General features: G+C 45.6%; 6 protein-coding genes and 1 long non-coding RNA gene across 7 annotated transcripts in view; 2 read left to right on the top strand and 5 right to left on the bottom strand.

Moving 5' to 3' along the window:
• Positions 1-6,311, top strand: part of LOC131264320 (uncharacterized) — a 6,862-nt gene extending 551 nt beyond the window's left edge. Inside the window, exons 2-8 of the mRNA XM_058266616.1 lie at positions 993-2,324; positions 2,414-2,904; positions 2,971-3,106; positions 3,181-4,857; positions 4,927-5,073; positions 5,155-5,311; positions 5,376-6,311. Coding sequence (XP_058122599.1) covers positions 993-2,324; positions 2,414-2,904; positions 2,971-3,106; positions 3,181-4,857; positions 4,927-5,073; positions 5,155-5,311; positions 5,376-5,636 — 4,201 coding nt within the window. The 3' untranslated portion in view covers positions 5,637-6,311. The remainder of the gene's footprint in view (positions 1-992; positions 2,325-2,413; positions 2,905-2,970; positions 3,107-3,180; positions 4,858-4,926; positions 5,074-5,154; positions 5,312-5,375) is intronic.
• An 85-nt stretch (positions 6,312-6,396) lies between these two features.
• Positions 6,397-7,075, bottom strand: LOC131266721 (uncharacterized). Its single transcript, XM_058269334.1, has 2 exons — positions 6,832-7,075; positions 6,397-6,765 (listed from the first exon to the last, which is right to left on the bottom strand). Exons 1-2 carry the CDS (start codon positions 7,056-7,058, stop codon positions 6,501-6,503), a joined length of 492 nt encoding a protein of 163 aa, XP_058125317.1. The 5' UTR covers positions 7,059-7,075; the 3' UTR covers positions 6,397-6,500.
• A 327-nt stretch (positions 7,076-7,402) lies between these two features.
• Positions 7,403-9,297, bottom strand: LOC131266720 (DNA polymerase delta subunit 3). The gene is made up of 4 exons (XM_058269333.1): positions 9,140-9,297; positions 8,902-9,057; positions 7,819-8,830; positions 7,403-7,728 (listed from the first exon to the last, which is right to left on the bottom strand). The coding sequence occupies exons 1-4, from the start codon at positions 9,206-9,208 to the stop codon at positions 7,505-7,507; spliced, it is 1,461 nt and encodes a 486-aa protein (XP_058125316.1). The 5' UTR covers positions 9,209-9,297; the 3' UTR covers positions 7,403-7,504.
• Positions 9,298-10,685: 1,388 nt separating this feature from the next.
• Positions 10,686-14,257, bottom strand: LOC131266719 (vacuolar protein sorting-associated protein 54). Its single transcript, XM_058269332.1, has 2 exons — positions 13,849-14,257; positions 10,686-13,549 (listed from the first exon to the last, which is right to left on the bottom strand). Exons 1-2 carry the CDS (start codon positions 14,046-14,048, stop codon positions 10,768-10,770), a joined length of 2,982 nt encoding a protein of 993 aa, XP_058125315.1. The 5' UTR covers positions 14,049-14,257; the 3' UTR covers positions 10,686-10,767.
• A 1,982-nt stretch (positions 14,258-16,239) lies between these two features.
• Positions 16,240-25,896, top strand: LOC131264325 (myosin-10-like). Its single transcript, XM_058266623.1, has 8 exons — positions 16,240-16,473; positions 16,560-18,554; positions 18,672-20,861; positions 22,653-22,739; positions 22,820-22,994; positions 23,072-23,289; positions 23,354-23,659; positions 24,415-25,896. The coding sequence occupies exons 1-8, from the start codon at positions 16,411-16,413 to the stop codon at positions 25,483-25,485; spliced, it is 6,105 nt and encodes a 2,034-aa protein (XP_058122606.1). The 5' UTR covers positions 16,240-16,410; the 3' UTR covers positions 25,486-25,896.
• A 5,731-nt stretch (positions 25,897-31,627) lies between these two features.
• Positions 31,628-41,888, bottom strand: LOC131262367 (tyrosine-protein kinase hopscotch). The gene is made up of 13 exons (XM_058264358.1): positions 41,496-41,888; positions 39,043-39,368; positions 38,631-38,904; positions 38,384-38,541; positions 38,206-38,301; positions 36,897-37,010; positions 36,442-36,743; positions 36,246-36,373; positions 35,527-36,175; positions 35,303-35,416; positions 34,156-34,721; positions 33,738-34,072; positions 31,628-33,669 (listed from the first exon to the last, which is right to left on the bottom strand). The coding sequence occupies exons 1-13, from the start codon at positions 41,733-41,735 to the stop codon at positions 33,522-33,524; spliced, it is 3,450 nt and encodes a 1,149-aa protein (XP_058120341.1). The 5' UTR covers positions 41,736-41,888; the 3' UTR covers positions 31,628-33,521.
• Positions 41,889-42,306: 418 nt separating this feature from the next.
• Positions 42,307-57,815, bottom strand: LOC131265776 (uncharacterized). The gene is made up of 3 exons (XR_009178301.1): positions 57,733-57,815; positions 56,894-57,573; positions 42,307-42,504 (listed from the first exon to the last, which is right to left on the bottom strand). It is a non-coding gene; the product is annotated as an uncharacterized LOC131265776 (long non-coding RNA).
• Between the last annotated feature and the right edge of the window lie 8,153 nt (positions 57,816-65,968).

Here is a 65,968-nt window from a genome sequence, read left to right on the forward strand (position 1 = left end):
AACATGTTTGAGCTCAACAAACCCCAAAATACGATAGCATTAAAAAAAAACTTCGATTTATTGCTTGGAGCCTGTTCAATGCACAAGGATGTCGTTATCTTTTCGTTGTCTGGCTTACCAAGCGCATGGTTCTGAGATTGGTTTTGCTCAAATTGCGACAAAAACCAAACACGTTTCTGTAGTCTGGAGGTTTAAATGCAGTAAACTCAAATGATAAAATAAACGGTTTTTCTGGAAGTAAAGAAACGGAGGATTGTGAGAAAGCCTTTATGGTGTCTTCCCTGGCAACAAACCCGAAAATATGGCTTATGGCCTCCCTGAAAACTCCGGAACAGGTTTTCACACTGTGAGGCGGAAATTGCACTCCAATGCAGTTTGGTTCGCTATCGGATGCTGATTAATTGCTCCCAAACATAGTCACTTTCACCAGATGCTAAATAAAAACTGTTCCATTAGCGTCAGGCCATGCGCCGCCATACAACTTCTTCCTCTAGCACACTCCTCACACACCGAAAAACAGGATTTCATTTTGGCATATCTTTCGAACAACTAGTTCTCCATGGCACATGCTGAAATATTTGGAGAAGCCTCCACCCAAACCGGATTTCGACGGATTATCATTCTATTTCCATTTCTGCTAATGGGCGCACCCTAGGCCGAAAACAACATTCCTTCGTGATCGAGGAGATCTCTTGGCTACGTCACGTAAAACCACGTTGGAGTATATTTCAAGCTTGATACTATTTCCCGGCGCTAGCCATGATGATCCTGCCTTTATCAATTAAATATTCAAATGAATTTTACCGTCACGTCGATCGGAACATATCGTTGCTGTAAAGTTTTATCATCTGAATGCTTGTACGCCGTTTCGCGATGAACCGGATTTAGAATTCTCCCCAGTCGGTGACATTGACCTGGACTGAAGAGCACCTCCCAATTTGTGGCAGCGAATTGGTTATTAATATATTCGGTTTGTTCTTCTAACCTTCTAGGCCACGAAATCACCAATGGACTGTGGCAACATGTGGTTTGGTTGTGCTGGTGGTGCTCGTACAATCTACCTTCGGCGCGGATCTAAAGGAACGAGCACGTGCCGCACTGCTGCTTGAAAAGTCTACCGGACCCGCCAACTGTCAAGTGCAGCAGCCACAGCCATGCCCACCGAGCAAGTTCCGCTCGGCGTCGGGCGAGTGTAACAACTTCAACCACCGCTACTGGGGTGCCCGAGGTGATGCCTTCATCCGGTTACTGCAGCCGGACTACGCCGACCAGCGGCTGAAGCCACGTACGGCGGTCGGTTCGCACGCTCTACCTTCGCCCGACGTTGTTGTGAGCCAGCTGCAGCATTCTGTCGACGAGAGGGCCATCCATCCGCACGTCACGGCGATGCTGCCCGCTTGGGGCCAACTGTTGGCGTACGATTTGGTGCAGATCCTTTCGCCCAACTCGCCCTACCAGTGCTGCCACAACCGTTCGCAGGCCGCCGACGAGCAGGACGATCTGGCCCAGTGTTACGTGCGTCTCGGTGAGGGTTGCCGGGAGTACAAACGCTCGATCCCGTCGCACGATCCTAGCAACTGCGAGTTTCACTACCGCGACCAGATGAACGCCGCCTCTGGCTTCCTCGACGGATCGGGTCTGTACGGTACGACGGAGAAGGAAATCCACGCGCTGCGAACGTTCCTCAACGGAAAGGTGGACATTGGTGCGTGCTTGCGATGCAATGAACCGGGAGCGATCGGAGCGCTGCATACGGTGCTGCTGAAGGAACACAACCGCATTGCCGATCTGCTCGCCAAGCAGAACGAGGAATGGAGTGACACTACGCTGTTCTACGAATCGCGCCGCATCGTGATGGCACAGATTCAGCACATCACCTACAGCGAGTTCCTACCGATCGTACTCGGCAGCCAGATTACGAACAATGCCGACTTCCGGTTGGAAACCGGTGGACACTACAGTGGCTACTCCAGCTCGAACCGTGCCGGTATGTTCGCGGAGGTTGCCGTTGGAGCGATCCCAGCCTTCCTGACGATGCTTCCCCCCGATATGTACAACGAGTCGATGTCGTCCGAAATTCTCCTATCGTCGCCCGCCATGCAGCAGACGTTCATTCCAGAACACACGAGCTTCAACGACGAGTGGACTCCGATCTCGCTCGCCATCCAGCGTGGACGTGATCACGGTGTCCCGGCGTACCATAAGGCGATCAATCTGTGCGAGGCACGCTTCGGAAAGCCTTTCGGTGTTAAGCTGAGCTTCGACGACATGCAGTACTTTGGGTTGAGCCCCAGCAAGCGTGAGGTTTTGCAGAAAATGTATCAGTAAGTTGACCATTCCACCAGGAGCTCTTCAGCTCTCTTTTGATCTGTTGTGCCACGACTCATAATCCAACGTGCTTTCAAATTGACAGAGATCCAGAAGATATCGATCTGCTGATTGGAGGGCTCATGGAAACACCGGCCCTGGGTACGGTGTTTGGCCCGACACTGACCTGCCTCATGGCGATCCAGTTTGCGAACATGCGCAGCAGCGATCGTTTCTGGTACGAAAACGATCTGCCACCATCGTCCCTGACGCTGCCCCAGCTGCAAGCCATCCGTCGCGTTACCCTGTCCGGGTTGCTGTGCGAAACCAAGGACGTCCAACGTGCCCAACCGAAGGCGTTCATACGTGAAGATCCGTACCTAAACGCACGGCTGAACTGCGAGCAGCTCGCCGGCTTGGATGTGTCCGCCTGGCGCTCGGAACAGGATGAGACGGTCGAGGAGTATATGCAGGACGAACAGCCAACGCCGCCAGAGTTCGAGGAACTCAACATGGACGTGATTTCGCAGGCCATCAACAAGGCAAAGACGAAGCTGAACGAGCGCAAACAGCAGGAGTACGAAACGTGGATTAGGCGTAAGTATTTAACAACGGTGCCAACATAGGTGCAGCCCTTCATATCGTTGAATTTATCTTCCACAGAGGGAGGTATCGATGCTAAGTCACCGGATGGAACGGCCGCTTCGTTCAGTAAAGCCAACCGAAACGCACTGATCATTGCCAACACGTCGTTGTTCTACGAACTGGCTACGAATGAGATTGTCAGCTCATTGCACACGTGAGTTTAATTTATTTTCTTCCTTTTACACGGTCAATAGGAGATTGTATTTCCTTTTGTTTGATATTCTCCAGATTGAGACGTCGCAAACGCCAGGTCTTTGATAACAATCTGGGTGGGTTCACAAGTGACGACTTCAGCAATGCCCTGCAAAGCGTAGACGTTAACCAGTTCATCACGGGATCGATTTCGCCGATCAATCTGGAGCCGCAGTGCGAAAATCTGGAAGCACCCTGTGACACAACGACCCCATTCCGTACGCTGACCGCGCACTGCAACAATCTGCGTAATCCGGAGCTCGGCCAATCGCTTACAACGTTCGCCCGGTTGTTGCCACCGGTCTACGACGATGGTATTTCGCAGCCCCGAACACTGTCCGTCACTGGAACACCGCTGCCGAACCCACGGGCCGTTTCCGCGCTTATCCATCCGGACATTTCCAACCTGCACACGCGCTACTCCCTCATGGTGATGCAGTACGCACAGTTCCTCGATCACGATCTCACGATGACACCGATCCACAAGGGTTTCCACGAGTCGATCCCAAGCTGCCGTTCGTGCGATTCGCCCCGCACGGTTCATCCGGAGTGCAACCCGTTCCCAGTGCCAGCACGTGATCACTACTACCCGGAGGTGAACGTAACGAGCGGCGAACGGTTGTGCTTTCCGTTCATGCGATCCCTTCCCGGCCAGCAGACGCTTGGACCACGCGAACAGATCAACCAGAATACGGCTTTCCTCGATGCGTCGCAGATTTACGGCGAGAATGGGTGCATCGCGAAGAAGCTGCGCGGTTTCTCGGGCCGCCTGAACTCCACCATTCACCCGATTCAGGGCAAGGAATTGTTGCCTTTGTCACCGGTGCACCCGGAGTGCAAGTCGCCCAGCGGATACTGCTTCATTGCCGGAGATGGACGTGCCTCGGAACAGCCAGGACTGACCGCCATCCATACGGTTTTCATGCGTGAACACAACCGTATCGTCGAGGGATTGCGTGGCGTAAATCCGCACTGGAACGGCGATCAGCTGTACGAGCAAGCTCGCCGTATTTTGATAGCCCAGAATCAGCACATCACGTACAATGAGTTCCTGCCTCGCATTCTCAGCTGGAACGCGGTCAATCTATACGGGCTGAAGCTGCTTCCGCAAGGTTACTACAAGGACTACAACCCAACCTGCAATCCGTCGATCGTGACTGAGTTTGCTGCGGCAGCGTTCCGCATTGGTCACTCGCTACTGCGTCCACACATTCCCCGGCTCAGCGTACAGCATCAACCGATCGATCCACCACTGCTGCTGCGCGATGGTTTCTTCCGTACCGATCCCTTCCTTCAACCAGGGCTGGTCGATGAAATCTCACGTGGACTCGTCGCGACACCGATGGAAACGCTCGATCAGTTTATCACCGGCGAGGTGACGAATCATTTGTTCGAGGACCGACGCATTCCGTTCTCTGGATTCGATCTGATCGCACTGAACGTTCAGCGTGGCCGCGACCACGGTATCCCCTCGTACAACAACTACCGGGCGCTGTGCAATCTGAAGCGTGCCCAAACCTGGGAAGATCTCAGCCGTGAAATCCCACCGGAGGTGATCGCTCGGCTACGTCGCATTTACGCCAGCGTGGACGATATCGATATCTTCCCGGGCGGTATGTCCGAACGGCCCCTGCAGGGTGGACTGGTTGGACCGACCTTTGCCTGTATCATTGCCATCCAGTTCCGACAGCTGCGCAAATGCGATCGTTTCTGGTACGTTTGAGTTGGAGAGTCTCCTGCTTCATTTCAGCGATCATTGATTGGTAAATTTTATTTTTACAGGTATGAAAATGAAGACCCCGCGGTTAAGTTTACAGAGGCGCAGCTGGCTGAACTTCGCAAAACGACACTGGCCAAGATTGTTTGCGAAAATCTCGACATCACCGGCGACATGCAGCGAGCGGCCTTTGATCTTCCTAGCAACTTCCTGTGAGTTCTTCCTCAATTACTGAAAATGGGCAGCCATCTGCCTTGGTTGGTATAAATAAACGTTTTGTTTTTCTCCTACAGCAACCCACGAGTGCCGTGCAGTTCTATGCCACAAATTGATCTCAGCGCATGGAGAGAAAATATCGTCCAAGGATGCCAGATTGGCGGCAAGAATGTGAACGTCGGAGAGTCGGCCTTCCCTTCGCCATGCACCAGTTGCATCTGTACCAACGAAGGGGTATGTCCGCTCAGAAGGCGAACATCCAAGCGCAATTGATCTAATTAATTTCTATCTATTTCAGCCCCAATGTGCCTCGTTGCGCATTACAGACTGTGCACAGTTGGCCCGCGAATGGCCACGCGATGTGATCCTCCGTGACGATGTTTGCAGCGCGCAGTGTGGACTGGTGCTACAGAATGGCTCTCCTCAGGGTCGTAACATTCCAATCAGCTTACGACCACCTCCTCAGCGTATCGCACGTTCTCGCATCGTCCAGCAGCAGTCGGGACCGTTCAGCTTCCAGGGCTTCCAGTTCCCCGATCTGTCGCAGTTCATTGCCTAGAGGTGGCGGGAGGATATCGAGCACCCGAGTGCTAAATATTTTGTACATATTGAGCGGCCATAATTGATACTGTTTTCCCTTCTTCAACTGTAGTTTATGTTATTCTTCTATCGATACTACATTGTACCCCGCGTTTCGTGCTGTCCTACATTTTCTCGTGGATGGGTGATTTTCTTGAGGCGCACGCGTATCTTATCATTTTTATACATATACTCTACTATTCTTTACTATGTTCCGCTTCTTTAAGTTATGATCTGGCTGAAGAAGAATAAGAAGAAGATAAGAAAAGCATGCAAAGGGGCAAATTGAATTGCCAACGTGAAATCGTTCACCGTCTGTACACTGGACACGTTCTATAGACTCCTCAGCTATTATGCGAAAACCACGTGGTACCTTTTTTAAAACCTCCACCACGCGTCGAACGAGTAGGTTTAGGTGTGGAGTCTTTAATAGAAAGCGACGATTGTTCAAAGTGTTTTAGATGATAAATAAATGTGAGGATATTAACACACAGTGGAATGCTAGTGAAGGAAAATACCTTTCGAGGTCGATGAGCATGTTAACGTTTGCCGTATGTGCAACTGCAGTAAAACCGTAGTGTTGTTAGTCTACGATCAAATTCTCGTTTCTAGTAGGGTGTAATTGAATTAAAGAATAATAAAATGTAACAAAACATGTTAATTTTTTTGGTATTTTTTTTTAACTTTAATTTTATTTGTTTGCCTTATACTAATTGAACATTTACATTAAAAACCCCGGATCGCGCGGCGTCAGGTTAAAAACCATCACAGACAGCATTAAACTTGCGGAGTAACAGATTTGTGGAGGAGTTAGATTAAATTTTTTCACCCAAGGAGCATTTCATTAATCCGTCTTCAAGCCCAAATGAGCGAACACGTTGCGCGAAAGGAACCCGTACACGTCGCGCGCATCCTCGTCCCCGAAGTAATCGGTCAACAAGCTGATGATCGACCCGCTGTTCACCTTCGAGCTCAACGGTTGGAAGGTGAACGAGTACATTAGCAGACACTTGGCGACACGCATCTCGGCACCGAACTTTCGCAGAAATTCACCAACGAGACGGAAAATATAGATGATAAATTTGATGCCTCCAATCATTCCGACCGTCCTGGGAAAAAGCGTTTTTTGTTAATTCCCGTGAGCTGCCACACCACGGACATTGGTTTTTACTTACATGCGCGAGGAAAGAGAATCGCTGTCGGGATCGACGGTGGCAAGCGATGTATTTGAAGCGTTCGATGACGTATTGTAGTACATCGAACTTTGTAACGAACTGTTCCATGTACCATCTGGTGATATTGAGGACTGATAGTAGCTTGGTAAGCCTCCGTAGGTATCATTCAACTGGTGTCCCATACACTCGCAGGATAGGAAGGCCACAAACAATACCAATCCAATCATGGTCACCAGCTACAACGCTTTACCTAAACAACGAGCCCACAGATGCAACACATTTGATGCGTGCGCAGGTTGGACTTGAACTAACAAACGAGCCACCGTTTGTTGTTGCCAAACCTGAGGAAAACGTTCTTGACCGATCTTCCAAGGGGAATGGGATAGAAAGAAGGGAAGAAAGGTAAGAAAGGATAGTTGTCCTTTCGTGTTCACCTATGCACCGTTATTCGTTACCCTTACGCACACAAGCTCAGTGTTTAAAATCTTCCATCCCTTTAGGTGAGACTCATGAGCATTAACAACCAACCATCGAACTAATGACAAAAGTAACTTACAAATGGGTTTTGCTATTAAATACCTCGACAGTGTATTTGTTTCGGAAAATATTGTAATACATTTATTTTGCAACCTGCTTTAACATTATCGATTGCGCTAGAGGCATAACGATTTTACTACTTTTTCGCGAAAAAACTCATTATTGATCCTTGCTTGGTTTTTGGGGTCGGAGGTGTTGCCTTCTTCTCACCGGACGGAGCTTTAGTCTGACTTCCGAGAGAGGGTGTCTTATTCGACTTTGCAGCGGGACCGGTCGCGGTGGTGGCTACACCAGTTTCTTTATCTGTACCATTTTCTTGCGACTCGTCTTCCGATACCATTTCCCATTCTTTGACCGTAACTAGTAAAGAGAAAGAGTGTTGAAACTCATTAATGATGTATCTTACCTATTTTTTACATTGAAAGTCCTTTTATGCAGTTCAATACTTACTTAAATATCCATCATCATCCGTGAATGTTTTAGTGACCATTTTTTTAACTTTGCCACGCGTACGGTTCGCACTGTTCGAATCGTTCTCTACCGGCTTCTCGGGCGACGGCCTCTTTTGTTTTTCCTCCACCTCCGGTTCGGCCATTTCCTCGTCAAACTCCACCAACCGTTCCTTCCGCTTCTCCTCAGCCGCATCCCGACCGTTCATTTCGTCGTCGCTGGACGAATCGCATATTTCCATGATGCGTGATTTTTTCGATGGATTTGCCGTCTTTTTCCGCTTTAGCAACGGCTTTCCAGCGCGCTTTTTGCCTTCACGTTTTTCCTCCTGCGGTGTGCTGGGAATAACGTCCTTGTCCTCATCCGACCGCGCTTCGTCGTCGTCGTCGGTGATGGTTCGTTTTCGTGTTTTCTCCTGTTCTTTAATTGGTTCCGAGGTTTTCGCGGGTTTCGTTTGCTTGTGTGAAGTTGTCGACTGTGAACTTGCCGAAGTGGGAGACTCAGCTTCTTGCTTAATGATGGTGCTGGTGCTAGCCGCCTGACTAGATGCTGCCGTTTGGCCCGGTTTGGAGGAGAAAAACGACGAAATGGATCCCTTCCCATTGACGACCTTTTTCGTATCTTTTTTGGGTGATTGTTTCTTGGGCGAAATTTTGGTGGTGGCCGGTTGCGTTAGCGGTTCCGTCTTAACCGTTGCTGGAGTAGGCGGTAGGGAAGGTTTTTCTTCCTTCACCACCGGCTTCGACGACGGTTTGCTGACCGTTGCGAACAGATTTTTCTTCTCCGGTTTCTTCTCCTGTTTCACTGGCAACGATTCACTTTGAACTGGAGCGGCTGAGCGGTGATCGATTTGTCGTTTCTGTGGTTCCAAACGAAGATTCTTGATGCTGAACTCACTGTCCACCGACACGTTCATTGGCCTTATTTCGGAGGCAACCTCGGCCGAGTAAAGCATCTTTACGCTTTTGGGGTAAAGTTTACACACATTCTGTAACTTGTCTTCCTTCACCAACTAAAATCGCGTCCGTGACATCGTGTAAGATAGCATTTGCGAAAGAACACAATAACAATGTATGTACTCACGGTCATGAAAGCGTTTCCATTCTTATCGACACCCCGAACAACATACTCCAGAGAAAGCTTGGCTTTATCCTTCTGTTCGTCAATCCATTTCTGCAATACATCAACAGCTTGCGGCACACCAACGTCCCAATTGTTGCTGATCCTTCGCGCGGTCACCTAAGCGAAGCAAAACAGTTTAACCAATCGAAGAACTGTCCACACCGAAAGATTGTGCAATTCGCTTCTCCTTTTCGCTTACCTTTTCTTTTGCATCGAATACAATGTGTTCTATTTCGCGATGGCATGTTTTCAGAAGGTCCGCATCCATTTTTGTAGACCTCGGGATCGTTTCTACTCTCACGGCACGTAGATTTTAACGATTACAACAAAGAATTCCGTGTGTTTTCCTCGATTTACAAACTAGAACGCCGAAGATAGAAGCAACAATTCGCGCGAAATGCCATTTGTTGACAGTTTAGCTGTCAAAAGCTTATTTACGTTTCCTATGCCTTATGGATCCAAACGAAGGAGCCTGTGGAACGAGGGATACCTCAATGTGATTATGTATTCAAATTACCAAATCCAAACGTGCACATTTTGGATGGAAAATTGTTCAATTCACCGGAAAGTATAACAAACATCGTTTTCTTAAAGAGTTACCAATTTATTTATTTTATTTCACCAGTTTCTGCTAGATATCGTCATATGATTACCTAAAAATTCTTAACGCTTTCCACCAACAAAACCACGCACATACGCATTCATTGTTGGTCAATTGTTGTTGTGTTCTTCTTCTCTAGATTATCGTGTTAAATGTTGGATTTTCGTTATCCTTCCGTTATCCTGTAGCTTAGCTTAGCGCAAATTGTCTAGTTTGTTTTCTTTTGAATATATCTTCGATAAGAGTTTCCACTGTGAGCGGTGGTGTAAAGTTGATGTTGTATCGATTATATCAATTACGATATCGCCGTTGGCGAAGTCTTTCTCCGCACCTGTTTCTTGCATTTAAACGCTCATTACACAGTCTTGCACATTACCACACTGGCCTGTTTGTAGCTACGAAATACCGGGCCCGCGGAAAGAAATGAAACTGCCCCGTGTCCCGTGAAAGCAGGTAAAGCAAATGAGAGTAATTTTCGTAGACCTGGTAGGATAAGATAACGGCTGAACGGTGCTCCGACGTGGGAACATCATGCACGTTAATACTAAATCAGAACAGCGTCGAAAGCGCCGGTATTTGGTATGAAACTATCGCTCGGTGTTTGCAATAACACCCCGAACCTATCAAATCTGAAGTTTACTTAAGTAAATAATAATCAAGCTGCTGCATAATTCAAGGATATTTTACTTCTATTCATGCCACAACTTATAAATCCTTCTGTGTTGAATCTAAAGTAAGCGTCCTACAACTAAAATGAAATATGGTTCCAGCGAGTTACCTACGCCAGCCAAGCGGCCCTATTATATCATCGCGCACCACTTTTCGACAGTAATCGGGGAGAAGTTACCGCAGAAACCAAATCCTTAACTAGATCAAATCCTTAACAAACTAATAACGACTTAACGCACAACCGATAACATTTGGCAAGGTAGGAGAACTACTGTGGCTCTGCCAACGTGCACAAGAAAAAAAATTAAATATACGTGTATAATACCTGTGTGCTTGTTTTAAGTGCTAAATAAAAGCATCAACCAGTACGCGAAGGAAAAAGGAATGGAAAAGCGCAAATCATTAAGCAAAACGATCGCCTGAACAAACAATTACTCAGAGTTGGAATGCACTAGCACTGCGTAGGTTGTGGTATCGTAGGCCGCCCGAAGGCGAAAAAGGAACGACCGACGACGGTTAAGGCTTATCCTGTGTGTATGTAACCTGTGGTGCCAGTTTTACTTAAGCCAAATATCGTCCAACGTGTCGTCGTGCAGTTCCGGCACCGGCAGTGCCTTGAGCGTACGCAACGTTTCCATGTAGAAAGTCAGCTCGGACACGACGACACCGTGCTGCGGGCCGCCGTTGTTGGTGATGTTGTTCTTCAGCAGTTGCTCCCGCAGCTTGTCCTTGAAGTTCTTCTGCACCGTTCGGTAGATGGCGTGCACCTGCTTCTCCGGTAGGATCGGTGCGATCGCTTCGTGCAGCTTCACGAACTGGCGGCTAATGTTGCGAAACGGTTGCGAGGGAACGGGCGGCCGGGCGTCCCAGTTGTTGAGCTGCCCGGTCACGAGATCGCACACGATCGAGAGGACCTTAATTTCGATTTCCTTGATGTGGCTGGCGAAATCCTTCTCGACCGTCTCGTACCCACCGAACCCGGCAAGGGTTGCACCGGATGTCGGTGCGCTTGTGGAGCTTCCGTTCGTAAGGGGTTGAGGTTGGGATGACGTTGCGGGAGGTAGCGAATACTGGTGGTGATGGTGGTGGTGTTGGATTTGGCCGCCATCCAGCGACTGGAAGTGTCGTTTCACGTGTGGCAGCAGCCATAAGACTAGTTGAAGTGCGCGGGACACTAACGCTAGGTTGCTGCTGGTGATGGTTTTCAGGCCGGCCACATGTAGTGCGCCCGCACCGAGAACCAACTGGCAGCAGCGAGAATTGAACGTGCGCAATAGATCGACCACACTGCGGGCGAGCTGCGGTGCGATCACGGGTAGCTGCGTCGCACACCGGCAGTACTCGCCAACGATCTGCACCAAAAGCAAGGCAGCCCCAACGAGGGCGAACGGTTCTCCCTCGACCACCAGTACAGATGCCGGCGGAGGTCGTGTCGTCAACGGGTGACCATTCGTTTGCTGCTGGTGGTGCAGCTGATCTTCCGGAACCGTTTTACTCCAATGAAAGTCGCCCCTCGCAATACTGTTGACCATCGTTTGAAACTCTGCTGGAACTTCCGCCTGCTTCCAGCGCTCGCTGTCGAGCAGGAGGGCGAGCTTGGATTTTCGTTCCGCGTGAAACTTTTGCGCAAACCGATTACCCTGCGCCCGGAGGGCCAACTTCAGCGGGACACTCTGGACCCCACAGACCGCTTCGCACCCATCGGCAAACCGTTCGACGATTTCCGCCAGCTGCGCAATCTGCTCCGCACTGGCCGCACTTTTCTCGAGGCTCTGATTCGATACTAGATTGGCGCACCGATCGTGGCAGTAGTTGCAAACGCTCTGGAGCAAATTGGCCAGCTTGTTCTGCACCACGACGTAATCCGCGGCTGAAAGGAACGCTTCCGTGTCGATGAAACTGACGTCATCCGTCAGCCTTCCAGCGCTTGCGTCCGCCGTCTGGTGCATCACATCGTGCACGGCTCGGATGCGGTTGAGCAGCTTTAACAGCGTGCCCGTCGCACCCTCCAGCAGCGTGATCCACTCGGACAGCGAGAGGCTTTGCGCTTCCTCGCCCGCACCGGTGAGACAAACTTCCGCATCGCCCGTGGCGATCACCTCGATCACGAGTTGCTTCACGATCGCTCGCACCGTCGTGATCGCCTCGTCTCGGTACGTATCGATAAAGTCGAGACTACGTTTCCGCAGCAGCCCCGATATGATGCAGATAAGTTTGTCCTCCTCCAACATTTTCTCTTCACCGTCAACGGTCGCAAAGGGTCGATTAAGGTCGGCCGTCGAGTAGCGTTCAAAGTCTGTCTTGAGCATCTTATCGATCAGCAGCTCCATTTCGGACAGCTGCGAGGGTAGATGACGAAAGCAGTGGACGCCCGTTAGCTCCTGTCCGAGGATTTCCTGCGTCGTGCTAATCAAATCGAGAGCCGCCACGTAGTCCTGGGTGCTCAGAAGCAACTGGATCATCGGTTGCGTCTGATGTACCGTCGACATGAGCTTTAGCTTCTCCAGCACGCGGTTGTTGTTTGCCCGAATCCGCTCGGCCCGGACCACCTGCAACGATTCCTTCACCATCGTGTCATCGATCTGCCGAATCTTCCCCCTCAGCTGCTGCACGTTCGCGAGCGCCTGCGCCATCTGCTCCATGATCGCGTCCTGCGAGGTCATCGCGTGAAAGAAGGCTGACGATTTGTCCGAAACCTGCTTCGCTATCAGCACCTCCACGATGTCGAGGTAGTGGCTAAGCTGTTCCTGCAGCTGGCGGCTGGAGTGCTTGGTCTGCTCGCCGCCCTCCGTGCCGATGCCGGCAAACACCGCCCCAAACGTGCCCGGCTGATGTAGCTCGAGGTTTTGCTTCAGGAACACCTCCGGGATGTCTTTCAGGCTAGCCGTCGCCCCGTTTGGAAGGCGATCGCTGACGAGTGCCTGCTGACTAGTGGCATCCGCTGTCGGGACATTCGCGATGCGCATATGCACCCGGTAGCGTTTGCCAATGCGCTTCAGGTAGGCATCAAACTGCTCCCACCGGATGTCGGCCAGCCGTGTCGATGAACCGATCGAGGCATTCTCCACGAACGAGTCGCCCCACTTTTTGGTGAAAAAGTTCGTCTGCTTGCCCCGACTGGGATCGTTCAGTACGGCCGGCAGGTTCTGGGCGGCGGAATACACCGACCACTTGACCGGCGGGTCCTTCTGCTGCGCGTTCACGTGGCACCGGGTTACGTGCATGTCGTAGTCGCGATCGCTAACGCCGTCCAACGGTAACGACGAGCAGACGCCGTTGTAACCATAGCGACACACGTACGAGCCACCTTCCACGGTGCAGTGCTGCTGGCGAAGGTGTCTGCGAAGTAAGGAAAGTAAATAAAGAAAAACGTTCCACGTTAACGATGCGTCAACCGTGCCATGATGATGATAACGCAAACACGAAAGTGACACGCAAGCACCAGGCGCAAAGCGCAGGCAACGAGTGGGGGTGGTGAGAGGGTTGTACCTCGTCGCAGAAACAATCAAGCCAGATCAGTTTTCGATATTGACCTCTGCACCGATAGGACGGACACAGCTATCCCACTAGGGCTTCCCTAATTGACGCTAATTAACCTTCCATAACCCATTCGTTGCGCCGGGCTGTTGTTCGGTTACCTTACGAACTCAGTCGAATTTTTGAAAGTAAACAATGCCTGCTTATGAAATTGGTGCTGATCTTGCTGCAACTGCTGGGGCTGGTGATGTTGTGGATCCGGTCGATCGGTTTTGGTCGACGTGGGAGAAATGCAATATTGACAGCTTTGCCAAGGCGGTGGTTCTTTCAGATCGAAACTTCCCGAGGTAGACTTTGCCATTGGCACATATTGTTAGCACAGCCGGGAACACCACACACACACACTACGGGAGGGCAGCAAAACACCAAAATTGACGGAAACGGGAAACGGAAAATTGCACAAACTAGTACGGGAAGAGGGTATTGGAAACGGGCACAGGCACCGCAAGGACTGAACTGTGAACACAACACGGCTGGCGAAATCTTCCGCTAATACCACACGGTACTTCTTTACAGCGAGCGATCCGAAGAACAACAAAATACATAATATCGGATGATTTCTGTGCAGCTGACAGCTCGGTTTGACATATGAACACGCGTCTATACGTGCCCGCGAAATTCTCGCTGCCTGCTGTGCTCACCAATAAATCGCAGTAATAAAAAAATAGCTCAGTCGGCCATCTTGAATAACAAACACGTCGCGTTAGTTCGCGGTGGCACCGGCTCACACCGTCGGTCGAGCAGAACAACGTGTTCATGATTTCCTGGACATAACGCAAAGATACAACATTTTATATCTTTTTATCTCAATGTAAAAAATGAAACTAAAAATAAACCAAATTTGGGGATGCGAAAGGTAGGTTGATGTGTATACGCAGGCTTGTTGCTTGAAATTGTAGCCAAATCTTGTTTTCGATACGAATTTGAGCTACACAATATTTTTTTAATGTGTTTATAAGATTAAATAATGATTTACGAGCATTACGTGATGATAGGATTTTTTTTAGTTTGTCAGACGGAGCAAATTTGTACAGGAATCATACTCGGGGTCCACACTACAACGCGACGTCGCCTGACAGGAGCTGAACTCCATATAAAAAAAACCTTGCGCTATGTCGCGCGAATCGCGCTAGATTTTTTTTGCATGGAGTTCAGCGCCTGTCATGCGAAGTCGCGTAACGCGACGGTGCAGTCTGGAAAGCGTGATACTCGGGGTCCACACTACAGCGTGACGTCCCGTCACGAAACGCTACGTCGCCTGACAGGCGGCCCAACTCCATACAAAAAAACTGTCGCACAAATCGCGCTAGTGTAGAAACAGCGAAAAACGCGACGTCGCGCTAGCTCTTGTCAAATGTCAATTCGAAACGTAAACAAACCGACAGCTGGACAAATCGTAACCAAACCGAAACACAAACGCGAACAAAACGAGTAATATTCTCCACAAAACATCGGATTTTAGGTTTTACTACTTATTTCTACTCTTCACAAATGTTATTCAGCTATGAAACTTCGTTTTAAAAGATATTTTACCAAAGAATTTTCGGGTGCCGAAACGTAAACAAACTGCTCTTCAACAAGTAGGAGATGATGTGGCAGTTCTAGTTCGGTAGTGCATCAGAGCGGATGTTAGCAGTGCATAAGTTTCCTGAAAGGGTTAGCGGAAAAGTAAGGTTACGGCACGACCGCGTGGTGACGCCGAGCTGGAGCTCAGGTCAGACAAATCCTAGCTGCCGCACATCTCGTGCCGTTTGAGACAATCAAGCGGACCACGAGTTCTTGTGTCCTGACAACGGAAGGAATTATCCCTCCCGTGGACGGCGGGTGGACATATGGCTATTATAGCCGGTCCTAAAGGACGAGCCCCTTCATAGGAGTTCGGACAGAGTTGGTACGCCTCTGATTACGTGTAAGGGAACAAATTGTTCGACTTAGCGTAGAAGGATATACCCCGACTCGCATATCGAAAGAAGAAGAAGAGATGATGTGGAAATATATACTTCCTTCGGCGGGCCAAAATATCGTCGTAGTCCGTTTAAGTTTGTTTTCTCAGTGAATTTCAAATGTAGAAGCGCCACACTTACTCAGAGTGCATAAAATACGTAGCTTAACAAATATCATGCATTACTACCTCAAAATTCAATAAAAAATTTTAGCCAAGTTTGCGCCCCAATGTGATACAAATTTCCACATACTCTCCTACCTCTGTCGCGCTTGACTTGCGCGATTGTTCTGCCGAAACTGGGCTACTTTTGAAACGGGACGTCGCGCTGCAGTGTGGACCCCGAGATAAAGTTGGTAGCACTTAATCAATATAAATGAGCAAATTCGTTTGTTTATTTCGGTATCTAGAATTCCAATACGCCGCTATGTTTACCTTTCAAATCGCCCTATATGACCCTACCTTGGGAATAACCTTGGTCAAGTTTCCAAACCCATGAAATTATGAAGTTTGACAGTTAACTGTAACCGCCGGGCTGATTCGAACAACAGCTCGCCATTGATCGTGAGCTAATCGTTGAACGATTTCACGGCTCAGCAGGCGATAGTTTTGATGTAGAAACGTGGAAAAGCTTCGAATGTTGTTCTAGTGACTACGTATTCGTTTGTGATAGTGTAATCATAGTTTTAAAGCAGATAACGAAAAGAATAATTGGTACACCATGGCAGAAGCGCAGCAAACAAACCAGACCAATGACGATTGGCGTCTCGTTGTTTTAGAATGGGTAAAAACCGAGCTACACCAACTTGTGTTTATAGTGAAATTTCCGGTTCATTCTCGTTTTTACCCGGATTGCTTTATCATTCGCAGGTAAAATGTTCCAAGCTCCACAACACAAGCGAAACAATTCGATTGGATTCTGTTTTCGATGCCTTCAGAAAGAAGATAATTGAAACAAATCAGTTTCGGGAGACCAATATCATCGAGTTTCTTCGCACCCACTTCCCACGTTTCGAACTTAAACTGAACAAATGCAACGAGATTCCGGATTGTGACAACGTTTATGTTTTTTCTCTGATGCTGTACTTCTCGTGCGTCCGCTTGCCGATTGAATACTTTCAAAACGTTTGCAAAACTTTCAGTGACGACCATCAACGCAGTGTGAAAACCTTTCTGGACTCTTTTCTCACCGATTTCAACAATAAGATACACATCGATCGATGCTTCCTGGATACAGCGTTCTCCAACGCCACTAACTCGGCACGTAACAAACTTCAGCGGCATCCGGAGCCAAAAGTAGAGCGATCCAGTGATGCCCAAATCTTCAGTAGCACTCCTGCCAGTAAGTTAGAGCATAAAATGCCGTCCCCACAGACACCTAAAAACATCTCACTAGAATGGAAGATGAAGAATCTCACAAATCTACTAGACTCCGCTCGGTCCGAAAATGGGACTCTTGAAAAGCAAAACGAACAGCTCGTGCAGAGAATCCAGGAGCTGAATGAAGATAAACAAAAATTATTGATGAAGATAAAAGCTATGCAGCTTACGGAACAGCAGTGCGAAACGAATAGTGGCTCGAAGGAGCAATTGGATGCCAATGATCGTCAACATGAGCTATGCCGTAAAAAGCTGGAGAAAAATAATGAACTGATCGAATTGCTGCACGATGAAATAAACAAGGCAAAAGAAAATGCCTGCATAGACTTGGAGCAACTTTCGGCGGTAAAAACGAACAACATTCAGCTGAAGCGAGATATGCAGTGCCTGGAAAGCACAATAGAAACGTTGAACAAGGAGCTGTCTAGGCAGGGTGATATCATCGAAAGTCAGGCGGAGGTCATCAACGACTTGCGCCGGTTCATTCGCGAATCCCGGTTGGCGTGCTCGGAAAGCTTGGCCGAACCATTGGAAAGTTCATTCGAATGTTTCGATAAATTTAGCGAACTCTCTATATTCGATGAAAGTCGGTGTCAGGAACCGGAAAATCTTGCCTCAACGGTGGTAGAGGTCAAGTTGAGGGAGCAGGAGATAGAGAACGAAAAACTAATGAAACAGATTGAACAGCAGATGTTGGAGATTAAGCAGAGCAAAGAGAACAGAAATCTCGAGGCCGCTGACTTTAACGCAAAGCTTCTCGTGCTGCAGCGTGACAATGCGAAGATGAATGCTATGGTTGCAGAACTGCAGAAATCGTTGCTGGAAACTGTTGAGAGCAAGAAGCAGCTAGAGCAAACTTTGGAGAAGCAAGAGGAAGATTACAAACGTACCCAAATGGAGATAAATGCTAAGGTTTCAGAACTGCAGAAATCGTTGATGGAAAAAGATGATAACATCAAACAACTGGACAGGCAACTGGAAGATCACAAGTGCTCACAAATGGAGATGAATGCTAAGGTTGCAGAGTTGCAGAAATCGTTGGTGGAAACTGTTGAGACCAAGAGGCAACTAGAGCAAGCTCTGAAGAAGCAGGAGGAAGATCACAAGCATGCCCAAATGGAGATGAATGTAAAGATTGCAGAACTACAACAATCGTTGGCAGAAGTGGTTAACAGCAAAAAACAGTTGGAGCAAGCATTTGAGAAGCAGGAGGAATATCACAACCGTGCCCAAATGGAAATGAATGTAAAGGATGCAGAATTACAAAATTTGTTGTCGGAAACGGTTGACAGCAAGAAACAGTTAGAGCAAGCACCAGCGAGACAGGAGGAAGATCTCAAGAGTGTCCAAATGGAGATGAATCTTAAGGTTGCAGAACTACAGAAATCGTTGGTGGAAACTGTTAAGACCAAGAAGCAGCTGGAGGAAGCTCTTGAGAAGCAGGTGGAAGATCACAAGCGTGCCCAAACAGCGATGAATGTAAAGGTTGCAGAACTGCAGACATCATTGGCGGACACTGTTGAGACCAAGAAGCTGCTGGAGCAAAGTTTGGAGCAGCAGGTTGAAGATCACGAGCGTGCCCAAATGGAGATGAATGTAAAGGTTGCAGAACTACAGAAATTGTTGGTGGAAGCGGTTGACAGCAAGAAACACTTAGAGCAAGCACTAGCGAAGCAGGAGGAAGATCACAAGCGTGCCCAAATGGAGATGAATGCCAAGGTTCCAGAACTACAGAAAATATTGGCAGAAACGGTTGACAGCAAGAAACAGTTAGAGCAAGCACTAGCAAAGCAGGAGGAAGATCACAAGCGTATCCAAACGGCGATGAATGTAAAGGTTGCAGAACTGCAGACATCATTGGCGGACACTGTTGAGACCAAGAAGCTGCTGGAGCAAACTTTGGAGAAGAAAGTTGAAGATCACGAGCGTGCCCAAATGGAGATGAATACAAAGGTTGCAGAACTACAGAAATCGTTGATGGAAACGGTTGACAGCAAGAAACACTTAGAGCAAGCACTAGCGAAGCAGGAGGAAGATCACAAGTGCTCACAAATGGAGTTGAATGCCAAGGTTCCAGAACTACAGAAAATATTGGCGGACACGGTTGACAGCAAGAAACAGTTAGAGCAAGCACTAGCAAAGCATGAGGAAGATCACAAGCGTGTTCAAATGGAAATGAATCGTAAGGTTGCAGAACTACAGAAATCATTGGCAGAAACTGTTGAGACCAAGAAGCAACTAGAACAAGCTCTGGAGAAGCAGGAGGAAGATTACAAGCATGCTCAAATTGAGATGAATGTAAAGGTTGCAGAACTACAAAAATCGTTGGCAGAAGTGGTTAACAGCAAGAAACAGTTGGAGCTAGCATTAGAGAAGCAGGAGGAAAATCACAACCGTGCCCAAATGGAAATGAATGTAAAGGATGCAGAATTACAGAAATTGTTGTCGGAAACGGTTGACAGCAAGAAACACGTGGAGCAAGCACTAGCCAAGCGGGAGGAAGATCTCAAGCGTGTCCAATTGGAGATGAATGCTAAGGTTGCGGTACTACAAAAATCGTTGGTGGAAACTGTTAAGACCAAGAAGCAGCTGGAGGAAGCTCTTGAGAAACAGATGGAAGATCACAAGTTCACCCAAACGGCGATGGATGTAAAGGTTGCAGAACTGCAGAAATCGTTGGCGGAAAATGTTGACAGCAAGAAACACTTAGAGCTAGCACTAGAGAAGCAGGTTGAAGATTACAAACGTGTCCAAATGGAGATGAATCGTAAGGTTGCAGAACTACAGAAATCGTTGGCAGAAACTGTTCAGACCAAGAAGCAGCTGGAGGAAGCTCTCGAGAAGCAGGTGGAAGATCACAAGCGTGTCCACATGGAGATGAACTCCAAGGTTCCAGAACTACAGAAATTACTGGCGGAAATGGTTAACAGCAAGAAACAGTTGGAGCAAGCACTAGAGAAGCAGGAGGAAGATCACAAGTGCACCCAAAGGGAGATGAATGTAAAGGTTGCAGAACTGCAGAAATCGCTGTCGGACACGGTTGAGACCAAGAAGCAGCTGGAGCAAACTTTGGAGAAGCAGGTGGAAGATCACAAGCATGCCGAAATGGAGATGAATCTTAAGGTTGCAGAACTACAGAAATTATTGGCGGAAACAGTTGACAACAAGAAACAGTTGGAGCAAACTGTGGAGAAACAGCAAGATGCTGGCCAGCGCGAGCAAGAAAAGTTATACATGAAAACAGCCGAGCTTCAAAACTGCTTAAAGGATGCTGATGCAACGAAGCAGCAATTAAAGGACACACTTGAACATCAATATAGGAATGTTAGAGACTTAACTGTTCAGTTGCAAAACCTTTCTAAGGAACACGGCGAAGAGTGCAGCAAGCGCGACGAGCTGGACGAAAAATCGGAAGAACTTTCTTCTCAATTTAAAGTGATGAAGAAGAAGGCGGACGATTTAGAGTCGCAGTGCATTAAATTGTTGAAGAAAGTTTCGACACAGAATGAAGAAATAGTGTCGCTCAGGGAAGAGCTAGAAAAGAAGGGCGCTACTGTGCAGGTCATCGAGGAGAAGGATGCACAGTTGCGACAGCTCCACAGTGACTGTGAAATTCTTGCCGGCAAGCTGTACGTAGCTCGAACGCAGCTGGAGGAGAATCGCGACGCTCGAGAGAAGGAAGTGGCTTCCGCGCTGGAGAAGCTGGACAACTTGAAGAAGAGTTACGAGGAGCAGATTCGCGAAGCGCGAATCGTCACCGAGGACAAGATGGAACGAATGAAAGAGCGCATGGTGAGTGGTCAGATTTTTGTTCTCTACCAGCATATATGTACCTCGCCTCATATCCTCACCAAAAGGTCAGATTAATGGTTTGCAAAGGATGAATCCTTCGTTTAACTTCATGGTTAATATTGGGGATTTTGAATTGGTTCGTGTTTTTGTGTGCGAACCGATGGGTATGCATGACTTCTACATTTGCACTGCACGGTATAAAGGCTGTCCGATCATTTCTCTCACGCACATCCGCAGGAATCGGTAGCAAGATCCGAATATGTCTACTTACCTGGCACCAAAAACTCTTTCTTTATTCCAGCCGTCGGGCCGAGACGGTGTTCTAGCCATCGTTCTGAAATGGATATGTCCGCTAGCGGTGCTTGTCTTCTCGATCTACGCCTTTGCCAGCGACCTTAAGCTGGAAGTTAAGTACAAAAGTCCCCCCTTTCAGTAGCGTCAGAAAGTTTTTCCGGTGCGCGGAGGGACTGACAGACTCAGAGTGATAGTACAAAGAACAGGGACCCTACGACAGGCCGTACCGAAAAGGCTTTTTTCTTCTTTTATTACAGTTAGAAGTAATAAGCTAATAAAGTAAGTTCATTGAACTGTAGTTTGCTTTTATTACAGTTAGAAGTAATAAAGTAAAATTTTAGTAGTCGCCAATCAACACTTGAAGGACAAAAAGGAAGAGGAAAATGAACAGCCGAAATAGATTTTTAATATATAACATTTTTTTCTAAAGGGGTGTTTTTAAATCTCTGGATTGATGTTTATGTTATTTGTTCAGCTGAATAAAACTTTGTTTTTTATTTAAATTAACTAAATGTAACGCAATAGTGTAATTTACTGTAACATCCTGCTTTATTTGCGTTGGGGGGTGGCACTAAAGTGTTGAACAAAACAAATTATCGGTGATGTATGTAATTGGTTTGATTTTATTTTACACTTACGCACACTTTCGTACAGCTAAAAGGTTTTTAATTTTAGTTTTTCTTTTTCTAGACATATTTATTCGTTTATTTATCGGACCCGGTATAAGACCCGGAATACAAAACGTCTCACCACACTTGAAAATTAGATGGTCACCTATGGTCGTTTTTGAAACAAACTAATTCTGGCTCTTAGTATCTGAGTAGCTTCAATAGTGCTAAGATTAGCTGAGAAGACTTGCAGGGTTTGCGCTTATAGATGGATTTGGCACTGTATGTTTGAGAGTCACGCCTAACACTCTAAGTAAGGCATGCAATACGTTTCAGGTGCCAGCTGATGGACAAACATATTGAGCATATTTTTCCTTTTGCATCGAGAAATACCTGTTGATCTGTAGGACTGATGGTATGTTTGAAGGACATCATTGTGACGCCGCTCATAGAGCTCTATAATATTTGATGAACTGTCTGTTTTTGTTACAGAATTCTTTCATAGCCATTATTCTATGGCTTGCTAGAGTTTCTCCTTTTTCTGATTGTTTTTTAACAAGCTGGAAGCTGATGGAAACGGAAGGTACCGTTTCGTTGGATACTGTTGCAGTATTGTCTCAGTAGGGTGATTTTCCTAGCTGAATCCTCAGAAAATTGCAGTACAATTAGCACCTGTTGATGTGTAACTCATTCCAATAACGGTTACAGTTTTTATCCACATTTTGAATCCGGGGGTGTTCGGGGAAAGTATCTGCACTTGTCTTATAGCACAACGGAAAGTGGCCGTATTTGATTCATCTTTTGTTAAACTCTCTAGTCTGGTCGCTTGGTTATGATTGGTTTCTTCATATTGAACGTGCATGTATTGAATGGTCGCATTTGCTTGCAGAAGGAAATACACAAGGAGAAATTAGTGAAGTTGGAACGTGAACGACAGGAGTTGTTTGTCTCACTGGAGCAAAGCTACAAGGAACGGGTAAGTGGCACTAGTGACTCATTCGCCTACCCGTGGAACCCATGTTATTCGGCCGTTATTTTCCAATACCCGTCCTGCAGATGGAAAACCTAGAATCCCGTTGCGCAACGCTGCAGAAGCAGGTGGCTGAGATGAACGAACGCGATCTCCAGTGCCGGAAGGAAAACCAGCTGCTCCAGGCAAAGGTGAAAACGTTGGAGGAGAGTCGGGGAGAGCGCAAGTCGTCCTTGCTGTTGCCACCGCCTGCCAGGCTGCGTAAGTGTTTGAGTTTGCGACACGGTAGTGGGCTTGCTTTTTTATTTAAACCCTTTTGCTTTTTGTGCGTCACGCAGGATGTAATCTCAAGATGGAAGACGAGGAGAGCGAGGTGTTCAACAACACGTACCTGGCGGATTTGCAAAACGGCCGCTGCACTTCGCCAACGACGAGCGACGGTGGGTTCAATCGAGCCTCGGAGCTGATGCGCCGCAACTCGATGCGCCTGCCGCACCTGCGCACGACCTACACTGCACTTGAGCCCGACATCGAGCTACCGGCGGACGATACTCGCGTAAGAGGAAGAGACTGGCATCTTTATTTACACTCACTCACTATTAATGCTACTACTTGCGCAGGAAAACCTATCATCCTTGTTCGATGACAGCTCGACCGGACTGATCACGCGCCGCAAGGTTTCCGGCATCACCTCGTACAAGCGTCCCGGGCCACCGACACCGAGCAAAAAGGCTGGCCGGTTATCGCTCGGCGGCGTGCTGCCCGGTGCGAACCTCGAGATCCAATACAAGGATGCGCTGCAGGATGCGAACGTGGCCGCTGGTACGACGGAAGGTCTAGGTCGTACCGGGCGCACCAAGACACCCGGAAAATTTAAGCAGATGCTCAGCTCGTCTAGCTTGCTAAGCAACTTTCAGCGAGACGAGGTAAATAAGAAAACTTTCTTCCCGTACTACATCTAGTAGGCAGTGGGCGCAACGCCTCCTTAGAGATTGCGAACAGTTACGATCGGATCCTTGGCTCACGTTGCACACAGACACACCGGTTGCACAATTGAGAGATCATTTGCATTCAGTTTCAGTCAGTTTGTCCACCGCTAGCGTGTATCTCTAGTTACCCTAGTTTGGGTCCGGAACCTCTTTTTTCGGATTAACACACGATAGCGTTAGCCCTAACTGACACCCTTCAATTCAACCCAACTCTAAACAGCCTCCGCAGCTCCGAGCATACAAAATCGCGACTTATAATAGGTAAATCGATACTGAACCAATTGGGTACGAATCGTCGAGCCCCACGGCATATCATCATGCTTTCTCGTTTTGTCTAATTGACAATTGTTACCAGAAAAACGAGAAGGCATGATGATTTTGCTTGCTGGCTACATTCAGTATCTTTAGTATAACCGCTAGAGAGACAGAGAGAGGGGGTAGAATAGTGAGTAATAGGGGACTCCGCACTGTGGTTCTCCTCTTTTTAATTTTTGGTGGTTTGATTTCGGTTTCGGTGAATACTAACTTTACCATAAACCTAGAGTAAACTCAGGCCCCCAAACAAACGGTGGCTCCTGGGAGATGCGTCACAAGGAACGGAATTCTCTTACCACGGTATGCGGTACGCTTTCGTTCCCTGTGGCTTTCTCTGCAACTATGATAGTATTTTTCTCCTCTTCCGAATAACCAAGGGCCATATAAATGACGTAACACCCGTCGCTTTCCACACGATCCGGTGCAGTGCAGCGATTCGTCATTCGAAAAGGGTATCCCTGCGGCAGCAGCAGCGCTCGGTTCGTTTCGATCTGCACCGAGCCCGTGGCTTTACAACCGCCGACGAAGACCCAACCTCAGGTGCGGTTGATGATCGTATTTTTGGTGCCGTGTCGGAGCGGTCGTTACCGTTGCCCCCCAGCGGCAACAGCTTGCACAACATCCGCCAGCAGCAGATGCTCCGGCGCGATCAGCGCAATCGACTGCTGGATCTGCGGCGTAAGATCGAAGGTTCGCCGCTGCGCTACCAGCCTCAACCGCTTGCTACCGCCCAAGTGGCCTCCGCTAGGGAAATGAAGCCAACCGACGGTGCGGTGGCGCGACAAATCACCCAAACAGCTGGGGTCGCTAGGACCAGCACCTCACTTTACTCCATTCCCGAGTGTCTCGGCTCAGCGGAGAAGGAGGAGGAGGACCACGACCAATTCGGAGTGGCTGAAACCAGCTGCTGGTCTTACTCGTTCATCTCCACCATGCTGGACGACGACGGTACGATTTCGATGACGACCAACCGGACGCTTGACGATACTGGGACCACGACTTTTCTGAGTGCTCTATCAGAATGTTCGATGCCCGGTAGCAATCGCGCGCTCAACATGCGCCGTCGTGAGCAGCGCAACCGACAGGTGGACTTGCCGCGCAGGTTGGATGTGTTCTCACCATTACTTCGACACGATCGGGACACGACTGCTGGACTGACGACTCCGCTGTCGTCGACGCTTATCACCGATGTCACCGACTCGGGCCTAGGCCTGGATCATGCTGGTTCCGCTCGGAGCATCAGTAATACCAATTTAACACCAGCACCGAAGGCCTTATCGCCAACTGTTCTTGTGTTCCTTAGCGTCGCCATTGCCGTTGGGCTACTGGCCGAGATTTTCTACTTTCTTTACCTTCCTCCCGATCCTCCGCGCCATTTCTCTGGCGACCGGAACCAGGTTAACCTGGCGTGGTGTGAAACGCTCAAATCTGTGAATCAGGCGGAGTAGCAAACGTAGCTTTTGCTTTTTTTTAATGTACTGAATGTGTATATCTCAAGTTGCCACCTTTCTGTGTTGTGTGTTGCGTGTGCGCCTCTTGGAACTTTGTTTTAAATCCCGTAGGATTGAGACTTAGAATTACGATTACTATGCACCGATAATAACCCTTACTATTTGTTTGAAATTATCTTGTTTGAAATAAAAGTCGTTTAAAAAGCAAAGCTGTAATATAGGGAAAGTTGTGGCCTTCTCCCTGATAGGCCTCCCTACGAATAAGCTTTATTATTTTATTATAGATACTTTCGGCATGCTATAGGTAAAGCGCCGGGAACAGTGTGCGGAAGAATGAACACATCAGCAAGCATGTCTTAGTAGTCGAAAGAAAAGAACTGAAAATAAATTAAGCTTAACGTGATCACATACTACGTAGTTAATTTCCTTACCCAAACCCCTCCGTTTCGTTGATAATCATAGCCGGGTTAGTTTTAGTTCAAAGAGTAGCCACTCGCATGACAAGTGTTTGACAAAAAGCTCCCTACCCGATACAATCAACGGCAACATACTGCAATCCGTTTCGATTTTCATGATTTCCAGAACACCTCACCGGGCCGGCGGGTCAGCTGGTTTAGCAGGAGTAAAAAAACCTAGAGAGGAAGCGGTAGAGGATGAGAACGGTCCCGCATCGGAGGTTAACGAAAGAATATATATACATATATATATATTTATTAATTTTATTTATAAAATAATTTGTTTTACAATAAACAATAAATTTGTCTACTATACTGAAACTCGAAGACGATTATAATTGTTTTAAGGGTAACATTTGTTTTCTACGGAGGAGTAATTGAAAGTACACTTCGCAACTTAGAAACGCAATCTTCTAGAGATTTCATGCTTTTTAAATGTAATAAGCATCGTGAAAAAAACATTCAACTATTATCTCTTAAAATTACTTAAGACCCAGAGATCCATACTCAAGCTCAAGTGAAATAAGAAGATTGATCTTGGAACACCGAAGATCAACATCTAGTTCAGGGGTCAGCAAAGTCCGGCCCGTAAGAAAATGTTAGTGCTACTTACGAAAAATAAATCGCAATTCTTATCGGACTTGTTCACGCTGTTCAATACGGCAATAACTCGTTTACTTTGCATGCAAAATAGCTGAAATATTTACAATGCTTGACTCCTTTGCGCTGTCAACACACTGCGTCACCGGCCTACCCCACGCCTAAACACGGATCGGCTGCGAACACCTGGTGTTGCCGAGGGCTACGCGACCACTGGCGTATGGTGTAACGAGTCATCAGCAGCACAGCCGAGCAGACACTGAACCATAAGCCACGTAACCAGAAGAAAGAGTGCGCGCCCGAATGCTGCAGCGCGAAACCCGTCAGAACGTGGAACACTACAAACGACTGAGGACACAGCAAACCCGGCTCTTCGAGAGCAAGAAGCGCTTCTTCGCTTCGAGAAGTCGGATGAACAACTGATGGAGCAGCTAACTCAGTCACGGGAAACTCGCCAGTGCTATAGGATGTTGAAGATGACACGAGGCGGCTAAACGCCAAACGACGCAATATGTCGAGACGAGGAGGGCAACTTTCTTACGGACGAGCGAGAGGTGATCGAAAGGTGGAAGTGCTACTTCAACGGACACCTGAACGAAGCGGAATTAGGGGAGTCCAGCAGCGGCGCAGGCAGAATCGAGCAGCACATTAGCCAGGAGGTAGATGACGATGTGCTCCCACCATAACTATTCAAGATGGGTTCGGTAGAGCTTGCCGTCAGTATGCACAAACTAATTATGAAAATCTGGGAGCAGGAAAGGATACCGGAGGACTGGAAGCTGGGTGTCATCCATCCAGTGTACAAAAAGGGTGACAGAATGGACTGTGCCAACTTTCGAACCATCACTGTCCTCAAAGCCGCCTACAAAATCCTATCCCAGATACTCTTCTGCAGATTCGCGCCCCTTGCTACAGATTTCGTCAGAAGCTACCAAGCTGGGTTTGTTGGAGGCAATTTCACCACCGACCAGATCTTAACGACAGATCTCTAGAAGTGCCGAGAGCACCAGATCCCGACGCACCACCTCGACTTCAAGGCGGCGATACCATAGACAGGAAGGAGCTATGGAAGACCATGCGGCAGCACAGCTTCCCCGAGAAGCTGGTGCGGCTGCTAGAGGCCACAATTGGGGGGGTGCTGCGTAAGGTGAGGATCTCGAACATGGTGTCGGATCCGTTCGAATCTTACCGGGGTCTGAGGCAAGGTGATGGACTCTCCTGCCTTCTATTGAACATCGCTCTGGAAGGTGTCATGAGAAGCGCGGGCTTCGACATCCGTGGCACGATTTTCACACACTCTCTCCAATTCCTCGGCTTCGCGGATGACATCGACATCATCGGGCGGAACACAAGGACAGTGTGTGAGGCGTACACCCGACTGAAACGCGAGGCCGCAAGGATTGGATTGATGATCAATGCGACGAAAACAAAGTACCTGCTCGTCGGAGGCTCTGACAGTGACAGAGCCAGGCTGGGCGGCAGTGTATCAGTGGACGGCGACGAACTTGAGGTAGTAGAGAACTTGAGATAGTAGAGGAGAGGCAAGAATCCTGGACTTTGCTCACGGAGGACGCCAACGCCCTCGCAGTCTTCGAGAGGCGCGTGCTCCGGTCTATCTTTGGCGGCGTGTGTGAGCAGGGCGTGTTGAGGAGAAGGATGAACCACGAGTTAGCTGAGCTGTTTGGCGAGTCGGACCTCCTGACGGTGGCGAAGGCCGGCAGGATTCGTTGATTGGGGCATGTCATGAGGATGCCGGACTCATGCCCCACCAAGAAGATGCTCACATGCGACCTGCCCGTCACGAGACGACGAGGAGCTCAGCGAACTCGGTGGATGGATCAAGTGGAGCAGAACCTGCGAGACATCGGATGCGAGCGGGGTTGCAGGGCTGCAGCCATGGACCGAGCTACCTGGAAAACGATTGGTGACCACGCCATGTCAGCACGATGTGCTCAACTGTGAGCGGGCCAGAAAAGAAGAACAAGACTCCTTTATTAACCCTGCAAGAAAATGGCTCAAGAAATTGTCACACTGTTTTTTTCAACATGTTTGTATAGTTTGTGGTCTAAATCCGAAGAAACAATTTATGTTGTCCTAAAAATTTTATGATTATATTGATTAAATGATGGCCAGATTATATTGATTAAATGAGCGCATATGTGCTATATTTTAGTAATTTACCGATAATAAGCAAACATTTGGTTCAAATGCACCGATTAGTGTCAAATATATGAATAAACGTTTACAAACACATAAGAACTTGTTTTCGCAGCAGATGCACTCGAAATAAACGACGCGCAACGAAAGTAGAAACAAAACATGCGACAAAAAACTCGGGCAAAGTAGTACAAATTCCATCCGCTTGCCCGAGTCAGGGTCGGGCAAAACTGTGAAGGGGTTAAATAAATTAACTAACAGTACAAAAAACCTAAATTTATTTGTTGAAAAGTTCAAAGTTCAAAAGTTCAACGAAAATGTTCAAAAATTTAAACGATAATAGGGTAGCTTGGTGGTACCGAATGGAAAACACGGCGAGGTGGGGAGAAGAAATTCTAATAAACTAATAACTTTTTTAAAACTTAATAAATCAACCCGTGTAGTTTTTTGTGTAATCTTTATTTTCTTCATTTTAGGTCACTGTAAACACCAATGTAAACATCAAGTTATACTCAATCGTACGAGGAAGAGTAACCGTTTTCGCATAGGTAAAATTATGTCCTTGCATTGCCGTGTCTATATGTGTGTGTTGTGTGGGGGATGTAGGTTTATGAAGGTTTAACTTTTCCTTCTGTTGCACATTCTCAGGTTCACGGAACATTACATTAAAAAATGACAATTGATCTAATCTCTTCCATTCATATGTATATCATAAATCCATCTATTTTTTCCAAAATAAACAACAAGTGCGCGAGGATGTGAAAAATATTCTCACACTTTACTCACCCGGCGCACTACACACATTCTCAGATGACCACCTTCGCCTTGCACCGATCATGTTTCTCGTTTTTTTTTTCTCATCACAAAATCACATTTTGTTACAGCAGTACGTGAAGGATCCCGTCAGAAGAACAGGCGCCGCTAACTTTTCCAGCATGTTATGTTAGCCTGCCCAATATAGTGTTATTGGGCCCACAGCAGGTCAAATGTCGTCCTCCATATATTTTTTTAAACAAAACTACATTACACTCGTTGTAGGACATTATATTGTACCATAAATTCTTGGGAATTCTATATTTGTTCCTACCGTTCCGTGATATCATATCGGCTCTTCCTGCGCCTATTTGATGACTGATAAAAAATCTGTTATCTACCCAAAACAAAAAGAAAAACTTAAGCAACCCAAACAGTAGTCAACTAAAATCTCTATCTACAGCAACTAATTGAAGGCCCACACTATATCGTTTTGTAACAGGATTGCGATCAATGTTACATTCTTGCACCAAATACATTGCGTCCCGGCGGTTCGCGTTGTCAAACACGTTCCATCACTTCTCGATCGTCAGCTAAGCTCACTCACACCACCCCCACCGGTCTATTCATTCGATCCATTTAGCATTTTCCTCTAAACTATACTTAGGTCAACCATTTGTTTTCAGCTTTGTTTTTCCTCTCGTCTATCTATAAGTCACGGCGCAACTACTCAGTAAGGCGCAAACACAACCATTGCGGCAGTAGCAGAAACCAATGCGGTAGAAAATGTTACAATGTAAATTCGATATCTTCAGCCCTCGTGTTCCGTCCTCTACACATGAAACTTGTTCGCATGGCTCAAACAATAACAAAATATGGTAAAAGAGTAAATGAGGCCCCGGGCTAGATTCTCCTCTTCCTGCTGGTTCACATTTAGCGCCTGAAGCTATGCAAAGCGCGACACATGCATTCGTTTCGAATTTTTGAACGCTAACGGTTCGCTTTAAAGACCATAACGGTTTAAACTAATCACGCAGTGGAGGTTGAATGCGGGTTAATATACTTTTACATGTTAAGTTACTAGTAAGTAAACTATACCACACATGATGGACAGCATGAAACAATGAGTTTAGTCGAAGAAATGAGTTGGAAACGGCGGCGCGCCCGCAGCGAGCGCAGCGAGCGGACTGCGCTAGGTCTACCGAAAAAGAGAGTTTGTTATAGTTTTGAGAAATAAGGGGGGCCCGTGGGCCCCCCTCATACCGCACCTGTAGGTTGATTGCGTAGCCGACATTAACGGTACAAACTACGGTGCAAATACTCGTAGGTTGAATTTAACGAATTAATGTATTACCAATTGCATACATTCAGTTTAAACGTCCGCAAGAGGTGTAGCCACGATCGAAAACATGGCGGCCGGGGCCTCATTTACTCTTTTACCCAAAATATTTCTCTCTCCCTTCCCTTTACCGTCATAGCAAAAGCAATATGCAGTAGTATTTTGAGTTAACCTATGCGTTCGATTGTATAAAAGGAAATTAATAATAGTAATATGAATGCATCTCTCTACCGTCTCTACTATCCGCTATCCGACACAGAAGCTGGTCAGTAATCACACACCGCGCAGCTTTCGGCCACGATGTACACCTTCTTAACACCTAAGATGACTAAGCGATGATGCACGCGCTTCGCTGCTAACGTTCCTCGCGATGATGCTGGCCCACACACACACACACACACACATGTCTTATAGGATGGAACCGAACCACTAACTCGTAAATAGGAGCCATCTATGCTCATCCAAATCCTTATCTCATCGGGAAACCTTTTAAAACATTGACTGTCTTCTGCTGTACTTCCCAAATTCTCCAGCCTCTGGTTATCCAGAGACACTAGATATGGGGCGGGTGTGTGTCTATGTGTATTGTGAGTGTATTTTTGTGTTTGCCGTAAGCAACTCCTAATCCTAACCGTTTAACACTATCAACGTTTAATTTCTTAATGGAAAAAAGTACAAAGCCTCCCCACGTTCGGTAAAGGCTCGCCTTGGTCAATAGTTTGTTCATCATAGAATCTCCACCATGCATCCTACACATAAACATAATTTGTTTGTTTTTTCGCTGTTGTGTAATAATTGTTCTAGATTTTTGTTTCATTTTCTAGTCCTCGTTCAATCTCGTTTCTTCCATTACATCCGACCATGGGCGGACTCTGTTTAACACTTTGTTTTCGCTTTTGTCTCTCTTTTTTTTTATTCCTTACTAGTTGTGTTGTGTTCATGAAACCATCGTGGACTCTGTTAAGAAGCTAAAGCTGCTTTCACATTTTTTGCTGGCTATTTATGGTTTTTGAACGTCTTTTAAATTTTCTCACATTTCTGGGTTTATTTTTTACGTTTCTGTTGTTTTTTTTCTCTTTGTGTGTGTGATCGTTGTTCTAAAATTTCGTTCTACGTTTTCCCTTATGTCTTCGGGTTTCATCTTTTAAGTGGCACTTTGAGAAATTGATCTATGTTCATTTAATATGTGTGTGTGTGTTCTTTTTTGTTCCTTTTTCAGTATATCATTTCTTTGCTTGTTCGTTCGACTACTCTACTCAAGTGACTGGGAGCAAACATGCAGAGATGCAATAACTCCGAAACCCGAAATTCGTCACGACACAAGCCGACGAAGGTTTGTTTGAAAAAACCAATAAAAAAAATACTGCGTACTGGTGTATGCTTGAACTACTGCTTCAGACTTTCTCTTTTTTGTTGTTCGTTCAAACCAGTATCAGTTATGTGGTCGTTTTATGTTAAATTTCTCGCTGGTTTGTTCCTTTCGATCACATTCATCGTTTGGCGCATAAGGGGAAACAAGGACAAGATGGAGGTGCAGTGCAGTCTCTAGAAAAACTGAGCAGAAGAAAGAAAATAACATCCTTTCTAAGCCAAACATGCGCACTTGGTCGTCGTTTCCTTTTAACTACCGAAAGTGAGCGATCTTTGTAGCGCTTTCTTAAACACTATTTCAATGATTCAGTTAATACAATACCCAGCACGTTACTATAATTTGTGGGCGGTGTATAAGTTTGTTCAATTTAATCCAATCTTTGTTCGTAGACTTCTCAGTGCATCCAATTCGGGAAGAGGTGACCGAAACGAACGGGCCAACGGGTGTTGTTAAGGGCTAGACGGCACATTTCTTTTTAAATCGTTCGATTAACTAATATCCACTAGTTATAGGTATAGTTTGTTTTGTTCGTGTAAGTGTTTCTTTTGACAAATTTCACTAATAAGCCACATCTATATGTAAACATATTCACGGCACATACATTTCATTCCAATCAGTAGGATTTTTAAGTAAGTTTTCTAATTTTACAACTTCTTTGAGTCCGTCAAGTGTCTTCCATTGTAGTTTGTTTTTGTTTGTTAAGGTACAGGTTAATTTCTAATGTGTTACGATACACACGTTCGCCATACACAATTGTTCCATTTTTTTCCTATTCGATTTGTTTTTGTTCGTTGTTTATATCATTTATACCGCTAAAGAGCATAACGAAACCGATGGTTTCCCCTTGAACGTGGAAGGGGACGAGTATTTGCTTGCTTTTAAAAAATATAACACATCCATCAAGATTCGTTTACATAATATCCATGTACACAGAGTGCGTAAGACGGAGGAACGGCTAAAACGTCATTCATTAAGTATAAGTTTCCATTGTTTTTTTTTAATTGTACAGGCTCATATATCCATAGTAGTATTTCGTCTCGTTTTTTTTGTTTGTTTAAAATGTGTCCACCAAATTGACAAAACTCGAAGGTGTGTGGCCTTGCTTTTTTCAGTAAGTGTGCATAATAGATTTAGTGCAAAGTCTAGTAAGATCATTTAGTTTACACGACAGCTCTCGTGTGACCATCTCAATTTAACATGTTTCTTGAAGTTTTACTAACGTTCACGCACAACCCTTTTAACACATGGTGAACCGGTAGCTTTGATCATTACCTTCCTTCGATCAATCCAACGTCTTTCATCAGTCAGCTTTTAAAGCTAGGCTTTTAGCCGGATTTTAGTTTTTCGTATTTTTACACTATTGCATCAGTTCACCATACTCGTTCAACATTTCATCCAGCTGGTCCAGTAGTTCGCTGAAACTTATTCGTTCGTGTGGGTTCCGCATAAAGCAGGGTGCCATCACTTTATCATACACGTACGAAAGGTCACCCGGGAGTTGTAATCTATAACGAAGATGAAAATAAGTGACCGTTTCCGGCAAAAGGGAAGCTCCAAAGGCTCATTTACTTACATCTTCTTCTCCCTCTGCAGCAGTTGATACAACTGCTCGCCGCTCTGTACGTCCACATTCGAGTACGGTGTTTCACCGAACGTGAACATCTCGTACAAGGTTACCCCGAACGACCAGACGTCCGATTGGAAGGAATACTTTTGAGTTTCGAGCGTTTCCGGCGCGTACCATTTGATCGGAAGATCGCGCGTATGTCGTGCCACGTAGTAGTTGCTACCTTCGGTGACCTGCGCCAGCCCAAAGTCCGATATCTTTACACAGTCATCGCCTACCAGGATGTTACGAGCCGCCAGGTCGCGGTGAACTATTTTCTTCTCGAAAAGGTATTGCATGCCCTAAGCGAAGAGAGAAAAGAGAATCGTCACAGATCGGTGGTGGTGGCGTTGAAAAATTTCGCACATAATGCAGCAACACTTACATTTGCGATGTCCCGTGCCATCTGAAGTAGATCTTTCTCCTCGAGGGTCGGCCGCTGATAGCCAAGGTAGGACAGCAGTGATCCCTTCGGCACGTACTCCATCACCACGACCAACTTATCGAGCTCCTCGATAAACATAATAAAGCGCACAATGTTCTTATGCCGTAAGCCCTTCATGATGTCTACCTCCCGGCGGAAGTCATCCCGTACACGCTTCAGATCGGATCGGTCGGGCCTATCGTCCTGAATCGTTTTCAGTGCCACCTCAAACGAGTCATTGTTCTTCTCCAGCGTGCCCCGGTACACCCGTCCGTAGTGGCCCTCGCCGAGCGTATTGTGGAAGACTATCCGAGCGTTACCGTGCTGTATGTAGTCTGGACAGTCGTAGAACGTTCGCTCGCGGAAGGAATCTCCGCTGAAGCAGTTGGCGTGGTTGGAAAGCAGCGGATGCGAACTGCTGCCTCCACTCGACGTATTACTGTGCAGTTCACTTTCGCTCAAGTTGCTCACGTAAGACGACGATGTGTATTCCGTACGTGACCTCACCAGTGTAGAAGCTGTGTGCGCTGAAAAGGTGAGATAAAGAGTTATACTCATTGCTAATTGAACATATTTGTTTTTTGTTTTCTAATCCAATTCCGTCCATAGGAGCAAAATGCAACCGCAGCATACTACGCTTGATCAACATATTTTTGCACTCTTGCATCTTTCAAATCTAAACAAATCTATAAAAATCTAAACAAATGCCATGTGTCACATTATCGTCGATATCATTATTCAATTTAATTGCAAATAAAACCACCACAACGCGTTTTACAAATTAACAGCGTGCAGAAAACATAGAGAAAAGCTAACTGCTATTTCGAGAGAAAATGTCCAGATTAAACCAAACTGAGTGTAATAGATTGAAAAGTGACCACCTTCTGTGTAAAGTGCGAGTTGATAGAAAAGATCCGGAGTAGGGTTGGCAGTAAAATTCCTGCTCATGCTTGAATTCAAACAAAGCTTGCCGAGTATGAAGAAACAGCGTTAAGAAACTTTATGTGCACTGCAATAAAGATACTACCAATGTTTAAAAATGGTTATCAGTGAATTAAAATTGTCATTTCCAGAACAAAACAGGGGTTTTTGTTATTGTCATACTCACTGGTTTCCATTGAAATAATGCTGCTGTTGAGGTTCGTCTCATTGAGCAACGTCCCGTTCGAGTGTCCATTGACGTACCCATTCTCCACGGTACAGTAGCTGCCTTCCATTTGTCCTAAAAATTTGAACAACATCACAACATTTTCAAACCGATTTGAAAACCCAAATACGAATTATATGGTGGCCTCATTTTAGACCTCATACGTTCTGTATTTTTCTACGTACGTGCATGAACCAATAAACCGACGATCGTCTGCGGTGCGAGTCGCTTGTCCGGATCTGCGTGCCACCCGTAGTTCAAGCACTCGTAGATTTGTTTCGATTCCTTCAGCTCCGGCACCATCGTATCCCGCCACTTCCTCGAGGGTAAAAACTGGGCTGGCTTGTGCACGTGCATCTTCCGGCCGCGACTAAAGATTTCCCACAGCGCCGAGGTGCAGCTCCACGCGTCCGAGGCCGGATCGTGCCGCAGCTTGGCCACGCTATGCTCACTCAGATCCTGATACTCATACGGTATCCACAGCAGGTCCTCCTTCGTAAGCCGCCGCTGCCCATTCATGCCCGGGTCGCCGAGTTTCGCCAATATCCGGTGTCCGCTGGCGTCGTAGTTGATAACCTGCATCGTCGAGCAGCGAATGTGCCCGTGGATGATGCCATGCTTCTGCAAATAGTAGAGGGCACGGGCGAGCGAATGGCCAACTTCGATCAGTGCCACCGCCGGGATATTTCTTCGCATTCGCAAAAACTCATCCAACCGACCGAACCGTGGATACTCGAGGACCATCGTGATGGGTTTGCAAAGCGTCATGCCGTACAGTTTGATGATGTCGATCGAGTCAATTGTCGCCCACTGGCCAGCCATTTGAAGAAAGTCCTGTCGGGAGGGAGCCATTAAAGTAAGAACTTGTGGTCGCGTGGATAATGTACGACGTGTGCAGACTTACCTTCAAATACTCCCCTTCTCGGTCGTTCTTCAGCAACTTCAGTGTTACCTCCATCTTGCTGTTATTCGGTAGGAGGAAATCTGCCCGCGTACGCTTCGTAAACCCATCGCTTTCATCCTCCGACGCATCTAGAGAGAGATAATGGCAACTAAGTACACGAAACTTGTATTCAACACAGAGGCTTCGATTTTCTTACTTCGATTGACAACCAACTCCTTGGCGGCGTTGATAATGCCGGCCCGTTTCATTAGACCTAGCTCTTGGGTGCCACCGCCAAGCACCCGCTTCGGCGAAGACTTTTGTGTGGGGCGGCAGAGCAGCAGGTTCGGAGCGTTGTCGTTGTCCGACGGTGGCAATCGATAGACAGACGTTATCTCCGGATTGAGACTCTTCAGCGCTTCCGCTAGCTGGTTGTAATGCTCCACGGCTTTCTCCTTCTCGCGCTGCACGTGCCATTGATCGTCGGAGTAGATCATCTTGTACGTTTTTATCTGGCCACTAGGACACGAGTAGAAAAAAAAGGTATAATTGGAACGTAAGCAATTTCATACCAATTAGGGTACTATCTACGAAACTGCGGAACCTTTCATATCGATAAGATGCCGTATCTTGATGGCCTTCGGTTCCCAATTTGAATGTTCTTGTACTTACGCGCCTTCCAGCATATCGACGTAGTACGTATCGTAGTGCTTCTCGCATTGGCGTATGATGCATGCGCCGCAACTACTATTTTTTTGCCGAATCTTGTCGGTGGAATACTTTCCGCTGCGAACGAAAGCAACAACAGAGATCAGAAAAATGGTGGCTATCAAAACACTTTTCCCCGGAAAAACGCGAAACGCGAAAAAGGATGAAACTGTTTAATCCTTGCTAGTGGCCACAAACACGGCCGATCAAATGATTCCTAGAAAATCCTTCGGAGCTCTCTCGCTTGAGTGAAATGTTCTTGATTTTCCCCCAAAATTCGCCCCAAATTTTCCCGAAAACGGTTACGCCAGTTAGCGTAGCGATAACGGGGGAACAGGTGTTCAAAAATTCAGTTCAGAATTCCCTACAAAAACCACATCATCTATCATAGGATGCTCCATCCGATACCGTTTATGTTGTTGGGGCATCGATTTGCAATTTAACCGTTCGCAAGGCGAGTCAAAGGAACTTGATATTTGGGGTGGATGTACCAGTCTGGTGGTTGACGAAACACCACGGTTCCAGGAAATGGTGCTTTGCTAACCTTCTAACCAACTCCCCATTTGATTGATAAGGTGCGTGCAAAGTGCTACTGACATCTCTCCTCCGTTCCGAGATCTTTACGAGGCATTGCATTTGAATGAAAGATTTGATGAATGAATAAAGTGAACGAGATTTTCAGGTCCATGGTTCTCGCGATTGTAAAACCTTACGATTTACAGCGACTTCCGGGAACGCACTCCGAATCGTGTAGGAGGAATGTAGAACCTATGGGGTTTGTCTTTTTGAACTGGAACATCAGGACTATAGTGATCCAAGTTAGGGATCTGGACAAGAATTTTGCGAAATTTCTGGAAGCTTAAAGTGTTTACTAACATAGAAACAGTTACAGACGGCCATCGATTAACTGGCGGGCGGATTATCCGTAAGTTCAAAACTGACAGTTTCATAACTTTGCTGAGCTTTTTAGATGAATTTAAATTATTGTTTTTAGAGCGTTTAGTCTAGTTAGCTTACTAAATTTCAACATTGTAGAAACAAGAAATTATTAAAAAACACATATTTTTGTTAATAGACTTTCCTTCTCAACTTTACTCTTGCACTATACACGTGTATATGTGACGTACATTGACATGCAGTTTCGATTATCCGTGGAATTTTGATCATCCGGAAACCGACCGGTCCCGACGACCCAGGGTATGTTTTATCGATGTTATACTGTACTTCATCATCTTTGTCAAGTAATATCTCTCTAGGAATGTGTTCAACTCACCCGATAGGCCCATGGCACTTGTGGTCTTTCAGCCAGTCCAGCATTGGCGAGGAAAGATAACCTTGGCATAAATACACAGTCCATTTGCACATTAATCTGTGAAGGATAGGGATTGTCCAAGCGAAAAGGAAGAATTTAGAACCGCGTTACTGACATCCGTCCGCGCGTCAATACTTGCCGATAATAGCCGGCTAAACAGGTTACAAAAGAATGCAATTCAGTCTGATCGCGAAAGTCTATGCAGTACGGGTCGGTCTGGTCTTCCAGCGCAAGCTTGACCGTAAGCTTTTCCACCAGGATGGTGAGTATTTCATCGATGTTCGTCACATGCTGCCACTGTGTGGAGGAAGAAGGAAGGTTGGGTGCGTGTAACAACAGGTTAATTCGGCTTCCAAAGGTTAATGTAGCAACGTATGGAGTAGTACCTTGCAGGAGTAGAACACCTTCAGTCCCGGTGTGGCCGTGGCATCATCCGCCTCCAGCATCCGCTCCAGCCCGCCACCGGTCGAGCCGTACTTGGTGGTGTTGTCGCGTGATGCCGCGGTGCTGCCGTACGGTTGAAACCGTAGCTTCACCGGACACTTGCCGGTGCGTGAGCTGAACTCGCCCCGCGGGTACTGTATTTCCGCCGCGTACTCCTCGTACAGGTAGCCCGGCGCAATGTTGTCGATGTCGTTGATGTAAACGTTTTTGACGTAGCTGCGAATAAAATGCGAGTAAAAATAGCCTATTAATGTCGCACCCAAAAATAGGGACTACTCCAGCGAACAAACAAACATAAAAGGTGTTTGGCTCTATTTTTGACTTTCGTCGTTCATCGAGCGGGGTGCTACTTACTTGACATCATGGTCCTTCTGCTGGAGGGAGCTAAGCGACTGGAAGATTCGCTTTTCAGCAAAATTGAAGAAGCACACCGAGTGCTGCTTGTTGATCTTGCGCGGAATATACTTCTCGAAGTCGCGCTTCAGCTCATTCAGGCCGATCTTCTCATCCTCGATCATCTTCCGGTACATGTCGTTCACGACGTACCCGAGGATCTTGTTCTTGTACTTTTGATAGTCGATCTCCGGAATGCGGTTGTGCAGCAGATCGTACCGTAGCTGGTTGTAGTAGTAGTTGAACAACTCCTGGTCTAACGTCTTTAGGGTGGACAGATCGGGAACCTAACGGGACGGTTATGACAAAAGAAAGAATTCTAATAAGCAACAACAAACTACTCTTTGGGCCCTCTGCTTCTCTAAAAAGGCCTTTTTTGCGCATTAGCACATTAATGTACTGTTTACCGAGACGCCAAACATCTTCGTCTTTAAGTAAACCTCCCTTGCGTCTACTAGCAGCATCACACACCCGCTTGGAACGTGCCTTTTTAGCCCAATCAACAATACACGACAAACAGAGCGGAGGTGGTAACCGCGGAAGATGAATTATCTCCGGATAGTAAAACGTTTTACAAGGGGTTTGTAGATACGCCGACTTCATGTTGTGCATTGTTAGCATCAATTTCACCACGCCAAGTGCTTCTCGCGTGTTGTGTACACATATTTTGCATTATCATTAAACACCCGCTGCCTGATCCTGCAGGACCTAATCTCGGGTAGTGTCTGGGCAAACAATGGAGAAATGTTACCCCGAGCAGTGAAAAACAATATCAACCACAGAAGATAACACATTTCAGCAGTTTACAAGAAGATGTTATGCGAGATTGACGCCGGGAGGCAACGATTTACCAGGAAACCGGTTGTGACGTCAATAGAAAACATGTGATAATATTTAGTGATGATGAAACTGTAACAACAAACGGATAGGCGTTAAATTGCACTACCTTTGCTGGTAAAATAAGCAAAATCATTTTACATAAAAATGAATTAATGTAAATTTAAACAAATTATGTCTCATCTTTACGCACAAACATTCAATCTACGCAATAACCCAACACACATAACCTTTTCAGTGCTTCCTAATTTTTCTGAATATTGGTACGCAAAGATGAGAAACAATTTGTACAAATTTACTATAAAAATGCAACACGTACCCTGTTACTTAAGTTTGAACGAACATTTTAAAAATGTGTATAGTTTTGTTTACACTTTAAACTGATATTAGTTTGTTTGGTGTGACTCTCTAAGTCACCTTCTGAACCTTATGCTTATTGTGCCTGTGATACTAAATGAAATACCAATTGTTCATATTTTTGATGATTCATTTAGTGTCCCGTGTATAGCCGGTAAAGTAATAGTTAATTATGTATTATTGAAGTAACAGAAACATATAGTTACTGCATGGAATCAAACATCAAATCGTCGTATCAAAATATCTTTTTCCTGAAGCGACACAAATTGGGTCGTTAAATTATACAGTCGGTCGCAAAATAGAGCATACATCTAAACGAGAATTGGTTTTTCTATCAGAACTAAATGAAACATTCACAAAATGCAGTCTTTTAAGTTTGCTTCTGTAGCTTGTTCATTGTGCAAATTGAATGCACAAATTGCCTTGCCAATATGGCCCTTAAATTCTGCTATACACAGAGCTATATTTGATAAATCACAGATATAACGTGTTCATGTTTTGTTCTTTTTGACAATATTACGTAGTTTAACAGGAATTAACTCCTTCCGCAAAGTAATTTTATGTTGAAGAGATTAGATATCATAAAGGATTTAAAATTAACCCCTTCACAGAGATTAGATATCATAAAGGATTTGAAATTAACCCCTTCACCCAGAGCCAGGCTCGGGCGGAAGGAATTTGTACTGATTTGTCCGAGCCTGGCTCGGGCAGGTTTTTGTCGCACGTTTTGTTTCTACTTTCGATGCGCGTCGTTTATTTCGAGTGTACCTGCTTTGAAAACACGTTCTTACGTGTTTGTAAACTTGTATGCACATATTTAACACTAATCGACGCAATTGAACCAAAGTTTTGCTTATTATCGGTAGTTTATTGCTGATCACATTAACAAATAATGTATATGCAAACTGACCATCATTTAATAAAAAAATTCCTAAAATTTTTCGGAAAATATCATTTTTTCTTCGTTTCTAGATCAAAAACTATAGAAAAACACAAAAAAACAGTGTGACAATTTTTTAAGCCATTTTCTCAACTTGCCTAGACTGTGAAGGGGTTAAGTAAATTCCTACTAAGAAACTCCCAAAAGTCCAACAAATCCATTATATATCGTTACAAGCAAAGGATTCTCTAATCCACTATTGACTGTAGTTAAGTGAATTTCTTTTTTTCCCCGTATCGTTAGAACATCGTAAAAGATCAGAAGTTATCCACAAACTTACCTTGAACCGCACCCGGAAGTCGTACTTCTTTTCCGGCGACGGCCGGGTGCACCCGGCCAGAAACCATCTCTCCCCGTGGATCCGCAGGCCGACGAGCGAGAAGACCAGCGGTTTGATCTTCAACCGCTGACAGATCCACCGGCAGAGGTGCTCGCACGTATCCTCCGGACCACCGACGGGGACATTGATGAAGCTGTCCTCCACATAGTTGAACACCTGGTACACCACCTCATCGGGCATAGCGAGGTTTGGGATTCTCTCGATGGAACGGTGGTGCGACGGACTTTCCTTTCCTAGCTACTTATGCGCACTGCTTGCTCACTTTCCTTTACCCTACAAAACTATTTTCACTGACAAAGCCACAGCAACGTCGTCTTCCGCGAGGACGTTAACTCTTTTCGACCACGCGTCGCCGAATTCTACGTTTCCATATGTTTCTAAGTTCTACCACCGGCCCGTTTTTTTTTGGTCAACAACGTACGAAACCTGATGTTACTTCCTGTCTACCGGCAGCTCCTGCCAGCTCGGAACCGAACCAACGTCGGACGCAAACGCATCACAACACAGTGCAGGTCGCGCGTGTAGTATAACGCACTTTGAACATTTCATCACAATATCACAGATACAATTCCTCGTTTTCTCCTATCTCACAGGTGTAATAAGATGCAGGCGGTTTGGTGCTCCTAGTGGTGGTGGGTGGTGGGAGCCCAGCCCTCCTCTATTGTTTCCGTCTACTAATTGAAACCGGATCCATTACCGTGTGGATCCCTTTTATATCATGCACCCCGCGGGGGGGTTTATCGGCCGCGTGATCTTATCGATAAGATTATCCCGACTGTTTCATGGGACGAAGGCGATGAGTCGATGAAAAAAGCACGATGATCCACAGGATAATGCTTGACTTCACAACACTTTCCCGTTCTCTCTTTCTGTCCCTCTCGTTCGTGGTACGTAACCGTGATGACGGCGGTCAATTAACAATCCTGGGTGGTGGTGCCTTGGAGTTTACCTGAAGAGAGAGAGAAAAAAGGGTTCGACAAAATTAGTGGTAATGAATTTCCACGACGGGCCGTACAGCATGATGATGATAATAAATATGAGCTCCAGGTAAAACATCCTGTGTGCGTCCGTCCGGACGCGTTAGTGCATTTACATGTACTAACCACAATAAACTAACCACGAACTCGCACTTCGAAAGTAATTAAAACACCACAAAACACTGGCTTATTAACATCCAACCGCTGAGGGAGCTAAATAGTGAATAATGTGCAACATTCATGGATTCCCTAGAACGCACTAGAACGCACAGGATTATGCAGTGCCGTCCGATATTGGGTCAATTTTCGCCGAAACAGGACGCTTTTTCTAACCAAAATGTGGATAAACATTATCAAAGCCAACAGTACGCCTTTATGGCGCATCGTGGTGTAAGTGGGTGGCCATCGGGGAGATATACGATGATGCAGGGGTGGTGGGGGCAACTGAAAACTTACATTGCCAATCGGTAAAACGATCCATGTTCTAAACTAAAATTTAATAATCATATTTAACGCCCACGTTTATCTCGTTTGCTAATTAATATTCCAATTGATAACGTTGAAAGCAAGTGTGTAACGGTCTAAAAATTAACCCATTTGAAGTAAGGTAATAATATTTCGAACTGACCATCATCACATCGCTCCTGTTTATGCAAACTGATTTTCAACTACCCCAAACAGGTAAAATATTTCCGAAATGAGCAAATTTAAAACGAATGGTGATAGTTTCCCGCAAAACAAGCCATCCGATGGCATGCAAATCCATTCCAGGGAAAAGTAAACCCTCGTTGGTGTGATATATATCGATTGATAATTATTCACGTTTCGGTCCCTAGCATCAACCGTGGGGGCGGCATATGCATTCCATGATTGGAAGGGAAATTATTAAAAATGATCATATTTTTTCCGATTGGAAATGTATGCTTTTAGGTAGAAATTTAATTTCTCGTCAAACGCACGCCATGCAAGCCACATAAATTAATTTTCTCTCCGACCATTCCTCCCTCTCTCGTGAAGTGATATGCATAGGCAGTTTTCCTTCAAAGAGAGTCATTTAAATGATAATTATAATTTTTCCAAAGATACATAACCCATTGCGAGCAGGACTGACGCACTAATGACGTTTCTCGTCGTGCGCTGGTCGCAAAGTGGGTCCGAACCCCGCACCGTACTCCGCACACACACACACACACACAAGGATCCGCCTGGAAGCAGTCGGGTGGAAATTGCATTTTCATGCTTTTCATGCGTGATTTAAATGAACGTTTGAGGTTTGGTTTCTTTTCTCTACCGTCGAAGCAAAAGGGTGACCTTTCTTCGTTATTCTTAAATGAAACGTTAGAAAGCGCCTGCCTGTCGGTCCATTGCCACCCACGTACGATTTTTGAAACGATTTGTATGCCGATGTTAATAGTATTGATTTCTATTTTTAACTAGCCACCAACGAAACGACATTTCGCTAACACACAAAACCACCCAAACCCACGTTTTGGGGGGTGTGTTGATGAAAACTTTGCAAAAAGAAGGAGATGTTTGAAAGTGTTTTGCCTGACCTCGGACATTTAAGGCATCGGGTTTTCCCTCCCTTGGGCCGGGCAGTGGGCAGGCAGTGCAAATCAAACACTCCCGCCGAACAGGCAAGCTTCACTATACACGCGCGTCCCGCCGCCACGCACCATCGGCGAGATAATTAATGCGCATTTATTGCAATGCAAACTGCACACAATTCACGCGCACATGCAGCCACACACGCCTGCAATATTGCATCTCGAGTTAGCGCGAGTGCACCGGAACTCACGACATTGGGGAAGAAAAGCGGAGAAAACGAACGTTAAGATGCACACTCGGGATGCGGCGTGGCGAGACGGTTAGGGGGGGCGCGTGACCTGCAGTGAGAATTCACGCCAACGTCTGCCTGACTTTGCAGGCAAATCGAACTGGGCGAAGCACAGCACGTCGCGTCGATCAACCGTGGCCAAGACCGCCGTGATCTGCGTGTGGGCCAATAATTGCACCGGATCCGGCCACTGCACACAACCGCCGCTTGCGTTCACTCTAACGATTTACTGCACATTAAGCCATTCTTCTTGCCCTCCCCACCAGGAGGAGGGTAGGATTGTTTGCCAAACGTGCGGAGAAGTTGGCGGAGTCTTTCGTGCACTTTGCTCTTGGTCACACTTTAACCGAAGTGCACTTGCTTTCGCTTCGTGCTTTAACCAAAGTGTCACCGCATCGGACCTTTCCTCCGTGCAGGATGCAAGGTGTGTTGCACATTGCAAGTGCATTCGAATGCAACAAAAAAAAAGTTCCCTACACGCTATCCGTAGAGCCGTTGGTCTATGCACGAATGGTAGCTGTAGGCCAGCTTGCTGCAAAAGTTGGTCACAATTTCAGGTCGAACCTAAGTAAAGAAACCTTCAGCCACAGTCCTATATTCGTTGGAACGGGAACCATATCACAACCTCGAGATCTATTCTCAATTGCGCACAGTGGGCCAGTTGGAGGGAGATCTACGGGTAATATTCTTCAGTTCAATAAATTGGTATTTATTTTTTATTTTATTTTTGCTTGGGAGCAACCTAAAACAGCGAGATTTAACAATTACAAGAGACAAGAGATTACAAGCAGCATAATTTTGATTTTTTTTCCTCATTTGTCTCAATAACCACAGTACGTGACTCGGGGTCCACACTGCAGCGCGACGTCCCGTTTCAAAAGTAGCCCAGTTTCGGCAGAACAATCGCGCAAGCCAAGCGCGACAGAGGTAGGGGAGTATGTGGAAATATGTATCACATTGGGGCGCAAACTCGGCTAAATTTGTTTATTGAATTTTGAGATAGTAATGCATGATATTTGTTTAGCTACGTATTTTATGCACCCTGAGTGAGTTTGGCGCTTCTACATTTGAAATTCACTGAGAAAACAAACTTAAACAAACAACGACGATATTTTGGCCCGCCGTAGGAAGTATATATTTCCACATCATCTCCTACTTGTTGAAGAGCAGTTTGTTTACGTTTTGGCACCCGAAAAAACTTTGGTAATAATATATCAATTAAAACGGAGTTTGATAACTGAATTACATTTGTGAAGGCTAGAAATGAGTAGTACAACGAAAAATCCGATGTTTCGTGGAGAATATTGCTCGTTTTTTTAGCGTTAGTGTTTCGGTTTGATTATGTTTTTTCCAGCTGTCGGCTTGTTTTCGTTTCGAATTGACATTTGACAAGAGCTAGCGCGACGTCGCGTTTTTCGCTGTTTCTACACTAGCGCGATTTGTGCGACATTTTTTTTGTATGGAGTTCGGCCGCCTGTCAGGCGACGTCGCGATTGGTGACGGGACGTCGCGCTGTAGTGTGGACCCCGAGTGAAGTACTGCAATATGCAGAAGGCAAGTTAACTCTCCCTACACAGTCTTGCCATCGCGATAAAATGGTTCATAAACTTGTCACAGTGCTTGTTTTTAGATTCCCTGTGATGCCAATACTGTGCCAAATTTGGTTCAATACAAAAAGGAATATAGAAAATTGAGATGTACAAAAATATAAAATGCGTGTATTCGAAGCTGGTGCACTTCGAATGAACAGCCGCACAACGAAAGTAGAAATAAAACGGATGATAAAAACTGCCCCGGGCAAAGCAGAGCCGGAAGCCACCCGCTTGCCTGTGAATGAGTTTAATAACTATTCAAAATAATTTAGATTAGCTGAGGTACAAGTGAAATCATTATTAACTACGCCCGAAACAATAAGAAGATTGATAAGAGTGGCAAACATTTCGACTAGCAGACTCCTAGTAGCAATAGGAAAGTGGACTTTAGATTACAGCGTATAGTATGAAACATGTTTTATGGATTAACAAAGCAGTACAAATCAACACTTAGCTAGGAAATTGTTTAAATATCAGTTTTACACATTACATACTTTTTTTTTATATAAAAGTGATTGGTAAACTGAATGAGCAATAGGACAGCATACAGGGTTTCGATTCATATAATGGAACATTTGAATCAGTTGGTGGAATGTTTCAAATCGGCACTGGAACAGCACATGCCAGCTCTGCGAGTTTGCAATCAAATAATGGAATGTTGCCTGGAGGTATGTAATTCTACCCTGGCGCAATGCAAATAGATTTAGAGGGAATAGAGTTTTATTTAGGGTTCTGTGGAACTCTACAAATGTCATGTAGACATTTGTTGTGGATAAGCTGAAGTGTTTTGTATTTAATTGAAATATGATGTAGCAAAATGAGCAATACGACATATTTTTCCAAATAGCGTATCATTTTATTGCTATGAATAAATTGGTTGCCTTGGAAGTAAATTGGTTAAATTGGTACAAGGTTGCTAAATCCTCCCGCTCGCAACCCAGTACAAGACCACTGTGCATACGCCTCCTGAAAAGAGGCGACTGCGCCTGAGGACCGCCGGGCCATTGCAATCACGGTTATGGATTCTTGCGAAACACATTCCGCTAGATAGATGGGTTTCCCGGTGCGTGATAGTGTATGCACAGCCGGTTGATTCCCGCCCCCTTCTTACCACAAGTGCAAACAACGCAACGTTCTAACTTGTGCATAAATTAATAATTTTTGCATTGTTTACACTTTAACCCTCCACCCTTCCCTTTCGCCCCCTCTAAGCCCATTGTCCGATCGAGTTTAGGGCACGACCGAGTGGCTTGGTGACGGTGGGGGGGGGGGCGCGGAAAGGAAAAGGGCACACGTTTTGCAATCGCAACACCACTAGCAGCACAACGCCGCGCGGCGTTTGATGCTTTCTTCGATAATTGCAGCCTGTATCTCGATGTGCCGAGAATTCATTAAGTAAGACCCTTACCGCAGGCGTAGGATACGAATGGGGGAAAGGTGGGGAACAAGCAGAAGCACTTGTTAGCAACACATGCACCATCACCATCATATGCTGCTGCTGCTATGCTTTCTGTCCCGGGTCAACCAAGTAACTGCAGCGTTGCACTTGCATCAACTTGCTTGCACACGACGACGACAACGACGACCGACGACGACGGTGAAGGAGCACGCTTATGCACTTTTTTTTTAAACTGACTCCACCGTCGCAACCCCCTCCCCTCTACCGTTTCCTCCGCTATCCCCCCTCCCCGCGGGAACTCGGAATAGCAGTGCATTCTTGTTCGGTTGACTTGCAATGCATGTGCACTCTCGGAGGCCGAGGTTTGGAATCGTTTGAGTGCAGGCGAAACATGAGTCCTCCTTGCTCGTAGAGCCCCCTATTTTGCCTTGCCCTGATGGTTCTATAGCCGTCGCTGGTAGAATGTGCTGCGCTTGGCAAAGAGGGAAGCTTTCTTTTGCCACACGAAATGAAGAGGAGAGCTGGGGGAACTTTTTCCGAGACACAACTTTTGCGGTCGCGATTGAGGAATGGCTTCATGAATTCCACTCCTCGGCGCGGACGAGGTCGGGGAGTACCGCCCACAGAAGCAGAAATGTCAACCCGGCGCCCGATCCGACAAAACCGACCGAATTAATCCTGCCCATTACGGGGTGAAAAGGTGTTTATGCGGACGTACCCGAGGGGAGGTGACCTTTGAAAAGATTTTACAATAGATTTTTATTAATCTTAACCTACATTTCTGCTGAATTGCAAATCACACTCTTGTTATTTACTTTTCCTTTATCGTTCACGTTGCTGGAGGGTTATTTTTCCTTTCATTCCTGCCACTTTTTCACATTATGCTGACTGTGAGAACGTGCCCCGTAGAAGTAACTGATACCCCTTTGCCCACTCCGCCTTGGCGTTATCGCGCCGTGTGGACAACGCGTGACCATCGTGCCCTCCCTGCCGGACGACACCGGACACTGGCCCGGCAAAAGGCTGCAATTCCGCGGAACAGCATTTGCGTCAACAATATGTCGAACGAAAGCACCGGCGAGAGATTTATGCACTTCATTACACACATGATGCTGCTCGGGTTAATGAGAAAAGGAGTCGGCGCGATAAGCAAATGCATTGTAGCCGCAACCATTTGACCGCAACAAACATCAACACGCTACACTATTGAACGGAAATTACCGCGATAAGGGGGGGGGGGGGGGGGGGGGGGGGGGGGTCGGGAAATTGAATTGTAACTTTCTTGGACAAACAAAAACAACCAACACCGAGAGGCGCACTAGAATGTATACATTCGCACAGAGACACCCACCCAGTGGGCGATGTAGAGTGTTGCAGGGGATGCACATGCAAGACAAATTTATGTAAAACAATCAATTCATTAGACGAACAACAACTTGCGGCCGACCAGATAAGGATAGTTTGTTTCTACGTGAGGGGGATTATGGCGGGTTATCAAATTAAAAGCAACAAGTGATCAATGTGGAAGAAAACATATTCTACCTTGTTTAGAAAAAATAGTCGAAACATGACCGATAATCCTCCGACACGGAACGACAGTTGATGGACACATCGTTATGCGAATGTAAATAAGTGTTGAGCCTTTTCTCTTGGAAAAATTTCATTCATATGAATCTTTCACCTAAGATGGATTCATTCAGTTGGATTCATGAATCTTATGGGATTCGAATCTTCAAACGTTGATGAATCTTTCGAAAACTTAATGAATTCGGACTCATCACTTTTTATCAGTTGATGTATTTTTGGGATTCATGAATCTCTCACCAAAAGATTCATGAACCTCTGGCACGAGCTCCAGACTAGAGCGCGACGTCGCCTGACAGGCGGCTGAACTCCATACAAAAAAAAAAACCGTCGCACAAATCGCGCTAAACGATGCCAGATGTAGAAACAGCGAAAGAAGAAGCAGAAGTCGAGCAATATTCGCCACGAAATACCGGATTTTTCGTTAGACAACTTATTTCTACTCTCACAAATGTAATACAGTAATAAAACTCCGTTTTAATTGATATTTTTACCACAAATTTGCCGAGTGCCGATACTTAAACAAACTGCTCTTCTACAACAAGGAGGAGATAACGGGGAGTTGTATACCTTCTATGGATGGACAAAATATCGTCGTTGTCTGTTTTAGTTTGTTTTCTCAGTGAACAAGTCAATGTAGATGCGAAAAACTCACTTAGGCTGCATAAAATACGTAACTAAACTAATTTGATGCATAATGTACGTTTGCATTAACAAAATAGACAAATTTTCAGCGGTGATAAGAAAAAAGTTAACCAAGCTAATTGAAAGGAGTAAATTTAATGGTAAAGTGGCATCGTTTGGGTACTTTCAAAAAATATTCCGACAGCCAGTAAGCCGGTCTTACGGTCCGTGGCCGAAACTTTAGCCCTAGCCGATAAAACCAATCGTGTAAGGATGTTTTTTCAGTTGCTGTGAGGTATCGCATATGCTACTCCGTTTGGACTTTCAAATGTTGGAATAAGTCCTACCTTTAAGTGTTGTAAATGTTTTTTTTCGATTGGTTGTAGGTGAGAGGGATAAGAAGGGTTAGCAGTGTGGGATATATCAATTATATTTGACCCGTTCAACTCCTACGGTGCTCTTTGCGCATGATTTTCTGTGGCCAGGTATGGCCAAACCGCTGAATCGTACTCTTTATGACGTATTCTGATAAAGTTGCTAACGGAACCCCAAAACATGTTTTAATATACTGCAACAAGCTTCAACAGCAACATAAAGTACCCGGGTAATTTTACCACTTGCCGCCGTCTGGCTTTAAATAACGCTGGATGATTTAACATACAATCAAACGTAGATGGTTTAATGTTTTGGATTCAATTGATTCAAAATGATACAGTTGTTAAACTTGTTCTAGATTTAAATGTAATGCTACTCTTTATTTTGCTTTCAACAGAAAGTTGCTCCACGTTTCGTTTTGTAGCGTTTTCCGTTTTTACATGAAAAGTCGTTGCAATTTGTCTACTTTTTTAATGCGTAAATTCAACAAAATTTTTAGACTGAGTGTGCGCCCCAGTGTAATCTATATATTTCCCCATATTCCCTTACCTCTGTTGCGCTTTGCCGGCGCGATTGAAGCGGGACGTCACGCTGTAGTCTAGAGCCCGTATAAAATGCCAAGAATCATTCAGAATCATGATTCTGAATCCGAATTACACAACTCTAATGTGCTTGGGGGTCCGCGACAGCCGAAAATCGGCCCATGACGGCGTGGGTTCGAATCCCAACCGAGACCGGACCCTCTCCTGTACGAGAGGACTGACTATCTACGTACAACAGATAAACAAGTCTCGTAAGCCCTTAACGGGCAGGCATGACCAAGAGGTCGTTACGCCAAGAAGAAGAAGAAGAATGTGCTTATGTCCTCCTCGCGGCGGGTGTAGGTTGGTTAATCGTCGGGACACGATTTTGATCGATCGCACGGTAGTTGCCTCGAGAGCCAACCACCTTTAATGTAAGACCTACTACATAGCGCTCGGTTCGGATTCAAATCAATCATCACCGGGTCGGTTTGGTATTTGAGAAGAGCTCGTTTCGTAATGGGGTCGACGCATGCGTTATCACATTACACCAAACGCCCTCCCCTCTCCCCACGTACGACCGCGTACGAAAAACACAACTCGAACCACACGCACTCAGAGTGGGCCGATAGATAGAGCAGATAAAGACCATTCGGAATCGTCAGCGGGTGGCTCAAGAGCACCCTGACCAGAGGAAGAGGCAAACAAGTTTAACGTGTGTTGTTTGAAAATGCCAAAGGTCCTTTGGAGGTTCGAATCAGTGACACTCTGCCGCAAGCTCCGAACGGGAGAAACCCATCGGGAGGCATCGAGTTTAAAGTATAAGGAAAAATGCAAACCAAAATTAACCTTTTACTTTCGTGGCTAGGAAAGCAACCAACAAAAACAACAACCACTGATCATATATATTCCATAGCCCATGCTGGGCAAAACGATTTACGATGGTGGTAGGAAGGATACCCCAGGAGGGACAAGAAACAAGACAAACCACAGGCAGGGGCTTAACCGAACGTTTGTTTTCGTGACTCGTTCGATTCCCAATTCTGCTCCTTCGTGTCACTGTCGTTACGGCGTGTTGTTTTTTTTTGTTTCCGATGTTGTTATTTTGATTTCTTGGTTTGGAACTAACTTTCCCGGCCAGAAAGAAGAACTTACAGATCGAATTTGGAGGCAGAAAAAAAAGGTTTAGCAAAAGGTTGCCCTGGTGGCGTCCCAAAAGGGGGGAAGAGGGGGGGGGGGCTGGCAGAGTGATTCGATTAATCAAGCCAAAGTCGCTCAAGCGAAGGAGCATAACGAAAAAGGGACGACGCATGCATAAGTCAGCCGACCACCACCACCACCACCACCACCAACAACAACACCACTCTATTGGCATCCGTTTTCTTCCGATCTTTCTTCGACGAGGATCATCCGCTTCGTCGATTCCCTTTGGGCCACACGGGTGGAACGAGGATGGAGCATAAACAAGATGTATCCGGGCCAGGAAAGCAAGGACAGGGTAGTGGAAAAATGAAACCAGACACATAAATATCAACCGTGAAGTCGCTTAACTTCGACCGTTCTTGGCAGGAGGAGGAACGAACGAACGGTGGTGTCGAAGAAAACGCGCGGATAAGCAATTAAATGTGTGTGGTGTTTTTTTTTCTTCTTCTCTCTTCTTCTCTATTTTCTCTACCCACAAACACACACGTACAGAACCAAAGAAGGAAAAAACAACTAGCAGCACTATTTCCTTCACGGCATTAGGGGTAACGACGCATCGAAGAAGTCGGAAAGGCAGCATATATTAAAGCGACATCGAACGAACGAAAGTCGGGATTGAAAAGGGGACCGGGTGGTGGTGAAGGACAACCCGCTGGACATGGGGAGGACAGGTTGGGCTGCTGGACGTAAACTGAAACCTTAAGCAGGCTCGCGTGTGTATGTGTGTGTGTGCTGTATTTAAGCAGCGATTATCAAGTCAGTCGCGATGCGTTTTTCCTGCCCCTTTTTTGTATTTAATTCTTTAGCTGCCGCTTTAAGGTTTCTGCTTCTCCACCCATTCGCTTCGCGAGTCGCCCTAACCAAGGGCTGAAGGCCTGGTCTTCGCCTCCTACCCCACCCCACCCCCACACCAGTGGCTATTCTGGAAATGTAAGGAGACTCGCGCGCGCATACCGGTTGGTTTTTCTTGCTGGCCGCGAAACCGTCGTCTCCACATCATGCCCATTTCCCGCATGGAGCTGCCATGCTCATGGGCCGCAATATGGGAAAGGAAGACGTCAGGGAGACCGGGCAAATCGTGCCCAGTTATGGCGCACCACAGCCTTGACGTCGTGTGTGATGGACGCTGACTGGCCGGGCCCAAGCGGGTGGAACGAACCCGGCAACATGGGGAGGATGGGGAGAGTAAGAAAATCGGAATGTCTTTGGGCGAGAGAGATCGCGCACTGAGTGACATCTGGAGACCAGGCCGCGGATCGAACTCGGTCTCGACTTATTGAGGCGAGAGTCCCGAATCGACAAGATAAACAGTGGAACACCCAAACAACAACGTCGTACCGTCCATCCGTCGTCGTCGTCTGCTACCGAATGTTTAGAAATGTTGCTTCACACAGAAGACCGCCTTTTTATTTTCGATCTCCTCATCCGTTCCTCCCCGACACGCAGCGCCGAGAGCATTTTTTATTCAGCAAACAGTTTAGCGTCGGTGACGGTGATAAGGGGCTTTTTTTACCTTCAATTCTTCTGCTCCTTAGCCTCCGTCTGCCGATAAGAAACGCCAAGTCTCGACCGACGACCCGCAAGGGAATGGGGGAGGGGGGACGACGATGCTAGTAATGGGCGCACAACACTTGTGTTCTGCTGTGTCCACGCATTGTACGCCCTTCATGTTGCTTTTTTGCTCGCTGCCATGCTCCGCGTACAATCAGGGACGGACGCATAAATAACATCAAAAAGCTATTTATGAACCATTAGTCAGCGGGCGCCTTTTTCGTTGGCCGATCGCTTGCGGGGAGGGGGACTGGTTAAATCGTAATCAAATATGTGCATAATGTTATTGAAATGTGCTACGAATGTTCTTCAGCCCGTTCTTTTAGAAGGACGAGTTCAGTTACAAACGAGCTGTCGATGCAACGGAACAGTGCTCCAACCTTCGATTCCGATTTTCCATAAACTATCTATCAATTACTCCATGGGTATGACAATGGGGTACATTTTCTCCAATTAAAATAACATCAACATACCGGCAACATCTATGCGGGGTTGGCGCCTCAAAGCATCGATCAATTAGTCGCTTTAGGTTGGCGGCTCCTCTTCGGTTGGGCCAAATATGTCGCCAGGTTGGGAGGTCGACCCACGAGGAAAGCAACGAGAATATCCCCGCGAAGGTGGTTGGATGGCCATAGTTGCACGTCGTCAATGTGGAAAACGGTAAGGGGAGGGCGGGACGGTAAGGAACGGGGGTTTTGGGACACTGGTGTGTCTGGTGAATTAATTTAGGATCCAGTGCGCGTGCGAATGTCGTGACTTCTCGAGCTCATCACCGTATGGCGGGGGGCGGGAGTGGGTGGGTGGAGAGGATTGCCTCATCAAACATACATAAATAAATGTGCCCGGACCGTGTGTAAGTGTGCGTGTGTATTGTCCATGTTCGTTGCCATTTCCCATACAATTCACGTTCTAAAATATATTCTCAACGGGAGTTGAAAAAAAACGATACACCGGGATACCAAAATTCAACCCGATCAACAAACACCCGGGCATGCTATTGCTTCGCCAATTCAGGCCTACAAGCGCCATATGCCAGAAACGAATGGTCGTCGGAGTCGCGGTGTGTTGTTGTATGATTATTTTTCGAGGATGTTTTGGAACGTCGTTGGAACACCAGCAGGCCAGGGCCCCCCGAGATCCGGGGACGACCTTTTCATAAATTCATCACCGCACGCCACGACGAAATGTGGGCTGCGGGGTCTGGAGTTCGAGGGAATGAATAACCAATGAGTGGGTAGGGGAAAAGGGACCGGAGACGCATGCAAGCAGAAGGTCCTAAAAAGAAGCGCGGGCCGATTCGCACGGGGTTAGAAAACAAAACACGATTTTATCGTCCATCGAAAGGTACGGGCTTCGAAAAAGTCAAGTTCTATCTCTAGATACGGATACCTTCTGCATAGGAAATGTGCATGCGCGCGAGAGGCACACAATATGTTCGATGTTCTACAAATCAACTGGTTTTTTGCCAGGCTACCCTTGCCTCCCCCCACCCCAACTCAACTCCTACCGGTCCGGGAAGGGGTTGACGGACACCGTTCTCGTGCGTGCGTGCAGGCTTCAACCATCCTCTTTCTTAGACCCGTGCTTTGTTTCCACAGTGTTGTATGTGGAACGAGAAAGCATTCGAAATACAAATAAGAACCTTGTCCGACCATATTTTCCCAACGGCACTCTATGGGATAGGCGTATTACAAACCAGACACGCACGCACACCGACACACACAGGACCTTCTGGCTCGGGGGGAAACATCACAGTTATGCTGCGACCCGTAAGCATGCCAGCAACTAGCGACATCCCTCCTGTTCTGCTCCACCCTTTTGTTTTTCTGTGTGTGTGTTTCGGTTGTTTTGCCTTCTACGGGACCCCCAGAGCCTACACACACCCGAGGGAGATTCTACCGTTCCTACCGTGGGGGCCGGCCGTCGTCTTTGCTGGATCTCGTGCCTCCTCGTGTCTTCGTTTTCTATATTCTTACACAACAAACTCCGTTTACGATCTCTTTTATGGAAGGGACGACCCCTTGAGAGAGAGACCGTTATCGCTGAGCTTTGATATAGCGTTTAGCGTTTTATGGTTTAGCCCAACTTCACCATTTTCTTTTTCTGGACTTTCTTGCTCGCATTACTGTAATCATCATCTCGTCGCGTGGTTTTTTTTTTTGCAATCTTCACCATTTCTAATCCAGCATCGTTGGAGGCTGTACGCGATTTCACAATGTGTACCATCTGAACATGTGTTATCAGGCTTATTTAATTTAATTTGACGTTGTTTTCATCATACGCCACATTTAAGGTGCAGATGTTTAAGTTGAATATGCAATGAAGAACAAGTAGTAAAACTGTTGAAGACTCGAAGAAATGGAAGGATCAAGTAATGCAAAATTATAAAATCTATTTGTTGAAAAACGCTCCATGCTCATTTCTGAACGACGAAAAAAAAAAAGTTTTATTCATTGACGAATGGGGTATACGTATTTTCTGAATACCAGAGAGAAGACAAAAATAAGTCAAATCCTCTGTTTGTCAGTGAACGGTCCTGGAAAGGATTGCGGAATTTTTAATATTTCAGAGTACGATGCCACTGCACGGAACTTAACCTGTCGCTATTAATCGCTTTGTGTATGTGAGGCATTGTTAACAATCGTGCGAAACAAAATGCACAACAAAAATTTTCACGCGAAAAACTAGTGAAATAAAAGACGATAAAGCGATCCTGTAAACCAGGCAAACATGGGTCCCTTTGAGCCGAAATAAAAAAGACCGTTTCTGCAAAACGCTCGTTTGCTCATAATAAAATCATAATTAAACAAAGGCCACTGACATGGGCTTTGTGCACAATCCGGTTAGCAGGAAAATGTGCCCTCAATTCTGGCGAAACACTGCTGCGTGCATTCTACGGTGCAGCTCGTTTACCAAACTGGTGCACTCGAGCGGGGTGGGAGAGGGGAATGGAATGGGAAACCCAGCCCCTGGTCCGAAGGCTGTGCGTTTATGCGTTTTGGTGACTCCTTGACTTGATTTTCCCAGTAAACCGTTTGGCACGGGGAATGTGTGTCAGAGAAACATGGCGGAAAAGAAAGAGAAATGAAGAGTGAGAAGTGGCCCCCATGCATGGGGAGCCATGGACCGATCCTTTCCTTTCGCGGAGTTTTCATGCAAACTAGAGGATTTGGGGAATGGCCGTTCCGGGAAAAGCAGTTTCCACGCGCGATCCCAGGAACTCGCCGTGGGGAAGTTCGAAATAGAACCAAAACAAAAGCAGGCTTCCTCCTGCTTCTCGTCGCAAATCGTCGCACGAAACGCGTTCTGCCACTCAGTGTTGGCGTTTTTCCTGGTTAGCGATGATATTTCACCGCTTCACAATGTTTCCGGGACATTTCAGGCCCCTAGTCCGGCGGACTAGCGTCATAGTGTGGGCGTATTGAACTATCACGTCCCTTCCTGAGCTCAACCTGATAAATTTCCAGTGTGTTTTCCATTGATTCAATTTTGATCCATAATATTGCTCTCAAATGAAGCTAAACTTTATGGGTACAGTGAATTTGCGCACAGTGACTGCTCTCGGTTGCAATGTCGCCGAGCACCATCTGATCGATTTTCCCGGAAAGCCTCCCAGTGGTGGCAGCATCCCATCGAAAAAGGAGGTGGTTCGCAAAAAAAGGGGACCATGCTCACCTGTTCCGCTTGTTGCTTGCTCGATTTTCACCGCCTGCTCTCGATCTCTCTCATTTTTCATGGCAACCTGATGCGCTCCTTCCCGGCCGTCAAACACGTAGTCACCGGTGGTTGTGTGTGTGTATTTATGTGCAATTGCCAACTCGCTAGGCAACACAAGGAGGCTGCTGGGATTTTCTTCTCCGTTATCAGCAACCTGAGTTTGATGGACGAATAACAACTGCGAGATGGAAAACCCCGGGGATCCACTCAATGGTCACTGTGCGTATTGCGGGGATACACCAGGGGGGTTAGGTGTATCCTTTACTTTCTAGTTTCTTTACGTAAACTTCAATCCACTACATCACAGACCGTCGTATCTCTCCACAGTTTATGGGGAAGCCTTTTTTTCTCTTCTCCCGCACACTATCGCTTCCGCACACGCTTCTGGAGAAGGGCCGCGTAGGAAAAGAAATTTTCTATCCCAGCCAATCTCGCGACTACGGCGACGGCGCACCCGGAAAACCCAATCCAGGCACAAGGATCTCTTCTGGGCGGCGAGAGGATGGGGGATCGATGGCGCCGTGCTCGCGTGGGCAGAGGACCGATAGAAGTAGAGGCACGACGTCAGCAGCCTTTTTCCCAATCATCCAGAACGCCGGAGCAAAGAACAGCAGCAGTATTGTTGCACCGGGAAAACGCTAATAAGAAAAAAGAGAAATTGGAGAGAGTAGAGTATGTGAGTGTGTGTGTGTGTGTCAAAAGGAGGCGAGGTGAATAGGTGGCGTTACACGCACGTTTTGGGGTATAATTTCCCCGAACCCGAAATGTTTACGTACAGTTCAAAGAAAATTTCTAACCTGTTTTTCTCATGCCGCAATTAGGAAGCGGCTGCGGCGTCACCTCTCTCTTGTTGTTCAGGCAATTAACGGAAAACAATGCATACAGGCACGGAGGACGAGCGAAAGATTTTTCACGTACAACGGTGGGGATGCCAACTTTTTCCAAAGAACACAACTCTTACAACAGAGGATACTTATTCTCTTTATCGCTTCGACCCGATCTCGTTGCAACATCGACTGAGCCCTCAATTTTCTCTCCTATTCTATACACGAAGGGCAACCCGGATCAATCTATTGCGGAACTTGGAAGTATTTCTCCAGCTTTTTCTTGCTTCTTTAACTTTGCTACAGGCACGTAGGATAGACGAATTTATACATTTTCCACTGCACTACGGTAATGAACGAAGGACGATGACGATGAGGATGGACGGTTTGGGTTTGTGTATATTTTGTTTTCTTCTGGTATTTCTCCGTCGCCGCCTTTCGGTTTCCTTTCGTTGGGTTACCTTCTCGGCCTGCCCGCTTCTTCCTGCTTGACCCTCGCAGGAAGGGAAGCCCCAGCAGCGAACCTCACCACTCTCCAGCTATCTATAACGTCCTGCAAGAAGAATACGGCCGACCGGTTTTTTTTTTCATTCATTAAACATTAGGAATAGGGATTCCACAAGGTAAAACTTCTGTACCACTCCCACGCACGACGGCCACTCTTTTTGATTTGGTTGATTTCGTTGCCGTCCGAAAAAAAATGTAACACCCCACAAAAACAATCACCGGAGTCGCTTTATTTACATTTTACGGTGACGCACAATTGATCTATTAACAGTCGACAATGTTGCGTTGACGATGGTACACTACACGATTCTGTAACAAACTATAAAACAGACACGCTCGACGATTTTGAACAGTATTTTCAACTTTTGATCTCCCGGGGATCAGAATAAGTGCACGATGAACGAGGAAAACCTATCGAACAACAACCTTCCGCCGTGAACTTCTGTTCTCGACTGATTAATAGTGAAGGGAGCTGTAACTGTATAACTAGCTACTGTTGCTAGGTATCGATAATAAAAATACTAACTAGTTACTCAAAATATTACCAAGCAGGTACTTTCGTTACTAATATATTGCTTAATATTTAAAAAATTCAGAATATTTGGTTTCCTAAAACATCGTTTGCCCATCAAACATATACCCCGGTAAACTATTTTTCATATACTGCATCATTATTGCCGGTGAACCTATGCGTCGAGACGTTAGCTACAATTTACCCTGGGGGTACCTGTCAGTCGAGTAGATAGCTACATTTAACCCAGAGTAACTGGCCGTCGAGTAGATAGCTACATTTAACCCAGAGTAACTGGCCGTCGTTGTTTCCGCTGGTTGCAGTGCCTAAAATTGCCAAATCTCGCATAACTTGTTAGTTTCTGAACCGATTTCCACAATTGACCCCTCAAATGAAAGGTCTTGTGAAGGCAAACATCTTGATACATCAAAGATTCCACCTCGAAACGAGGTTTATGAAATAAGCTTTTGAATGGGACGAAGGTATAGATACCTTGGTTCGTATTTTCTGCTGAAATAACAAATTTGGTAATAACTTCATGATCGCTAAACCGATTTGCACATGTGACCCCTCAAATGAAAGGTCTTTTCAAAACAAACAACTTTGTAGAACAATGGATCCATCCATACTTTCTAGTTTTTGAGAAAACTAATTGTGTGGAAAAGAGACAGCACTCTACCGGGAACAAGGTTGATAAACCTCGATTACTGAAACGCAAAAAAATGCCAATTTGTAAATAACTATTGATTCCTTCAACCGATTTTCACGATTGACTCCTTAAATGAAAGGTCTTTTCAAGAAGCGCACGTCGTCTTACTGACGATGATTTGTCCGCGCTTTTCACACATTTCAGTGTCTCAACAAGGAGGAAGAAGCGGCTTCAAGTGAACATCAGGGCGTTCTACGTGTTTTCACTGGCCATGACGAAGTGGTGCTGCACATCGTACATCGAAGGAGCCTGCTACGATCCGTGGTCGCTGTTTGCCAGCACGAACCAGAGGAGGCGTCGGACGATTTCTGGATGTTTCGCTTGATCGCCTTCCGAACCGGACGATATGTATATAATATTATCGATGTATCAAAATAATAAAACAATCAAAAATATTTTCCTGCATGAAAATAATTATTTTGGTAAAGAAAAGATATCCTGAACCCAGCTCATATAATCTACTACGAATGGGTATACGTTTTTTGCGCGTATAGTCAGAAATAGGTGTTATAAACACGTTGCACAGTCACGTTGTCAAAACTGTTCTCTTTTGCGGTGTCCCGCAAGTATTAAGAGAATTGTTTTACCCTTCTTTTCAGAAGTCGTTTTACATCCAAGATTGCATAGGAAATCTGCTGCAAAAGAAGGGGTAAAAGAATTCTCAAAAGAAGAGCGATCAGTTCTCAAGAGATTTCTTTTACCCCAAAATAACGCCAAAATTTCTCGTTGGGCAGTGAGGATGGTGAACTAGAAAGAGAGAAAAATCGGTTTTTAGCACCTGGACCGCACCAGTATTTTGGTATGGTACGCTTAATGTAGTCATGCGGTAAAAAATTATATGAAAAATCGGCAAGTTAGTTATCGATTTTTCATATAGTTATCGGATTTCACAATGGATATGACCGAAAAAATCGAATCCCGCAGGAATTTACTTTTCCCACCACTAGTTGAAAATTTGACAAAATCTCACGTCTGACCAAGGTTGAAAAAAAGGTCAGATCAAGTTGAGCAATTTGACATAAAACAAAGCGCCATTCCGAATTCGTAGAAAGAGATTTGATACCAAATTGGGAATAAATTTTAAGTTTCTTAACGTATTTGTTCATGCGACCATTGAAATTAAAGGTATTTTAAAGAATCACACATTTTCCAACGAAAAATTTTTTCATCGAAGTTGTGTTTTTATAATTACAAATAATTCGAAATTTAGAACAGAAGAAAATGTACTAAACATATCTTGCGACATCTATCGTCCGGTTGAGGAAGCTTCATAATATATATATTTAAAAATTGATATTTTCCGTTAAAAACATAAAGGAAGTATAAAATGCATCTAAAGTCCAAGTTCCAGTTCAATACATTTTGTAGACAAACAATGTCAAGATATAACAAATTGTTCTATTCTTATATGAAGCTCACCACCTCGACGGCGTAGATTCGAATCCCAACCGAGACCGGACCCGAAGGGTCTTCTCTGTACGAGAGGACTGACTATCCACGTACATAGAAAAAAAGGAACGTAGGAGAAAAAGTCCCGTAAACCCTTAACGCGCAGGCATGACCAACAAGGTCGTTACACCAAGAAGAAGAAGCATGCTGATGCATTTATTGATCTGTTATAAAACAAAAACACAAAACATCAGGAAATTGCTACGAACTGAAGTGCTTAATTGAAGCCCTCCTGACATTCGGCGCTTGTTTTCTAATGTGTCAGTTCCATACTTAATGTAGCAATTTAAGATATCCTTTTCCCTGTGAAACGATTCACAAAAAATACTGCTACAAGGACCATTGTGAACAAATATGAATGAACGCAGCGAACTGAATGCAAAGTAAAAGTAGGTAGGTAGGAGCAAAATTAAATCGAGATCGTGGCCGGCACATACATGAAAGTTTATATTGCGTTCAATATTTTATGAACTGAACGAAACTGCCACCGAAACGGGCATTGGTGGAACGGGTCTACGCGCGTTCACTGCCTCAAGTATGCAAAGTACTCGAATGGCCGGTTCTGTGCTCTCACAAGTGCTTTGTATTGGCGCTTGTCCGGTGGATGCATGCGAAATGGAAATGAAAAATACAACGCTCCCGCAAAAGATGTGCTTTTGTTTCTAACATTTTACGAGCCATAAGTATCTACCGTTTTACGACTTTAAATATAATGAAGGTTTGTGGGTGGAAGAACCCCGTCCACACTCTTTTTTTTCTCCCTAAGGTTGGACAAGAGTGCAAATGGACTTTGGGTGGGCTGACATGTGGGATGTTATACATTCTTTTTTTATACTTCCCAACCCCCAATGGGAAATATGTGAATCCTTCCGTTTGTTTGGTAAAAAATAACTGCAACAATCTTACCCTAGAAGGTGTGTGTGTGTGTGTAGCATAAATGTAGCATTGAAAATTCAAGCAATCCCCTTAACGACACTCGCTGAGCCCAACAGTGGGAATGCGCCGAGTCGGGCGACCGGCTATTCTCGTTGCATGGGGAGGACAAGGTTCCTGCAGGACGTACCCGTAGTGAGGGTGGCCGGTGGTATGTGTGGGACAATATTCTTCATCATATTTTATGACCACTTCAGCGTCATAAAGCATAGGAGTAGCGCAACTTGTCGTCATCGTTGTCGTTTCGTTGGCGTGGATCCGGGTTTCGGTCGTTTCACGGAAGCAACATTCTAACATTTTAAGATCGATGGCCGAGGCCACGCGGTGGACCGAGGCGGGGAAAAATAAATGGAAATTTGATAGTCTTCAATTTTTGGTTAAGTTCAATGTTTGCGCACTGTGACGATGCACTAGTCGACAGCATATTTATGGCTTCCGATAACGGGAGGATTAAAATGAACTCCGTCAAACGAGCTTTCGGTGATGCTATTGGTTTAGGGAGATGTAATGGATTAGGTTGGGTTAGAGGGTTATGTTAAAACGAATGTTACAGGAAGAACATATTATGAGTGCAATCTCAATTCGATTAGAATGTGAATCAAGCGAAGCAACGTAATTCCACAATGAAATTTCCTGTACTTTGTATGAAATGTACACTCTTTTTTCACAAACCTTACCTATTTTGTGATAAATTGATGTAATTCTTTACAAATTTCATGAACATTTATTATATGGCATCGACCAACCTCCTCGTAGCGATTAACTTATTTGAGCATTGCTGGTCCGAAAACACGTTTTTATTTTTACTGTCCTCTTGTAGGCATTTAATTTTTGTCTCTATTTGCTGATGTCTGTTCAAATCTTGCATAACTGTTAGCTGTCTTTCGTTTATGATTTTTTTATAATTTCCTTTAGATTCAAGGGTAGCTGCACGACCGTATAGAAAATACATTCAAAACACCCACCAAGCAATGTAACTTCGAATTTCAACACCGGACTGACATCGGATCCAACACATGTTTAAAACCGTGTTGAGACCCATTTTTGTACGAAAGGACTGACAACTTAGGTAAATCGAAAATGTCTAGGAAGCCCTTAATGTGTAGGCATTACCAAAGGCAGTTGTTATGCCAAAGAAGAAGATTTAAACATCTCGTGGAACCTTTAAAAAATGATAGCAACTAAAAGTGGCAAAATACAATTAATATCTGTTTTTTCCAATTTATTTTCGACAGCATTATGTGAACTGGTTGCAATATTCAAAAATACTAATTAGAAAATTATTATTTGTGCAAGTTACGAAGGAAAAAGCAACATATGTATAAAATGTGAACATTCTACTGAAATTCTGGGTATTTTGAAAATTAACATGATAAAAATCGTAAAAAACGAAATCGGCGAAACCATGGACCCAAAACCGGCATTTGTTTCTTACAAGACTACGAGTCGGAAAGCATGCAGTTTATCAAAATATTTGCTTATCTCTCGAAATGAGCACGTTTGCAGTTCAATGCAGGTATTTCGCAAGAATGTAAAAACAAACTTAAAGCGAAAACTGCAGTGAATAATTGTACTCTTGATTTGTTTAGAAAGATTTGGCACGACTTTCCAACATTTAGTTGAGGTTTAATTCTTTAGTTGGTTGGACGTTGATGACGTTCGTTTCGTATCAATCGAATTTGATCAATGCGGTTTTCTCAATTTAGTGCTTTGCGGAACAGAATGTCGAATACAAACAACAATTCCTATCTACCTGTTTTTAATTTTTTTTCTCGCGAATTTTCATCAAGAGAGAATTGCGAGTAGGATTTTATTGGCAGTCAGTTTGTGGAAATGTAAAGCTTATTTTAAATTATAAAGACTTTTATCGTGCCGTAGCTTATCAATAAATTCAGATTGACCTGTACTAGTAGGTTCTTCATCTTGTTCCTTCATATGAGATGCGTAATTTTATGATGCATGGTAATGATCAAAATTATCTGATATATTAAACTGTTGCGTCGAATCCAACTGGCGACCGTACACATAAACAAGGGTTACAGAATACTAAGCCCTCCAACGACTTATACATGGGAACAGATTAAACGCGTTTTTGAAAAACTTGCTACGAGATTTGATACTTGCTCGTATTTTAGATTGATGTTTTGAGGTCATATAATTTTTCGAGATTTAATTTACCTATTCGTTTTATTTACTTAGTAGTTAAAAACTCCAGTTTTCTATTACCTATCGTGACATATTTTATGAAGAGATTATTTCATCTTTACCAGCCAAAATGATAATGGAGCAATTCACATCATCGTGCAAAAAGAAGTTGGAGGTATTTACGTTTTTTGCTTCCCATTCTGAATCGTTAAAATTGCTTCTGGAGACAAGTGCAGCAGTAAAACTCACCAGACGATTTTAGATTTTGCACTTACCCTCCCTAAATGTTGTACGATGGTTTTCCAAATCACTGCGGAAGTCGTGCTTCATCCCCTCCGTTCTTGCTAGAAAGCAGCTCAAAAATGGGTGTGATTTTCAGGTGGAAAATATAGCAACAATAAAAAAGGCATAGAATAAACTGGCGACCGCTTTAGCACGGAGAAGCGATGTTGCTGGAGGGTGGAATAGAAAATCTCAGTCAGTCTAAATCTTAAGAACAAGGGTAGCATAAGTGAATGAAGGGAAAACATGGGAATCAGTAGCCTCCAATCATGGTTGAACGTGGTTGAAGGCTCTGTGTGTGCGTATTTTTGTAACACCCTCCAAAATATTGGCTTTACCCGAAAATTGGGTAAAAAAGTTTAGGTGCTTTGTTTTTTCGCGCCAAGGAAAAAAGAGCCCAACCGCATGGTTTCACAGACTTCCCCTAATAGCTGACACTGCGCGTGGAAAGTGGTTCCTGCGGCCGGATGTCCCTTCCTTGCGGGGTGGCTCGAAATAAAATAGATGGTGTGAACTTTAGCGCACCACCACCCCCTGGATAGCGGGGGTTTTCCACAGCATTTCTCCTTTCCCCCTCTAAAGTAAAGTCGAAAGATCGTTACGGGTTTCCCCAACTCTTCAAGACATTCATGCCTTTCCCACGTGTTCCCGAGCAGGGGGAAGAAAATAACCTCGTGAGCCGCATAAGAAAGGGAAGAATCGGCCACGATGCTTCCGGAACTCCCAAATGCGGCGCTTGCTGCGATTTTCATAAGTGATTTGTGGGATGCGGACGAAACGTGCGAAAGTGCGTTATGGTCGCCTCCGATGCCGTCGGGAAAGGTGGCAAAGGGGAATGAAAAAAGGAAGAAAGACAACAACAATTGGCGGAACCCGACTCCGGAAAAACTGCTTGTGAGGCGAGGAAAATTCAAAGAAAAAGACACCAACTCGAAGAAAAACCGGGAAGATTCCAGAAGATCCAACCAGTAAAGCAAGCAAAAGATAAAGAAGCAGAGAACGCCTTTTTGGGGTTGGTTGGGGCGTTCGGTTACCTCCAAAGAAGAAGTTTGCTTAAAGAGCAACAGAGACGTTCAGCCAAATTTATTTGCGATGAGATTAGAAAAATTATTTATTTATTTATTCATACAACAAGAAGTTCCACTTCTCTTCAGCAAGGCACGTGGAGCTGGATGTTTCCCGTGTCTGGGCGCATCACGAGGATTCGATCTTTCTGGATTCCCCATATATTTTTTTTGTTGGTTCCACCTACCCTCGTTCCGTCCTCTCCATGATTTGCGAAAAAAGGTGAAAAGGCGGATGGATGACACCCGGAAACGGGACGGACAGATTTGACGGGCTGGCTGGGCGAGGAAGAGGGAGATGATTTCTTTATCCATATTTAATATTGTAATGGGATTTTAAGGAACGGTTTATTACCTCCGGTTGTTTTTCATCCGCTTCGGACCGGATCTCTTTCCGGTTCACCGTTATCGGATCCGCGCGAGGAGAAAATTATTCGGGTGTGTTTCGTCGGGGGACAGGTCGGGTAGGGTTAATTGTTGAAACGTGCCACCGCGTCCCTTGGCTTCACGTTTGCTTTATCTTTCTCCAATTGCTTGACGAAGGTTCGATCATGATAATCGTCACGGCGCAAACGGGGGCCGTGAGAGCGGAAATGTTAATGGATGTTA

This window comes from Anopheles coustani, chromosome 2 (assembly GCF_943734705.1).
Source record: "Anopheles coustani chromosome 2, idAnoCousDA_361_x.2, whole genome shotgun sequence".
Classification (NCBI taxonomy): domain Eukaryota; kingdom Metazoa; phylum Arthropoda; class Insecta; order Diptera; family Culicidae; genus Anopheles; species Anopheles coustani.

What these genes read in the sequence shown, in the direction of transcription:
- LOC131266721 (XM_058269334.1), bottom strand. Translation starts at nt 7,058, where the DNA reads ATGATTGGATTGGTATTGTTTGTGGCCTTCCTATCCTGCGAGTGTATG. An exon ending in GATTCTCTTTCCTCGCGCAT is followed by an intron (nt 6,766 to 6,831) that starts GTAAGTAAAAAC and finishes GCTTTTTCCCAG; the next exon opens with GACGGTCGGAATGATTGGAG.
- LOC131266720 (XM_058269333.1), bottom strand. Translation starts at nt 9,208, where the DNA reads ATGGATGCGGACCTTCTGAAAACATGCCATCGCGAAATAGAACACATT. An exon ending in ATGGAAACGCTTTCATGACC is followed by an intron (nt 8,831 to 8,901) that starts GTGAGTACATAC and finishes ACGCGATTTTAG; the next exon opens with TTGGTGAAGGAAGACAAGTT. An exon ending in GGATGATGATGGATATTTAA is followed by an intron (nt 7,729 to 7,818) that starts GTAAGTATTGAA and finishes TCTCTTTACTAG; the next exon opens with TTACGGTCAAAGAATGGGAA.
- LOC131266719 (XM_058269332.1), bottom strand. Translation starts at nt 14,048, where the DNA reads ATGGCAAAGTCTACCTCGGGAAGTTTCGATCTGAAAGAACCACCGCCT. An exon ending in AATTCGACTGAGTTCGTAAG is followed by an intron (nt 13,550 to 13,848) that starts GTAACCGAACAA and finishes CTTACTTCGCAG; the next exon opens with ACACCTTCGCCAGCAGCACT.
- LOC131264325 (XM_058266623.1), top strand. Translation starts at nt 16,411, where the DNA reads ATGGCAGAAGCGCAGCAAACAAACCAGACCAATGACGATTGGCGTCTC. An exon ending in GTCTCGTTGTTTTAGAATGG is followed by an intron (nt 16,474 to 16,559) that starts GTAAAAACCGAG and finishes TATCATTCGCAG; the next exon opens with GTAAAATGTTCCAAGCTCCA. An exon ending in TACCGGCGGACGATACTCGC is followed by an intron (nt 23,290 to 23,353) that starts GTAAGAGGAAGA and finishes CTACTTGCGCAG; the next exon opens with GAAAACCTATCATCCTTGTT.
- LOC131262367 (XM_058264358.1), bottom strand. Translation starts at nt 41,735, where the DNA reads ATGCCCGATGAGGTGGTGTACCAGGTGTTCAACTATGTGGAGGACAGC. An exon ending in CAGAAGGACCATGATGTCAA is followed by an intron (nt 38,905 to 39,042) that starts GTAAGTAGCACC and finishes TTTTATTCGCAG; the next exon opens with CTACGTCAAAAACGTTTACA. An exon ending in TGGCACGGGACATCGCAAAT is followed by an intron (nt 34,073 to 34,155) that starts GTAAGTGTTGCT and finishes CTCTTCGCTTAG; the next exon opens with GGCATGCAATACCTTTTCGA.